Source organism: Bombina bombina, chromosome 3 (genome assembly GCF_027579735.1).
Source record: "Bombina bombina isolate aBomBom1 chromosome 3, aBomBom1.pri, whole genome shotgun sequence".
Lineage (NCBI taxonomy): Eukaryota > Metazoa > Chordata > Amphibia > Anura > Bombinatoridae > Bombina > Bombina bombina.
This window is the reverse complement of record NC_069501.1, coordinates 1,063,774,662-1,063,846,750: the sequence shown is the minus strand read 5'-3', so window position 1 is coordinate 1,063,846,750 and position 72,089 is coordinate 1,063,774,662.

The following is a 72,089-nucleotide window of genomic DNA, read 5'->3' as shown; positions in this document are numbered from 1 at the left end:
TGTAAGTGGATCTTCGGGGGTTAGTGTTAGGATTTTTTTACATTTTTTGGGTGGGTTTTTATTTTAGATTAGGGTTTGGGCTTGTAAAAGAGCTAAATGCCCTTTTAAGGGCAATGCGGGGGGTAGTTGGGTGGTGGGTTTTACTGTTGGGAGATCTTTGTATTTTTTTTTACAGGTAAAAGAGCTGATAACTTTGGGGCAATGCCCCATAAAATGCCCTTTTAAGGGCCATTGGTAGTCTATTGTAGGCTAGGTTTTTTTTTTTAATTTTGGGGGGCTTTTTTATTTCGATAGGGCTATTAGATTAGGTGCAAAAAAAATATTTTGGATAATTTCGTTTGTTATTTTTCGTAATTTAGTGTGTTATTTTTCATAATTTAGTACTTTGTAATAATGTTTAATTGTATATTTAAATAATTTTAGTAGTGTTAGGTTTTTTAATATGTAATTTAGTTTATTTAATTGGCAATTTAATTTAATTTTAGTATGATAGTTAGGGTAGGTTAATTTATAAAATTAGTTTATTTCAATTCTACAGGTAAGTTTAATTTATATTAAGATAGGGATCTTGTAATTTTAATATAAAGTTAAGGGGTTGTTAGGTTTAGGGGTTAATAGCTTAATTTAGTTTTTGGCGATGTGGGGTGCTGACGGTTTAGAGGTTAATAGGTTTAGTTAGTGTTGGTGATGTGGGAGGCCAGAGGTTTAGGGGTTAATAAGTTTATTTAGTGGTGGCGATGTCAGGGAGCGGTGGGATAGGGGTTAATACATTTTATTTGTGTCTGCAATGTCGGAGGCGGCAGATTAGGGGTGTTTAGACTCTGGGTTTATGTTAGGGTGTTAGGTGTAAACGTAACTTTTTTCAACCATAGAAATCAATGTAATATGCTTCATTGTCTTGCAGCATCGAACATAAGCTTTTGTTGCTTTCATATTCCCATTGATTTCTATGGCATCCGCGGCCTCAAAGATGGCGGTTTGAAAACCAGGTACGCTGCGTCAGAATAGCCGTGAGCGTACCTGTTAAATGTTTGATAAATTGGGAAAAGTGTCATATAGAGTCGAATGTGTATTCGGAACTGGCTCCCCATACACTCCAGAATACAATTTAAAGTATTAGCCCTAATCTACAAAGCACTCAACAGTCTAACTCCCAACTATATTTCCTCTCTCATCGTGAAATATTCCCCATCCCGTCCTCTTCGATCAACCTCTGACCTAAGTCTCTACACTCCTGTTATCTCTATGTCCCACTCCTGCCTCCAAGACTTTGCACGTGCTGCTCCTGTCCTCTGGAACTCTCTACCCCACTCCATTAGACTGTCTCCAACCTTGTATAGCTTCAGACGCTCCTTGAAAACCCACCTATTCAGAGAGGTGTACCATCTCTCCTCCATCCCGCATCCGAACCAAACTAATACATGAACTGCCTGACTCACTGCTGCAACTACAACCGATGTAACAAGCTACCCCAACCTTATGTCCCTGCACCCTAAACCTATAGACTGTGAGCTCTCCGGAGCAGGGCCCTCTTCCTCCTGTACTATATTTGTTTAGTTTTGTTATGTGTTGTATTTTATCACAAATCCTTGTCATTGTATACCCCTATCCTTGTACCCAGCGCTACGGAATTTGGCCGCGCTATACAAATAAATGATAATAATAATAATAAATATACCCCTATGTGTCTAGAGATCTATATCTATACTAGTATTAGTATATGTGTATGAAAGCTAATAAATTTTATTCAGACAGCCTTACTTAAGTTCAATTGTAACTGGAGATTGGGTAATATAGTGCAGAAAGGAAGAGTACACCCCCTTTAGGCTTAAAGAGACAGTAAAGTAAAAATTATGATTCTGACAGAGCATGTCATTTTAAACAACTTTCCAAGATAATACAATTGTTACATTTAATTTGTTCTCTTGGTATCCTAATCCCAAACCTAAGTAAGCTAAGAAAAGCTTAGTAGTGTGCACGTGCCTTCTGTTTTATATAACAGCAGTGTTTGCAACTACATATAACATCGCTATAAACATTGTTGCAAACACTGCTGCCAGATGGCTATAGACACGTGCATGCTCCTGAGCTCACCAAGGATTACACTTTAACAATGGATACCACAAGAACTAAGCAAAATTGATAATAGAAGTAAATTGGAAAATTGTTTAAAATGTCATATTCTATCTGATCCATTCAAGTTTAATTCTGATTTTACTATCCCTTTAAGTGGATGCTCATTATTAATTGGCATGATGATCTTTATTAGTTTCTTCTAATTCAGCAAGTACTTGCTGTCAGAAGAAAGAAGCAAACTATTGTCAACATGTATGTTGTATTTTAATGATATATGGAATATGTGATTTAAAAATGTTTTTTTCTTTGTTTTCTTTTGTTGCTAAAGGGACATGAAACCCAATTTATTTTCATGATTCAGATAGACCATACAATTTTAAACATCTTTCCAAGTTACTTCTATTACCTAATTTGATTCATTCTCTTGGTATAAGTTGTTGAAGGGGCAGTAATGCACTACCGGGAGCTAGCTAAATGCAAATAACAAAATGCATAAATGTGCAGCCACCAATCAGCAGCTTCTGACCCTGAACCTAGTTATTCTTTTTAACAAAGGATACAAAGAAAACAAAACAAATTAGATACTAGAAATACATTGTAAAGTTGTTTAACATGGTATACTCTATCAAAATCATAAAAGAAAAGAAATTGTGCTTCATGTCCCTTTAATGAATTGTTAGTAAAATATTGAAAACATATGGTTGCTTGATTTGCTCTTTGTTTCGATATATAAAAAACAATATATTTGAACATATATCAGTAAATATTTTATATCATTTTGCAATTAACGGGTTTAAGCTTCCAATCACTTCTTTGCAATCATAAATGAATATTCTGATGATGGATGGCCATATTTATTTTGTATACAAGATTAATATATATTTGTTCTATATTTTTCCCATTTCTTAAAAAAAAAAGATGTTATACAATATTAAGGGGCATATTTATGATTGTGTGAGCGGACATGATCCGATATTGCAGATCATGTCTGCTGCACATCGATAAATGCTGACAGCATACGCTCTCGGCATTTATCATTGCACCAGCGGTTCTTGTGAACTGCTGGTGCAATGCCGCCCCCTGCAGATTCGTGGCAGGGGCGATTTCTGTCCGCGGCCTCAGAACAGGCAGACAGGTTATGGAGCATCGGTCTTTAGACCGCTACTTCATAACTTCTGTTTCCGGCGAGCCTGAAGCTTAATAAATATGCCCCTTAATGTTTATCAACACATGATGTGAACTTGCACAAAAACTTTTACACTGAAATAACTTTAACAGCCAAGAATTGCCAGTCAAAAACAGGAAAAAAAAGTGAGTCCAAGGTGTAGAATTTTAAAAGACGAAAAATCATGTGCAAAAATGTGCAATGGGAAATGTTTTTTTGATATAATTTTTTTCCCACTAACATTGATGATTATTTTTATGCTGCTCAATACCCTTAGTAGTTTTGAAAAAAAATATTATCATCCTAAATAGTACCAGTTATTCATATAATGTTTTCACTTGTTTTAGTTATTTTGTGAGTGTAAAGGTATTTCTCCCTGGCTTTCTGACTTCACCTGACAATTCTGCAAATGGTAAGGTGATCAACCAAGTTAATGATCTATGAATGTAAGAGGTCACCTGGAGGAAATTGCACAGCTTTGAAGATTGGAAGAGAATTCAATTACTGAAATGACTATAAAGGTAACATGTCTGTGTTTTGCTTGTTAAACAATTGAAGAATACCCACATCATAACAAGTAAGTCTTAAATCACCGTAAAGACATCTTTACTGCGTAACAGTCTCATTCCTATTTTACAACCCTAGTTTGTTTAGAAACTAGTAGATAAGGGATTCCATACTGCTGTACCATACACAATATAAAGGCATGATATAACCCAGGGAAGGTCAACTGGCGGCCGCCTTCTTTTTTTTTTGGTGGCCCAGGAAAAGCTGAACTAAAACTTTGTAAGGAAATAAATATATATATTGTATTTTTCATATGTTAAATTTTTAGACCAAGCTGGACTTTCCGCAAGGCTATTGGCTAAGTGGTGGAAATGTCACCTCTCAGCTAAATAGCGAAGATATCGTTCTGCCGGTGAGCTGCCTTAGCAGCTCAGTGCGGCGATCGCTTGAAACAAATAAAGGAGCTTTCAGCATGAAGTATTTTATACTTCATGAATGAAAGTCCCCTTTATTGGATCCAATGGTAAATCCTAGCGTTTCACAAAAGCTTGGATTTACCAGCACTTTAAGGCTTCGAAAATCTAGATCTGTGGCCTCCAGAGCTAGGAAGTTGGATATCAATGGTATCACTCATTGGCCTTGTCATAATTTCCCTACCAAATTTCTGCTTCTCTGTAAGGTGTGCAACATTGCTACCCTAAACATTAGAAGCAAATCAGGGTAACACTAGGTGAAGTGACCATATTTAAAGGGGCATTAAATAGTTGTTAAATGTGGTGTTTTAACTAGTTTGATGCGCATGTTGAGGAATTCTAGTCATGTGTGTGGCCTGTGTGCATATGATGAGTCATTATTAGCATGCAGAGGGATAGCCAATCAGAAGATGTTTTGGTGATCCCCTGCAGTGCAAGGTGGGGGGCTAGTGGGCGGCACTCCCAAGTCTTCAATGGTGCTCAGTGTCTGTGACATTCCAAAGAGGCGGAACAACTGTAGCTGCAAGGTAACTGGATGGGGAGGTGATAACCCCTCAATCTCAGCTCTCTTAGCAGCTACAGACCATCAATAATCGCTCTTTCACATGGCAGATGTCTATAAAAACACTAAGCTCCACAAAAATAAAATAAGTTGAAAAGGGTACAATATAGGGTTTTACTGGGAATGGGAGCTTTGGGAACATATAATAAAAATCAGAAATGTTTATAGTGCCACAGCACTTTTTTATAGTGGAGAAGTCCATTTTGAAAATGAAATGCCCCAGTACTTCTTTTTTTTTTTTTGCATGCTCTGTGAATTCCAATCCCAGCACATAAAAAGCCTGATGTGATAAGCCCCTGCTAAGCTAAGCCTCAGTATATAAATATGAACAATTATGCATGTTCCACATTGTGCAACACTATTGAGATGCCTTGCTTCATCACCCCTTTTCTCCTACCCTCCCTGGTATTATATAACACTTCTCATGGCTTCCCCTTACCTTACACGTGACTAAACACTAACCTTAAGTGTAACAGATGACTACATACCTGCTAGCACTAATCCAGATTCTACCCTCCCTGGTATTATAAATCACATATAATGTCTTCCCCTTACTATGGAAACCTTGTGCAACTTTAAATACCCTTAATAACAATTTAGCAAGATGATCACAGTAGCAACCCTGGTCATCTGGCTATTTTTAATGTTATTTACAAAAACCATAACAAAAATATAGTTTGGGTTGTTTTTTTTAACATTTTTGTTGCATCCTTCTCACATTGCAATGAAATAGAAATAATAATAATAATTGTATATTCTGAATCTGCTTGTTAAAAAAAAAAATATGTAGTTTGTGTGGGTCATTCACTGAAATATGACTTACAATAGTGTTGAAATGTAACTTAAAGGGACGGTCAAAATTAAACTTTCATGATTCAGATAGGGCATGCCATTTTAAACCACTTCCCAATTTACTTTTATCATCAAATTTGCTTTGTTCTCTTGGTATTCTTTGCTGAAAGCTAAACCTATGTAGGCTCATATGCTTATCTCTAAGCCCTTGAAGGCTGCCTCTTATCTGAATGCATTTGACAGGTTTTCACTGCTAGAGGGTGTTAGCTCATGTGTGCCATATTGATAACATTGTGCTTACTTCCATGGAGTTACTTATGAGAGGGCACTAATTGGCAAAAATGCAAGTCTGTCAAAAGAACTGAAATAAGGGGGCAGTCTGCAGAGGCTTAGATGCAAGGTAATCACAGAGGTAAAAAGTATATAACTGTTGGTTATGCAAAACTGGGGGATGGGTACTAAAGGGATTTTCTATCTTTTTAAACAGTAAAAATTCTGGAGTAGTCTGACCCTTTTAGCAGCAAAAAATATAGGAATTGGCTTAGCATAGGGGTGGGAAGAAAGTTTTGCATCAAAGAGGTTAAAAACATTTTTTTTTACAAACATATATGCCTAGATTACGAGTTTTGCGCTAAACAGGGTGCAAAACTAACGCCAAAAAAGTTGTGTTATTTCACTCTCCAAAGCGCTGCCATTACGAGTTACTGAAAAGCCTCCATGTGCGTGCGATATGGTGGCATTAAGCTCCATACCGCACAAAATCCAAGGGCTGGTTTGACGTGCTTGTGCACGCTTTCCCCCATAGACATTAATGGTGAGAGAGTGTTAGAAAAAACCTAACACCTGAAGTGCAGAATGAAAAATCTCCATAACACGACCCCATTGATGTCTATGGGGGAAAAAAAGTTAAGTTTAAACCTAACACCCTAACATAAACTCACCTAATCCGCCGCCCTCGACATCGCCAATACCAAAATAAAGTTATTAACCCCTAATCCGCCGCTCCTGACATCACCAACACCAATAAAATCTATTAACCCCTAATCTGTCGCTCCCCGACATTGCCGCCACTAAATAAAATGATTAACCCCTAAACCTCCGGCCTCCCATATCGCCGCTACTAAATAAACCTATTAACCCCTAAACCTCTGGCCCCCCACATCACCGGCACTAAATAAACCTATTAATCCCTAAACCTCCAGCCCCCCACATTGCAAAACACTAAATTAAACTTTTAACCCCTAAACCTAACACACCCCTAATTATCTTAAAATAAATAAAAACTTACCTGTGAAATAAAAAAAAAATCCTAAATTTAAACTATAAATTAACCTAACATTACTATACTAATAAAATAAAAAAAACTACCAATTAAAAAATCTAAATTACAAATTTAAAAAACCTAACACTATGAAAAAATTATAAAATCTAAAATTACAAAAAAATAGTAAACACTTACGGCTAGATTATGAGTTGTGTGTTAGGCTTAAACAGCAGCGTTAAGAGGTCCTAACGTTGCTTTTTAATGCCCGCTGGTATTACGAGTCTTGCAGGTACAGGTGTACCGCTCACTTTTTTGGCCAGACTTGGAAATACCGCAAATCCACTTACGTAAATTGCGTATCCTATTTTTTCAATGGGACTTGCATAGTGCCGGTATTACGAGTCTGCCAAAAAGTGAGCGGCACACCCTCTCCTGTCAAGACTAGTACCGCATTTTAAAGTAAGTAGTTAAGAGTTTTACACTACAACGCTGTAGCATAAAACTCTTAACTAAAGTGCTAAAAAGTACACTAACACCCATAAACTACCTATTAACCCCTAAACCGAGGCCCTCCCGCATCGCAAACACTTTAAAAAAAAAATGTTTTAACCCCTAATCTGCCAAACCGGACATCGCCGCCACTATAATAAATATATTAACCCCTAAACCGCCGCAATCCCACCTCGCAAACATTAGTTAAATATCATTAACCCCTAATCTGCCGTCCCTAACATCGCTGACACCTACCTACATTTATTAACCCCTTATCTGCCGCCCCCAACGTTGCCGCCACTATACTAAAGTTATTAACCCCTAAATCTAAGTCTAAACCTAACACCCTCAACTTAAATATAATTAAAATAAATCTAAATAAAATTCCTATCATTACCTAAATTATTCCTATTTAAAACTAAATACTTACCTGTAAAATAAACCCTAAGCTTGCTACAATGTAAATAATAGTTACATTGTATCTAGCTTAGGCTAAGACTGAATGAAGGTTCCTTTAAATGACGTCATCCAAAATGGCGTCCCTTCAATTCCGATTGACTGATAGAATTCTATCAGCCAATCGGAATTAAGGTAGAAAAAATCCTATTGGCTGATGCAATCAGCTAATAGGATTGAGCTGGCATTCTATTGGCTTATTGGTACAGCCAATAGGATTGCATCAGCCAATAGGATTTTTTCTACCTTAATTCCGATTGGCTGATAGAATTCTATCAGCTAATTGGAATTGAAGGGACGCCATCTTGGATGACGTCATTTAAAGGAACCTTCATTCAGTGTTAGCCGTCGGATGAAGAGGACGCTCCGTGTCGGATGTCTTGAAGATGGACCCACTCCGCGCCGGATGGATGAAGATAGAAGATGCCGTATGGATGAAGACTTCTGCCTGTCTGGAGGACCACTTCGCCCGGCTTCGATGAGGACTTCTCCCGGCTTCGTTGAGGACTTCGGCCCGGTTGGATGAAGACTTCTCCAGGTAAGGTGATCTTCAAGGGGTTAGTGTTAGGTTTTTTTAGGAGGTATTGGGTGGGTTTTAGAGTAGGGTTGGTTGTGTGGGAGGTGGGTTTTAATGTTGGGGGGGATTTGTAATTTTTTTTACAGGTAAAAGAGCTGATTACTTTGGGGCAATGCCCCGCAAAAGACCCTTTTAAGGGCTATTTGTAATTTAGTGTAGGGTAGGGCGTTTTTTATTTGGGGGGGGGGGCTTTTTTATTTTGTTAGGGGGATTAGATTAGGTGAAATTAGTTTAAAAATCTTGTAATTTGTTTATTATTTTCTGTAATTTAGTGATTTAATTTTTTTGGTACTTTAGCTAATTTTATTTAATTGCATTTAATTGTATTTAATTTAGGGAATTCATTTAATTATAGTGTAGTGTTAGGTGTAATTGTAACTTAGGTTAGGTTTTATTTTACAGGTACTTTTGTATTTATTTTAGCTAGGTAGTTATTAAATAGTTAATAACTATTTAGTAACTATTCTACCTAGTTAAAATAAATACAAACTTACCTGTAAAATAAAAATAAACCCTAAGCTAGATACAATGTAACTATTAGTTATATTGTAGCTAGTTTAGGGTTTATTTTACAGGTAAGTATTTAGTTTTAAATAGGAATAATTTAGGTAATGATAGGAATTTTATTTAGATTTATTTTAATTATATTTAAGTTAGGGGGTGTTAGGGTTAGGGCTAGACTTAGGGGTTAATAACTTTAGTATAGTGGCGGCGACGTTGGGGGCGGCAGATTAGGGGTTAATAAATGTAGGTAGGTGTCGGTGATGTTAGGGACGGCAGATTAGGGGTAATAATATTTAACTAATGTTTGTGAGGCGGGATTGTGGCGGTTTAGGGGTTAATATATTTATTATAGTGGTGGTGATGTCTGGTTCGGCAGATTAGGGGTTAAAAATTTTTTGATGTGTTTGCAATGCAGGAGGGCCTCGGTTTAGGGGTTAATAGGTAGTTTATGGGTGTTAGTGTACTTTTTACCACTTTAGTTAAGAGTTTTATGCTACAGCGTTGTAGTGTAAAACTCTTAACTACTGACTTTAAAATGCGGTACCAGTCTTGACAGGAGAGGGTGTGCCGCTCACTTTTTGGCAGACTCGTAATACCGGCGCTATGCAAGTCCCATTGAAAAAATAGGATACTCAATTTTACGTTATTTCCAAGTCTGGCCAAAAAGCGAGCGGTACACCTGTACCTGCAAGACTTGTAATACCAGTGGGCGTTAAAAAGCAGCGTTAGAACGCTGCTGTTTAAGCCTAACGCACAACTCGTAATCTAGCCATAAGATTACAAAAAATAATAAACAAAATTATCAAAAATAAAAACGATTAGACCTAATCTAATAGCCCTATAAAAATAAAAAAGCCCCCCCAAAAATAAAAACACCCCCTAGCCTACAATAAACTACAAAATTGAAAGGGCTTTTTGTAGGGCATTGCCCTAAATTAAACAGCTCTTTTACCTGTAAAAAATAAAACCCACCACCCAACCAACCCCCCAAAATAAAAAACCTAACTCAATCCTAAACTACCCATTACCCCTAAAGGGGCATTTGTATGGGCATTGCCTTTAAAAGGGCATTCATCTCTTTTTCACTGTCCTTAAAAGGGCATTCAGCTCTTTTACAAGTGCCCATCCCTAATCTAAAAAAAAAAAAAAAACCCACCCACAGAAAAAAAAAAAACAACCCCATAAAATCTACTCACGGTTCCTGAAGTCCAGACATCCATCTTCATCCAGGCAGCGAGAAGTCTTTATCCAGGCGGTGATACCTTCATCCATCTCGGGGACGTCTTCTATCTTCATCCAGGCAGAGGAGCGGAGCTATTCTGGAAGTGGATCCCATCACCGCCATACACTGAGGTTGAATGCAAGGTAGCCGTTTCAAAATGGTGTACCTTGCATTCATATTGGCTGATTTGGTTCAACCCGGGTTCTGAACCAAAAATGGGCCAACTCCTAAGCTTACATTCTTGCTTTTCAAATAAAAATACTAAAAGACTAAGAAAAATTAATAATAGGAATAAATTAGAAAGTTGCTTAAAATTGCCTGCTTTATCTGAATCATGAAAGAAAACAAGTGGGTCTAGTGTCCCTTTAATGTGCTCTCCAGTGCTTAAAAATAAATACATTTTCATCAGTATTTTTTCTTTATTTTCAGATTTTCAATAGTTTGCATGTATTAGATTCATTATGACATGTTAATATTGCTTAAATTACATAATATATTGTTGTTAACACTTATTCCCTCTCCACACTGTCCCATTTTACAGATGCAAATTGTCCAAAAGCCAAACTATTCAGAAATCCAAACCTTTTCTGGTCCCAAGCAGTTTGGATAACGTTTTTTTTTTACCTGTATATTAAATAATGTATGAGATCTAAATTTACTTTACGTTTTTTTTGACTGACAATATATAAATTATACTATACTCCAGAGTCACACTCTGTTTAAAGGGACATGATAACAAATGTCAAATCACTTGGAAGTGATGCAGCACATCTGAAAAATGCTGACTTGAAAATATTACATTTCTATGTAAAAAAGGAAGCTATTTTAGCTTAAAATTTTCCAGAAGCCTCATCCCATTGTAAAGGAACTTTAAGCATCCAATTAGGATGGTTCTCCCACTTACTTTTTTTCCTCCCTCGGTTTAAAGAAATTTAGTATGACATATTGCAAGACAGTAAAGGATGTGATGAGACTGTTTTCACCTTGCAAATTACAGTAAATAAAATAGCTCTGGATTGCAGAGCACTTACTCTGGTAAGCTAAAGAGATATTGAGGTAATTTTGTTTAAATTTCTCACAAATAGTTGCTCATGTGATATTCTCTTGTCAGCTTTTTACAGCATTAAATGATGCATCACTTTTAAGCCATTTGCATATGAGTAGCATGCCCCTTTAACAGTTTAATGACCATTTAGCATAACCTTGAAAATCAAATGTGCGCATTTATTATTGGTATCCAGTTTAACACAGAGTCAAGTCGCTGTTTATAGAATCTGAGCCGGTATTTATTTTTTATATCTGAGAGAATCCAGTTGTGTGTTATCTGGCCAAGGTTTATTTTCCCTTTTCCTGTTTACTGGCATATCATCCTATAAACTCCCCTAATTTTCTGGCAATCCTATAAAGGATTTTATTTTATCCACCTGGTCACTGATTATCAGCCTGGGTGTCAGTACACTGAGGTACGACACACTTAGGGATCAGGGTGATAAGAATTCCAAAATGATCAAGGTATTTAACTATAAACTCTAAAGGCTGTGACACACTGAAAGCGATGCGGCGCGAGGCAAAGCAGCTGCTTCGCTCCACGTCGCATCGCTTCTGAAGATCAAATATTCCATCTCTGAGCACTCAGCTATGCGACCAGATGCAGCAGAGTGCTCAGAGATGAAAAGGCAGGACACACTGAGCGCGCACAGCCGCATGTACATGCTGCGCACCGCTCCGCTTGCAGTGTGTCACAGCCTTTCGTTATGAAAGAGTTATAAAATAAGTCCCAAGGATTACATGAATCTTAAATGTACTTCAAGGGTAAAAAAGATCGGAAATTACTAAATTAGGGTCTTCTCTGGGGCATTCTCATTATTAGCTTCAATGTATTATTTACATAAACATCTTTAAATTTTTGGAGTGTTTGAACACCTTGTTTGTTGCAACTGTTTTTCAATAGCTAAACCCAACCCACCATTTGCCTTATTTGGAGGGGGCAATCAGGATTTGTTACTGGAGTAGTGACACAGTTAGGCTTTGTAAATTTGTGATGTTTGTTTAACTATGCACAATTAAAAAAATGATGTCCCTTTAACTGTGTAAAGAATGGAATGTATCTGTAGTGTTTGAATAACCAGACAACAATCAGTTGTTTCAATTTTTTTAAACAATAGGGGACTAGTTGTAAAATGAGGAAGATAAAATTAACCCAATAAATTGCTAGCCATAAGAAGCTCGCAGTAGCAATTAGAGCTCTGAAAATTAACCAGAGATCAGATCTCTGGTTAATTTTCCAAAAGTGCCCCAATTGGGTCCAAAATAAAGTATATTTTAGTTTTTTATTAAAAAAAAGTAGCACGAAGCAGTTCTTAGGGGTTAAAGTTGGAAGGAGTGGGGTGTTAGAAACAAAACAGCACTGAAAAGTGACTTTACATTGCAGTCTATGGGGAACTGTGTGTTCCCTGTAAATATAAATGTATATGCTTATATACATAAATATTTAACATTTGCTAGTACCCATCGCTGAGCAATTTTCTTATCCGTGCCTCACGGCATGAGAATGAGGCTCCCATTGGAGCCTATAGAAGCGCGCTCTCAAGAGCTAACTTGTCATACCAACAGACATTTGTGTCTAAATGGGGCTCAAATATCGCCCTTGTGGAAGTGATATTTTGCACTCCACTTGTAATCTAGCCCTTTATTTTTAATAATCTTACCCATCTCTTATCCTGGGCAGTGCACTGTACCTCTACAAATTCAGGGCATTTGGCACCTTCACTGGCTGGGTTGCACCTCCATAGAACCACCGCCCCTACAGCAACCAATGAGTATAAGTATCTTCTAAGGTGAAAAGTAAAATAAATAAATAAAACATTAAAACCAAACACCATACAAAATATAAACCTATACATTGTAATGTAATTCTACATTTATGAGCATTGTTATTGTCATGAGTCCAGTGTTATATTTTCAGTTAGATAATATAAAATCCTTGTAAACGCTAATGTGTTAGCTCTTTTTGAGCTGCTAGAAGTCACAGGGTTAAATTACTTGCGTGATGATGGCCAAAACTGGGAGGGGCCAGTAGAACAGCTGCAGAGCAGGTAACTAGGCACCAGGTAAATTATTAATATCAGCCTGCAACAGACGCTAGACCCTCCCCGTGCCCCCTCCTTATGGCACCTGCACTTTTCTTTTACTCCCACGTTTGATTAATAGTGGAGGGGAAAGATTTTAGTGTCGCTAGTAGTTCAAATATTGATTAAGCCTGATGAGTATAATACATAAATTGGCAAGCATCCATGGCTTGCCTTGTCTAAACAAACACTGTCACGTCACTGACTTATAGATATAGAATAGGCCCAATTCTGTATGGTTGCAAAAAGCCTTTACAAGTATGTCTGCGACAACTTTAAAGAGACATGACTGTCATTTTTAATTTGTTATATCTTAAATAAAGTGTCTGAAACTAAATCACAGATTATATATAGGGCTTTCTTGTGGGGTAATCATCATGTAAGCACTATAGTTTTCACAAATATATCAAGCATAAGCTCCATACCGCACAAAATCCAAGGGCTGCTTTGACATGCTCGTGCACGCTTTCCCCCATAGACATCAATGGGGAGAGTGTTAGAAAAAAACCTAACACCTGAAGTGTGGAATGAAAAATCTCCGTAACGCAACCCCATTGATGTCTATGGGGAAAAAAAGTTATGTTTAAACCTAACACTCTAACATAAACCCCACGTCTAAACACCCCTAATCTGCTGCCCGACATTGCCGACACCTAAATAAAGCTATTAACCCCTAATCCGCCGCTCCCCGACAATGGCGCCACTATAATAAAGTTATTAACCCCTGAACCTCCGGTCTCCCACATCCCCCCACCAAACCAACCCCCCAAAATAAAAAACCTAACGCTAAAAAAAAACTAAGCTACCCATTGCCCATAAAGGGGCATTTGTATGGGCATTGCCCTTAAAAGGGTATTCAGCTCTTTTACAAAAGTCCAAAGACCTAATTTAAAAAAAAAAAAACACCCAAAAAAACCTAACACTAAGCCCAGAATATTTACTCACGGTTTCTGAAGTCCAGACATCCAACTTCATCCAGGCGGCGAGAAGTCTTCATCCAGGCGGCGACACCTTCATCCATCTCGGGGACATCTTTTATCTTCATCCCCGCGGCGCAGAGCTGAGCCATCCTGGAAGCCGATCTCATCCTGCGCGGATCTTCATACGGTCACCGCCGTAGTCCCGTACACTGAAGTTGAATTCAAGGTAGCCGTTTCAAAATAGCTTACCTTGCATTCCTATTGGCTGATTTGATTCTTCAAATTCAAATCAGCCAGTAGGATGAGAGCTTCTGAAATCTTATTGGCTGTTCAAAACAGCCAATAGGATGAGAGCTACTAAAATCCTATTGGCTGTTCAAATCAATTATCAATTATCATTGTGCGGGCGGACATGATCCGCTGTAGCGGATCATGTCTGCCGTACATTGATAAATCCAGACAGCATACGCTGTCGGCATTCATCATTGCACAAGCATTTCTGGTAAAATGCTTGTGCAATACTGCCCCCTGCACATTCTTAACTCCTGTTTTCGCTGAGCCTGGAGGTTTGCGCAGAAACAGCAGCATATGTCTGCATTTGGGGGTTGATAAATCTGCCCCTTAGTGTTCTTATAGATGTTAGTATCTCTAGCAGTTATGTGCTGTGCTGATGTCATTATCAATTGTATAATGATGTCACATGCAAAAAGTAACCACTCATAAACTGTAACAGCAATGGTCCTCTATCTCTAATCCCTTGTTTAAAGTTCCATAAAACATGCTGAGATCTGTGCATATACTAAAAGGGCTAGATATAGTTTGCATAAAAAAAATGTTTAAAAATTGCTGGCAAGTATTTTAAAATAATTTTCAAAAATAATCAAAAAATACTTACATAGCCATGCTGTCTAGAGCACTGTGCTTTATATTTAAAAGATGGAAATTTACACTTTGGTATGAGGCCACACTCCCTTAATTTACAGGAGACAAGCATGAATCAAAAGCCCCTCTGCACTGGTAAATGATTGCTCTAAAAATGACAATCACCTTCCTATTTAAGGAGCCTCTATCCCCTAATTAGGGTTCGAATTATCAAGCCCTTCGCCTCTCTACGACTGCAGGTTCTCTCTGTGAGAACCTGCAGTCGCAATTTATCAAGTAGCAATTTATCAGACCGCTGCTTCCTAGCCACTTCTCCACCTCTTAGGTGTAAAATTTAAATCTTCCCGGTCTCGTATGACCGAGGAGATTGACATCTCCTGCCCGCATGTGATTGACTGTGCGCAGGCAGGGGGCGGCATTGCACACAAGCGTAAAATAGCGCTTGCATGCTATTTTAAATTCCCCCGGTGGAATTCTGTCCTTCAGAGGTGAGCTGCGGCAGACAGTGGCGCATATGTACGCCCCTGTCTGCCGTAGCTTGATACACACAAAATACCCATCCTGTGAAAGAGTGGATTGTCCTCTTTCAAATAAGGGGTCTCATGACACCTCAAAGAATTTGAATACATTTTCTACTAAGTGACGTTTAGGGTGCCCATGGCTATCAAATGGAAACTGGAAATCCTATCCAAGCAATTAAATAGGGTATGGAAGAAAATCATTGTGGGTAGGGTAGCAACTCTGTAACTATTCACAGAACAACCCCTTATTTGAAATGCCAGTTCTTCTATCTAGCTTTCAGGTGATTGTTATAACAATGACAATTCCTCACAGCACTAATTCTGTTTTGGGGGCCTGGTACCCATAATACTAGAAATATATAATTTGAAAGATAGTGTCACGCTCAGCTGCTGGGAAGCTCTGCAGTCCTCTCTGTGTGCTTGATTGACAGGTGTCTGAGCCACCCCTTCCTGATGATGTCACAACCAGGCTTTTTATTCTTGGCTTCCTGTTTCTCCAGTGCCAGTTTGTTTGTTAACTTTTTGGCTTCTGATAGGATTTTGCTGAGGAATCTCTCTAACTGCTGCTTTTCTGTTGCCAATCTCTTCAAGGATTTACTATGCTGGATTAACCTTCAACCTCCTGATTACCTGTCTCCAAGCAATGCAAGTACTGTTTGTTTTGTGAAACTTTCAAACTTCCTGTTTACCTGCTGCAAACCCTGCATATTCAGACTACTCTGTGTACTGCCAAACTATTCAAATACTGTTATTTCTGTGAAACCTTCAATCTGCATGTTTACCTGTTTCCAAACTCTGCAAATACAATTATTCAGTGTAAACCTTCAAACTGCTTGATATCCTGTTACCAATCTCAACAAGTACTGATTAAACTGTGTTAACCTTCAAACTACCAGCTTACCTGTTGCTATCTCTGCAAGTTCTGACAACACAGTGTTAACCTTCAAACTACCTGATTACATGTTGTTAATTCTGAAAGTTCTGACTACACAGTGTTTACCCTCAAACTGCCTGATTACCTGTTGCATACTCTGCAAAGACTGTCTACACAGTGTTAACCCTCAAACTGCCTGATTACCTGTTGCATACTCTGCAAAGACTGTCTACACAGTGTTAACCTTCAGACTGCCTGATAGCAAATGACCTACTCCTGCATTATTAACTGTTTCCTGTTTTACCCTTCTTCTGTCTGAGTATAAGTGGACTATCCCTGCTCTCCTGATACTGTGGAAGACATTTCCTGAAACCAGTTCCTTATTCAGAAGTCTATCTGGCTGATATCATGAATTACTTTGGCACAGGCTAACCCTGCTCCATATCGTGAGTACTTTGTTTTTTGGAGGTTGTTGTGGGGTCACGTCCTGGATTAAACTCAGAGTGCAAGGGTGTTGTTTAAGTTCGCCCTAGCATTTGGGTCTTCTTCTGGACATTTCCTAACCTGACAGTACAAACTGGCCATAATATGGACCCTGACGAGTTATCCAGGGCTGTGGCTCTACAAGGGCAACTTCTAGGAAATCATTCTGCTCATTTGCAGTCTTTGGATTCCAAGCTTGACCAGATTACTGCTCTGCTACATAACCTCTCCGCTCCTTCTCAAGCGACAGTGACTCCTGCTGCCACTGCTACTAGCACCAATGCTGTCTTTAATCCACCTCAAACTGTTGGACAGAATATACCACGAATCCCACTTCCAGATAAATATGACGGTAATCCTGAAGAATGCCGTGGATTCCTTAATCAGTGTCGTTTACACTTCAGAAACAATCCTCAAGTTTTTTCCAATTCTACTTCCAAAATCACCTTTATTATTTCTCTCTTGAAGGGTAAGGCTCTAGCCTGGGTGTCCCCTCTTTTAGAGAAGAATGATCCGTTACTACAGGATGTGGAATTATTTGTGTCCATTTTTTCTTCTGTTTTTGACAAGCCTGGGCGGTCTGCAGCTGCTGAGGCAGGAATTTTGGATCTGAGACAGGGATCCCTTTCGGTAGCTCAATATGCTATTGAATTCAGGACTTTAGCCGCAGAAACTGATTGGAACCATGGAGCCTTACGGGCAGCCTTTCGCAAAGGACTTTGCGAACGCCTTAAGGATGAACTTGTATTTCAGGAACTCCCTGATTCATTGGAGGGTCTTATCAATTTATGTATTACTCTTGACGCCCAGCATTCTGAACGTCTTCAGGAGAGAGATAGGAATCGGAGATCCTTTGTTAAATCTTCTTTTCGTCCTCCTATTCGAACCTCAAGTCTTTCTAATAATAATTCCCAATCTCCTGAGTCTGTGGAACCCATGAAAGTAGGAGCTATTAAATTGTCAGAAGCTGAACGCCATAGAAGGCGTACTCTTTCGTTATGTCTGTATTGTGGTACCAAAGGACATTTACTGAAGGACTGTCCTATCCGGCCAGTAAAAGCCAAGGCTTAACTTTTGATAGAGGGACAGAGTTAAGCCAGAATCCCATGTCTTCCCTCAATTCTAAACTTTTTGTTCCTGTAACTATCTCTTTTGGAAACACCAAGTTTCGAGCTCAAGCTCTCATCGATTCTGGAGCTGCTGGAGTATTCATTGATTCAAACTTTGCTGACTCTCTCTGGATTCCTCTTCAAGCCAAGAAACAGTTAATTAAGGTAACTACTGTCAGTGGACAGCCTCTAGGTACTGGTATCATACAACATTCTACCATTCCTCTTCTTTTGACTGTGGGCATACTTCATTCTGAAATTATTCGTTTTGATGTCATTTCTTCTCCCCACATACCATTGATTCTGGGGTTACCTTGGTTGCAGCTTCATGATCCAGTTTTCTCATGGTCTAAAGGAGAACTTATTTCCTGGGGAACTACCTGTTTCAAGAAGAATAGAAAGAGGGCGCCACAATAGCGTGATATTGTCTGGAATGCAGGTACAGATAAAAGTAGATATTATGCTCACCAGATGGTGTGGCACTGTACTGTGACCAGCGCAAGAGAGCAGGCTAGCACTTAACAGTGGCTAGTACACTGTAGGAGCCAGGCTCCAAAGGCACTTGTTCTAGTTGCAACTTGGTATTTATCTCCTGCTATCTGGACTTCAGGTTCTGCAAAGGAGTGATCTTATGTGTGTTGTTCAATAGGTATATATGAACCACAACACAGACAACTTCGAATAAAAAAATTGACTTTTATTATTTTATGACGCGTTTCTCAACCTACAGGGGTTGTTTCATCAGATAAAAAGTGAATGTCATCCTTAACAATTGTTGGCAATTTATACACATTTGTGTAAAAAGAGGAAGTTGTCATCAGATATGTAATCCAATAGAAAAACATTGGTGTGCATTCAGCTGTGGAACCAGCACAGGATCCCAGCTGTTACAATTTAAAAAATTTGGACTAATTTGCAAGGTTGTACATATGTGAGAATCTAAACTTTAACCTTTTAATTGCAAAAAGAAAATGAGAAAAATAAAACAATCTTGTCACTTTGTATTTACTGCCATTTGTTACATATATAACCTCACTGAATTGTTTGTTATCACAGATGCTATTCTTTTGCATTTGAAAAATAATATATTTAGTTGATAAATGTTGACAGATAAAAAATGTGTGCATTGGAAGTAAAGTAATTCATAATACAATTAAGAATGAAAGACAGAATTTTAAACCTGTTGTTTATATTTAAGCCTATGAGAAGATAGAAAGTGTGTATGTGAGAGGTATAGTAATTTGTGATCAAAGTCTGAATGGGAAGCTAAGTTTTGAACCTGTTGTTTGCATTTGAACATGTGAAAATTGTTAAATTCTTATAAAAGATGGATACTTGTATGAATTGTCACTTTGTTTACTTTAATAGTTATTATATAAACACATGTTGATTTGTGTGGTATACACTATTCTTTATATATTTGGCAAGGAAGAAGAAAAATGTATGTATGTCAAAAATAAAAATAAAAATAAAAATAAATATATAAAAAAATACATATAAAAATCAAAATAAAAAAATGTCAGAAAAGATGAAAAAAATGATGTAAAAAATGATAGGTTGAATGATCAGAATCCAAATGGGAATCTGATCATCCAACCTGTTGTGAATATAAGAATTAAAAAATGTATTAGAAATAGCTATTTGTGTAGCCCCAAAGTGATTAGTTGTAGTGGATTGATGCATGTTAGAACTCTATGAAATGTTTTGGTGTAATGAAAATTCTGAATCTAAAAGATAAATATCTTTGTACATCAGGAAACCTGTACACAAAATAAATTGTTCAAATGAACAAAAACTGGAGTGCATGTGTATCCATACACACATAATTATAGGAAAAAACCCCTTCTCCTTGTGAAATACCTGTGTATGTGTGTTTGTATATATACACATGTTGTATGTGTTTGTGTGAGTACAAAGTGTGTGTATGTGTATGTGTGTATGTGTGCTGTATGTATATATGTGTGTATGTATGTATGCATATAAAAATGTATATGCATATGTGCGTGTACATACACACACACACAAAAAACACACGTGTGTGCGTGTGTGTGTGTACGCTAGAAACGTAAAATATTGAAGAATTAAAAATAAGTGCTTGCTCTCACTTTCTTCACATCAAGTAAGAACAATGGTAATTTCATTTGGGAGTGTAGTTTTAACCTATTTGCCAATAGTGCCTCTGACTGGTGGATATTGTAGAGTATAATGAAAGGACCATAGTGATGCCATTTAGGAGTGTTGTTTTAATCTATTTGCCAATAGTGTGTCTGACTTGTGGATGTTATAAAGTATATTAGTATTTTGTATCAGACAAAATAACGACTGTGAATGTCTATCAATTGAAGGCTGCTAGATCCAGGTTGGCATTCAACCCTTGGGGATGAAGGGTCTTCAGTCGATAGATCCAGTATGTTTCACGCTGTCTGAGTCTAATAAGTCTATTGTAATCAGGACTCTTTGGAATAAAATCAATGGGAATGTATGTAAAAGTGTATGGATTTCCATTGTGTTTGATTAGACAGTGATTCGGTATGCTATGCTTAATTTTGTTTTTTCTACAGTTCTTACAGTTGCGGTGATGTTCACCCCATCTGTTTCTCAGTTTTCTGGAGGTGCGGCCTACATATTGGAGGCCGCATATACACTCCATAAGATAAAAGATGAAAGATGAGTTACAATTGAAAAAAATAGGAATTTGGAAGCACTCGCCAGTGGTGGTAGATTTGAAATTTTTAATTCCTGATTTTATAATTTTACAAGAGCCACATCCTGTTTTGCCACATTTATAAATACCCCGGAGACCAAACAATCCCTTGTTTTGTTTGGGGTCATGTGGTGTTCTGTTGGAAGGTTTATGTTTCACTTTTTTGCTGGGAGCTAGCTGGTTTCTGAGCTCCCAGCAAAAAAGTGAAACATAAACCTTCCAACAGAACACCACATGACCCCAAACAAAACAAGGGATTGTTTGGTCTCCGGGGTATTTATAAATGTGGCAAAACAGGATGTGGCTCTTGTAAAATTATAAAATCAGGAATTAAAAATTTCAAATCCACCACCACTGGCGAGTGCTTCCAAATTCCTATTTTTTTCAATTGTAACTCATCTTTCATCGTTTATCTTATGGAGTGTATATGCGGCCTCCAATATGTAGGCCGCACCTCCAGAAAACTGAGAAACAGATGGGGTGAACATCACCGCAACTGTAAGAACTGTAGAAAAAACAAAATTAAGCATAGCATACCGAATCACTGTCTAATCAAACACAATGGAAATCCATACACTTTTACATACATTCCCATTGATTTTATTCCAAAGAGTCCTGATTACAATAGACTTATTAGACTCAGACAGCGTGAAACATACTGGATCTATCGACTGAAGACCCTTCATCCCCAAGGGTTGAATGCCAACCTGGATCTAGCAGCCTTCAATTGATAGACATTCACAGTCGTTATTTTGTCTGATACAAAATACTAATATACTTTATAACATCCACAAGTCAGACACACTATTGGCAAATAGATTAAAACAACACTCCTAAATGGCATCACTATGGTCCTTTCATTATACTCTACAATATCCACCAGTCAGAGGCACTATTGGCAAATAGGTTAAAACTACACTCCCAAATGAAATTACCATTGTTCTTACTTGATGTGAAGAAAGTGAGAGCAAGCACTTATTTTTAATTCTTCAATATTTTACGTTTCTAGTGTACACACACACACGCACACACGTGTGTTTTTTGTGTGTGTGTGTATGTACACGCACATATGCATATACATTTTTATATGCATACATACATACACACATATACATATATACATACAGCACACATACACACATACACATACACACACTTTGTACTCACACAAACACATACAACATGTGTATATATACAAACACACATACACAGGTATTTCACAAGGAGAAGGGGTTTTTTCCTATAATTATGTGTGTATGGATACACATGCACTCCAATTTTTGTTCATTTGAACAATTTATTTTGTGTACAGGTTTCCTGATGTACAAAGATATTTATCTTTTAGATTCAGAATTTTCATTACACCAAAACATTTCATAGAGTTCTAACATGCATCAATCCACTACAACTAATCACTTTGGGGCTACACAAATAGCTATTTCTAATACATTTTTTAATTCTTATATTCACAACAGGTTGGATGATCAGATTCCCATTTGGATTCTGATCATTCAACCTATCATTTTTTACATCATTTTTTTCATCTTTTCTGACATTTTTTTATTTTGATTTTTATATGTATTTTTTTATATATTTATTTTTATTTTTATTTTTATTTTTGACATACATACATTTTTCTTCTTCCTTGCCAAATATATAAAGAATAGTGTATACCACACAAATCAACATGTGTTTATATAATAACTATTAAAGTAAACAAAGTGACAATTCATACAAGTATCCATCTTTTATAAGAATTTAACAATTTTCACATGTTCAAATGCAAACAACAGGTTCAAAACTTAGCTTCCCATTCAGACTTTGATCACAAATTACTATACCTCTCACATACACACTTTCTATCTTCTCATAGGCTTAAATATAAACAACAGGTTTAAAATTCTGTCTTTCATTCTTAATTGTATTATGAATTACTTTACTTCCAATGCACACATTTTTTATCTGTCAACATTTATCAACTAAATATATTATTTTTCAAATGCAAAAGAATAGCATCTGTGATAACAAACAATTCAGTGAGGTTATATATGTAACAAATGGCAGTAAATACAAAGTGACAAGATTGTTTTATTTTTCTCATTTTATTTTTGCAATTAAAAGGTTAAAGTTTAGATTCTCACATATGTACAACCTTGCAAATTAGTCCAAATTTTTTAAATTGTAACAGCTGGGATCCTGTGCTGGTTCCACAGCTGAATGCACACCAATGTTTTTCTATTGGATTACATATCTGATGACAACTTCCTCTTTTTACACAAATGTGTATAAATTGCCAACAATTGTTAAGGATGACATTCACTTTTTATCTGATGAAACAACCCCTGTAGGTTGAGAAACGCGTCATAAAATAATAAAAGTCAATTTTTTTATTCGAAGTTGTCTGTGTTGTGGTTCATATATACCTATTGAACAACACACATAAGATCACTCCTTTGCAGAACCTGAAGTCCAGATAGCAGGAGATAAATACCAAGTTGCAACTAGAACAAGTGCCTTTGGAGCCTGGCTCCTACAGTGTACTAGCCACTGTTAAGTGCTAGCCTGCTCTCTTGCGCTGGTCACAGTACAGTGCCACACCATCTGGTAAGCATAATATCTACTTTCATCTGTACCTGCATTCCAGACGATATCACGCTATTGTGGCGCCCTCTTTCTATTCTTCTTCAACAGTTGTTCCATACTCTCTGGGATCAAGAGGAGCAGCCTGATTCATCATCATCTCTTTCAAGAGGACATCTTTATCCCCTATTTACCACCACTATATGGACAGTAAACAGGACTAATACGGTAGACCTGATCTACTATATCCAAAGTATAATATCTAGTTTTAAATTGTATATTGTTTTCCTTTACTAACATCAGCGCTCTTTAATATCCCTTTATTGGGATATTTTCACCTGTTTCAAACATTGCCTGCAAAATCCCTCTAAACCATCCTGTCCTGTCATAGCTATGGTGGAAGTTCCTGAATCATTGCCCAATTACTATCATGCCTTTTGTGATGTGTTTTCTAAAAAAGAGGCTGAGACGTTATCTCCACACCGGATATTTGACTGTCCTATCGAATTGTATTCAGGGGCTCCTCTACCTAAGGGAAGGACCTATCCCCTCTCTCGTCAAGAAAATGTCTCTCTTGAGGAATACATAAAGGACAACTTAGCCAGAGGATTAATTCGTCCTTCCTCTTCACCTGTGGGTGCAGGTTTTTTCTTCATTGGGAAAAAAGATGGAGGTCTTTGTCCCTGTATTGATTATCGAGCCTTGAATCAGATTACTGTCAAAAACAGCTATCCTCTGAGTTATTCGATCGTCTTCAAGGTGCTTCTATTTTTTCCAAGTTAGATCTCCGTGGGGCCTACAATCTGGTCAGAATCCGTAAAGGAGATGAATGGAAGACGGCATTTAACACTAGATTTGGTCACTATGAGTATCTAGTAATGCCATTAGGATTGTGCAATGCACCAGCAGTATTTCAGCACTTTGTCAACAAAATCTTCAGAGATTATCTAAATCAATTTGTTATCATTTACCTCAATTACATTCTAATCTATTCGAAAACATTACAGGAACATGTACATCATGTAAGACTGGTTCTTCAGAGGTTACGAGACAATTCCCTGTTCGCTAAATTGGAGAAATGCTCTTTTCATTAGAGTTCCATCTCCTTTTTGGGGTATATCATTTCTGAATCAGGTTTTGAGATGGATCCTGCTAAACTGTCAGCTATCAAGGACTGGCCCAGACCAACTACTCTCAAATCCCTGCAGAGGTTTCTTGGCTTTGCCAATTACTATAGAAAGTTTATAAAGAACTTTGCTGACATCACGTTTCCACTCACTTCTCTTACTAAGAAAGGGCAAAATTGTAAGAACTGGTCCTCTTCGGCAGTACAGGCTTTTGAAACGCTAAAATCAGCATTTTCTTCTGCACCTCTTCAGAGTCATCCAATTCCTGATTTCCAGTTTATTTTGGAGGTTGACGCTTCCTCTATAGCAGCTGGAGCTGTTCTCTCCCAACGTGATCCGACTACCAGCAAGATACATCCTGTGGCGTTCTTTTCAAAAAAATTCAATCCTGCCGAGTTAAATTATGATGTGGGCAATAAGGAGCTTTTGGCTATAAAATTAGCTTTGGATGAATGGAGGCATTGGTTAGAGGGTACCAGTCAACCTTTTTTCATTCTGACAGATCACAAGAATCTTTTATACCTCCAAACAGCTACACGTCTCAATCCTCGTCAGGCTCGGTGGGCCTTGTTCTTCTCCAGGTTTAATTTTGTACTTTCCTATGTTCCTGGTTCAAAAAATTCCAAGGCAGATGCTTTATCTAGGCAGTTCCAATCTTCTGAACCTTCTCCATTGCATTCAGAACCTATACTACGTCCAGTCAAAGTTTTGGCTCAAGTATCCTCTTTTCCAGTACAGGCTTTACATGCTGCTCAAGTACGGGTACCATCTTCTTGCAAACTACCTTCTGGTATCCTGTATGTACCCAAAGGATTACGTCTTAAGCTTCTACGTTGGGCTCAGGACAACATTTCAGCAGGTCATCCGGGAATAACCAATACATTGTGGAAACTGAAGCAGCATGTTTGGTGGTTCACTATGAGGAGGGATGTTAAGGATTATATTGCTGCTTGTAGTTCTTGTGCTTCGAACAAACAATCTTCTCATCGACCGTTTGGTCTATTACACCCTCTTCCTATTCCTCATTACCCTTGGTCTCACTTATCCATGGACTTTGTTACAGATCTTCCTGTTTCTGCTGGAAATACGACCATTTGGGTAGTGGTGGATCGGTTCTCCAAGTCTGCTCACTTAATACCTCTTCCAGGCTTGCCTTCAGCTCAAAGACTTTCTGAACTCTTTGTTCTACATATATCTCGTTTACATGGTTTTCCCACTGACATAGTCTCAGATCGTGGAGTCCAATTTGTTTCCAAATTTTGGAGGTCTTTTTGTAAGCACTTCGGAATCAACATATCACTTTCTACTGCACACCATCCTCAATCCAACGGACAGACTGAGCGTGTAAATCAAGCCTTGGAATCTTTTCTAAGACATTATGTAGACCATCACCACTCCAACTGGTCTCAGTTATTGCCTTTGGTGGAATTAGCTCACAACTCACGTTATAACGCCTCATTACAGACCTCTCCCTTTAAGGCAGCTTATGGATTTGAACCTAGAACCTTTCCTATGATTACCAGTTCTACTGAAGTCCCTGGAGCAGATCGTATAGTGAAAAATCTCAGTAATCACTGGCAACTCATTCGTCAAAATCTACTCTCTTCTTCCTTAAGACATAAGAAATATGCTGATCGCAGAAGGTGCAAGGCTCCTTTACTTTGTACTGGAGACAGAGTATTTTTATCCACCAGATTCATACGTCTAAAACAATCTTGTACCAAGTTGGGTCCTAAGTACATTGGACCTTTTTGAATTGTTTCCAGAGTTTGTTCTTCTGCATACCGCCTGGCCTTACCCAAGACTCTCAAGATCCATCCAGTGTTTCATGTCTCCCTACTCAAGCCAGTCATCTACAATCGGTACTCTATCAAGAGTAAACCACCTCCTCCACTTTCCGTAGAGGGAACTTCTGAGTTTGAAGTCAGCCAGATTCTCGATTCCATGCTATGGGGCAATCGGCTGTACTACCTGGTCCATTGGAAGGGTTATCCTATCTCTGAACGATCTTGGGAACCGGCCTCTCATGTTCATGCTCCAGCTCTTGTCAAGTCTTTTCACAAGAAATACCCTGCCAGGCGGGTCGGGTCCCCCGGAGGGGTCCTTGAGGAGGGGGCACTGTCACGCTCAGCTGCTGGGAAGCTCTGCAGTCCTCTCTGTGTGCTTGATTGACAGGTGTCTGAGCCACCCCTTCCTGATGATGTCACAACCAGGCTTTTTATTCTTGGCTTCCTGTTTCTCCAGTGACAGTTTGTTTGTTAACTTTTTGGCTACTGATAGGATTTCGCTGAGGAATCTCTCTAACTGCTGCTTTTCTGTTGCCAATCTCTTCAAGGATTTACTATGCTGGATTAACCTTCAACCTCCTGATTACCTGTCTCCAAACAATGCAAGTACTGTTTGTTTTGTGAAACTTTCAAACTTCCTGTTTACCTACTGCAAACCCTGCATATTCAGACTACTCTGTGTACTGCCAAACTATTCAAATACTGTTATTTCTGTGAAACCTTCAATCTGCATGTTTACCTGTTTCCAAACTCTGCAAATACAATTATTCAGTGTAAACCTTCAAACTGCTTGATATCCTGTTGCCAATCTCAACAAGTACTGATTAATCTGTGTTAACCTTCAAACTACCAGCTTACCTGTTGCTATCTCTGCAAGTTCTGACAACACAGTGTTAACCTTCAAACTACCTGACTACATGTTGTTTATTCTGCAAGTTCTGACTACACAGTGTTTACCCTCAAACTGCCTGATTACCTGTTGCATACTCTGCAAAAACTGTCTACACAGTGTTAACTCTCACACTGCCTGATTACCTGTTGCATACTCTGCAAAGACTGTCTACTCAGTGTTAACCCTCAAACTGCCTGATTACCTGTTGCATACTCTGCAAAGACTGTCTACACAGTGTTAACCTTCAGACTGCCTGATAACAAATGACCTACTCCTGCATTATTAACTGTTTCCTGTTTTACCCTTCTTCTGTCTGAGTATAAGTGGACTATCCCTGCTCTCCTGATACTGTGGAAGACATTTCCTGAAACCAGTTCCTTATTCAGAAGTCTATCTGGCTGATATCATGAATTACTTTGGCACAGACTAACCCTGCTCCATATCGTGAGTACTTTGTTTTTTGGAGGTTGTCGTGGGGTCACGTCCTGGATTAAACTCAGAGTGCAAGGGTGTTGTTTAAGTTCGCCCTAGCATTTGGGTCTTCTTCTGGACATTTCCTAACCTGACAGATAGGAGTCATGAAATTCAAATATCCTATTGCGAGAACAATATAATGTAATATGTAAAAAGTAAATTTTACCTTTTCATTTTTATCCACAACTTTGTATTGTAGAATCCCGGGTTTCTGGTGTTTTGAAAATGTGAAATGATGCAAAACTAGGATCTATAAAACTGGGCTTATATTCAGGAAATAATGACTGTCTTTTTGGTGCATACAATAAACAGTTTAGAAAATCACACACACAAAAATCAATGCAATGTTGATTTTTGACAATTTTTCAGTTTTTCTTGAAACTAATCATTTCTGTGTTCTGTCTGCTTAAAAATAAAAATATGACTGTTTGTGTGTAACTGACAGATGAAGCATTGACACTTAAAGGGGCAGTCTAGTCCAAAACAAACTTTTATTATTCAGATAGGGCATGCAATTTTAAACAATTTTTCAATTTACTTCTATCGCCAATTTTGCTTTGTCCTCTTGGTATTCTTAGTTGAAAGCTAAATCTAGGATGTTCATATGCTAATTTCTAAGCCCTTAAAGGACGCCTCTTAGCTCAGGGCATTTTGACAGTTTTTCACCACTAGAGGGTTTTAGTTCATGTGTTTCATATAGATAATACTGTGCTCACGCACGTGGAGTTCCTAGGAGCCAGCACTGATTGCCTAAAATGCAAGTCTGTCAAAAGAACTGAAATAAGGGGCAGTTTGCAGAGGCTTAGATACAAGATAATCACAGAGGTAAAAAGTGTATTAATATAACTGTGTTGGTTATGCAAAACTAGGGAATGGCTAATAAAGGGGTTATCTATATTTTAAAACAATAAATAGTCTGGTGTAGACTGTCCCTTTAAGTGCAAAAGCCTAAAAAATGGATTCAACTCAAAAATGACTTGGTAGTGAAAGGGTTGATTTAATCTAAGAAAATATTGCATTTCCAGCATGATATTGAAGTTATGCAGCTCATCTTGTAAAGCAGATATGTGACATTTTTGTAAAATGCAGAGATCTGAAGAATTTCCCCTAAGTTATTGGATTTGTTTATACAATAAGACGGAGTTAATAGGAAGTGAAATTAAAGGAACAATGGAGAGTGAAGGCCAAATTCCAAGTTAACAGGGTATGAATGAGCAGTGAGTCAGAGGTGAACCAACCTTGAACCATCATAAAGTGATACCAAACAAAGAACCAGTGTCTGCAACACAGAAGATAATGATATTTTACCAGTTCCACAGAAGAAAAAGATTTTTTCACTTTCATAATTTTCCACTTCCATATTTTTTTTCTTTTATAGTTTTATATCTATATAATATAATAATTCAAAGTTTAATTTTGCATCCTTAAATAACCTATAAATTATTATTATAGAGGTTTATTAACTCTGGAATCTATATTTTGTTTTGAGTGTTGTCCTTTTATGTTGAGGGGGTCTTCTGATCTATGAACAGTAAAAGTAACTGGGGGTAAACATTAATATCCAGTTCAAAGAAAATCTTTACCTGGTTTTATAAATAATGGCCTGATGCACTACTATTGTATATAAAAATTCTAGCAAACGTTACCTTCCTTACAGGTAGATTACGAATTGTGCGTTCATGTTTTAACGCTGAAAAAAATATCCATTTCAGCGTTAAAACAGCAACGCAGCCATTACAAGTCTTGTCGGTATAGCTGTACCGCAAGCCTTTTAGACTGTAACGCAACGTCAGTCCCTCACTCAAAAGAATGACGTTTTTTCATGGGACTTCCATAGCGCAGCCATTAAGAGTCTTGTGGTGAGGCTAAAAAGCTTGCGTTGCATCCTATACCGACAAGATCCGTACCGCCATCTGAGAGCAGTAGTTATGAGTTTTACGCTACAAAACTGTTACATAAAATGCATAACTAAACTGTTACAAAGTACACTAACACCCATAAACTACCTATTAACCCCTAAACCAAAGCCCTCCAGCATCGCAAATACTATATTAAAGTTATTAATCCCTAATCTGCCGCTCCAAACATCGCCACCATGAATAAAAGTTATTAACCCCTATTCCGCCGCTCCCTGACACCGCCGTCACTATAATAAACCTATTAACCCCTAAACCGGAAGCCGCCACAATGAAATATACTAAATTAAACTATTAACCCCGAAACCGAAAGCCCCCCACATCGCAATATACTAATTTAAACAAGTAACCCCTAAACCTAACGCCCCCCCTAACTTTATATTAAAATTACAATTTCCCTATCTTAAATGAAATTAAAACTTACCTGTCAAATTAAAAAAAACTAAATTTAAACTAACAATTAAACTAATATACAGTAACTATTAAACTAAAATTAAACTAACTACCAATAAATACACATTAAAAAAAAATCCTAACACTACTATAAAAATTACATTACAAAGTATCTAATAACACAAAAAATACTAAATTACAAAAAATAACAAACAAAATGATCAAAAATAAAAAAAGAATTACACCTAATCTAATAGACCTATATAAAAAAGAAACCTAGCCTACAATAAACTACCAATAGCCCTTAAAAGGGCCTTTTGTAGGGCATTTCCCCAAGTTAAATTGCTCTTTTACCTGTAAAAAAAAACACAAAGACCCCCCAACAGTAAAACCCACCACCCAACCAACCCCCCAAAATAAGAAACCTTACTCTAACAAAATCTTAAGCTACTCATTGCATTGAAAAGGGCATTTGTATGGGCATTGCCCTTAAAAGGGCATTCAGCTCTTTTGCTTGCCCTGAAAAGGTCATTCAACTCTTTTAAGAAAAGTCCAAACCCTAACCAAAAAAAAAACACCCCAAAAAGTTTAAAAAATCCTAACACTAACCCCCAAAGATCCACTTACAGTTCCTGAAGTCCAGACATGCAGGCGGCGAGAGGTCTTCATTCAGGCAGCTCCATCTTCATCCATCGCAGGGCCCGCATCTTCTTCATCCCTGCGGAGGCAGAGCGGTCGATGCACAGAGGCGAACGTCCAGTCGAAGATCCAAGACGGAGGTCCAGGTGAAGGTCCAAGGTGGAGGTCCATCGATCCGATGTGGAGGTCCTATTCATGTGATCGTCCGCAGCACACTGAGGATTAAAATGCAAGATACCCCTTTTATACTGGGGATACCATTGCATTTCTATTGGCTGAAAATTTTGAATCAGTCAGTGTGCGGCCGGACAATCACATGAAGAGGACCTCCACGTCAGATCGATGGACCTCCACCTGAACCTCCTCCCGGTCTTCGGCCTGGATCTCTGCCTCTGCGCATCGGATGAAGATGCTGCCTGGATGAAGATGGAACCGCCGGGATGAAGATCGTTCAAGCAGGACTTCAACAACTGTGAGTACCTAAAGAGGGGTTAGTGTTATGTTTTTTTAAGGTTTTTGGGGGTGGGTTTTTTTTTATATTAGGGTGGGCACTCTTAAAAGAGCTGAATGTCCTTTTAAGGGCAGGAAAAGAGCTGAATGCCCTTTTCAGGGCAATGCCCATACAAATGCCCTTTTCAGGGCAATCCCTTTACAAATGCCATTTTCATGGCAATGGGTAGATTAGGTTTTTTAGATAGTATTTTTTTATTTTGTAGGTTTGGGGGTGGGGGGTGGGGGGTTGTAATGTTAGTGGGTCTTTGTATTTTTATTTAGAAAAAGAGCTGATATCTTTAGGGCAATGCCCTACAAAAGGCCCTTTTAAGGGCTATTGGTAGTTTATTCTAGATTAGGTTTCTATTATTTTGGGGTGATTTTTTTTTTTTAAATGGGTATTAGAATAGGAATCATTTTTATTATTTTGGATAATTTGTTTTTTTTTGTGTAATTTGTTTTTTGTTTTGGGGTGGGTTTTTATTTCAGCTTAGGGGTTGGGCATTTCTTAAAAGAGCTGAATGCACTTTTAAGAGCAGGAAAAAAAAGCTGAATGTCCTTTTAAGGGCAATAGGTAGAATAGGTTTGACTTTATTTTTATTTTGTGGGATTGGGGGGTGGGGGTTTGTATACTGTTAGGGGGTGTGTTTTCATTTTGTAGGAAAAGAGCTGTTATCTTTAGGGCAATGCTTTACAAAAGGCCCTTTTAAGGGCCCACAAAAGGCCCTTTTAAGGGCCCTCGGTAGTTATTATAAATTAGTTTTTTTGGGGTTTTTTTGGAGTGCTTTTTTTTTTTGTTTTTTTTTAAAAAAAGGATATTAGAATATGAATAATTTTTATTGTTTTGAATCATTTTGTTTGTTATTTTTTCTGTAATTTTAGTGTTTTGTATTTTTTGTAATGGTAGGTTTTAGTGTAAGGCAGCTTAGGTTTTATTTCACAGGTAAGTTTGTATTTATTTTAACTAGGTAGGTAGCAGATAGTTAATAACTTTTTACTAACTAGTCTACCTAGTTAAAATAAATACAAACTTACCTGTGAAATAAAAATAAAACCTAAGCTAGCTACAATATAACTATTAGTTATATTGTAGGTACCTTAGGTTTTATTTCACAGGTAAGTATTTAGTTTTAAATAGGAATTATTTAGTTAATAATTGCAAATTAAATTTAGTTCTATTTTAATTATGTTAAAGTTAGGGGGTGTTAGGATTAGGTTTAGGGTTAGGTTTAGGAGTTAATAGTTTAATTTAGGTTGTTGCGATATGGGGGGCAACAACCTAAATAGGATAGGTAGTGGTAGTGATGTGGGAGGCCAGAGGTTTAGAGGTTAATAGCTTTATTTAGTGGCAGCGATGTCCAAGAGCGGAGGAATAGGATTTAACATCTTCATTATAGTGTGGGCGATGTTGGGGTGCGGGGGAATAGGGGTTCATAAATGTAGTATAGTGACGGCGATATTGGGGGCGGCTGATTAGGGGTTAATAGATTTATTTTGGTGGCGGCGATGTCGGGGGTGGCAGATTAGAGGTTAATAACTTTATGTAGGTGTCGGCGATGTCGGGGGCAGCAGATTAGGGGTTAATAACTTTATGTAGGTGTCTGCGATGTCGGGACAGCAGATTAGGGGTTAATAACTTTATGTAGGTGTCGGCAATGTCGGGACAGCAGATTAGGGGTTAATAACTTTATGTAGGTGTCGGCGATGTCAGGGTCAGCAGATTAGGGGTTAATAACTTTATGTAGGTGTCGGCGATGTCGGGACAGCAGATTAGGGGTTAATAACTTTATGTAGGTGTCGGGGATGTCGGGGTCAGCAGATTAGGGGTTAATAACTTTATGTAGGTGTCGGCGATGTCGGGGTCAGCAGATTAGGGGTTAATAGATTTCTTTTGGTGGCGGCGATGTCGGGGGTGGCAGATTAGAGGTTAATAACTTTATGTAGGTGTCGGTGATGTCAGGGTCAGCAGATTAGGGGTTAATAACTTTATGTAGGTGTCGGCGATGTCAGGGTCAGAAGATTAGGGGTTAATAACTTTATGTAGGTGTCGGCGATGTCGGGACAGCAGATTAGGGGTTAATAACTTTATGTAGGTGTCGGCGATGTCGGGGTCAGCAGATTAGGGGTTAATAACTTTATGTAGGTGTCGGCGATGTCGGGGTCAGCAGATTAGGGGTTAATAGATTTCTTTTGGTGGCGGCGATGTCGGGGGTGGCAGATTAGAGGTTAATAACTTTATGTAGGTGTCGGCGATGTCGGGGCACCAGATTAGGGGTTAATAACTTTATGTAGGTGTCAGCGATGTTGATTGCATCAGATTAGGGGTTAATGATGACTTTATTTAGGTGCCGCGATGTTGGGGTCGCTGATTAGTGGTGTTTAGACGTGGGGTTTATGTTAGGGTGTTTAAACTTAACTTTTTTCCCCCCATAGACATCAATGGGGCTGCATTACGGAGCTTTTTATTCTGCACTTCAGGTGTTAGGTTTTTTTCTAACTACAGTACTACAGAATTATCTCTGCGTCTGTTCAGTTTGCTGGGCAACTGTGAGGTTCCAGTCTGCTTCCTTGCACTTTTTGGGGCTATTCGTTTGTGAGTATCAGTCTTACATATTTTGCTTGTCCCCTGGTATTGTGGTATTAGGCCATTGTGTTTCCTCTGTGTTTCTTTTTTCAGGTTTTTTTCTAACCCGCTTTCCCCATTGATGTCTATGGGGAAAGCGTGCTCGAGCACGTCAAAGTAGCGCTTGTATTTTGTGCGGTATGAAGCTCAACGCAACCATATCGCACGCACAAGCCATCTGTTTCAAAACTTGTAATGGCAGCGCTATAGAGGGTGAAATAACGCAACTTTTGTTGCGTTCGTTAAATACCCTCTAGCGCGCATAACTCGTAATCTACCGGAATTTGAATAACAGATAGCTTTTTTGTTTTATGCTCAAGGTTAGTGTAATGGTCAAACAACAGAGCTGTGGGGGTTAAACAGCTTTAAATGGACAGTCTAGTCAAAATTAAAACTTTCATGATTCAGATAGGGGATGCAGTTTTAAACAACTTTCCAATTTACTTTTATCATCAAATTTGCTTTGTTCTCTTGGTATTCTTTGTTGAATGCTAAATCTATGTAGGTTCATATGCTAATTTCTAAGCTGTTGAAGCCGCCTCTTATATCAGTGCATTGTGATCGTTTTTCACAGCTAGACAGCGCTAGTTTGTGTGTGCCATAAACATAACATTGTGCTCACTCCTTTGGAGTTACCTATGTGTCAGCACTGGTTGGCTAAACTGCAAGTGTCAAAATAACTGAAATAAAGGGCAGTCTGCAGAGGCTTAGATACAAGGTAATCACAGAGGTAAAAAGTATAGTAATATAACTGTATTGGTTGTGCATAACTGGGAAATGGGTAATAAAGGGATTATCTATCTTTTTAAACAAAAAAAAATCCCTTTAATCATACTAGCAAAAATATTTTTTTTAAGAAATGTAAAAGTAGTTCTATCTATCTATATATCTTTCTGTCTGTTTGTAACATTGCAAGGCACCAGTAGCCACTGCTCTCTATGCACCTTATTAGTTAGCTCCTTTTTAACTGTCTCAGGAGCTACAAACAGGTCTTTCATTGTAATTTGCAAACTCATAACCAGAGAGGTTTGAGTCATTCTTCCAACTCAACAACACATATGTTAAAAAAAGGTATATTCATACTTTTCCGTCATTTTCTTCTGATCTTTATCAGCATTGCTATACACAGTAATCTACATTTTACTTAAAATAGACCTCTTGATATCTGTGTCTTGGTTTTTAGTTTTTTTATTGTCTGGACCTTTTCTGAAAAGCTTTTAACATTATCACTCCAGATGGAGCTATATAGCAAGAAGGTATTTCATGGGTGAACGCATCCTTGTATCTTGGTAAGATTCCATCTGTGCAGAACTAACCACATTCCAGACACACACTTTTCCCCCCACAATCTGATAAGGCATCTCCTTATCTGATAAGATGCCCTCTTATGCCTGGTACAAGTCTCCAAACTGGTGATACATTCCAGCACCTTTTAAAAACTTTCTGCAAAAAAATAGTAGTGTTTAACCCTCTAAACTTCAACAAACCCCCACCCATTCTGTTTGTCAAATCATCCCTCCCAATTCCATGGTATTACAAGGGGGGATGGATTCCTCAGGCTACAGGATATCACTTGACCCCAGAGTGCTGAGCTGCTTCTTAACCTGGGATGAGCATTTCTTTTATTTTTACAGCCTTTTGAAAAGGTGCAGTTACTTTGTATAATAACAATCAAGAGGAGCAAAGTGATATTTAAAGGGACATAAAAGTAAAAATTATACATTTAGTATTATATTACTCGTTATCCTTTGTTTAATTAGATAATTTCTATGAGAGTATATATTAGCGCTGCGGAATTCTGTTGGCGCTCTACAAATAACCGACAATAATAATAATAATAAAATATATCTAGGCAGGCTTCAGAAGTGCACATATGTCTCCAGCTTTATATGGCAACACTACGCTGTACTGGTTCATCTATCCTATACTGCAAAATGAAAATGCTCTAATATGTTACAGCATTTTATTATTGCATTATTGATTGTATCAGGCTTTGTGCTTAACTACTCCAAAATGATTAAACACATAGTTAAAGTAAGCTCCAAAGTAGTAATAGATTACTAAGAGCTAACTGAACACATCTGGTGAGCCAATGGCAAGAGACAAATGTGTGTAGCTACAAATCACCAGTTAGCTCCCTATAGAGCATTGCTGTTGAGGATATGTACATATGTTTTTTTAACAAGAGATACCTAGAGAACAAATCAAATTTGATAGAAGTGAATTAAAGTTTTGACTTTCCTTTCCCTTTAAATAAAGATTTTTAAAGACCCATCTATTTTTAACTGTCTTTGTCTAAAGGAACATTAATTCCACATAAAACATTTAATTATGCTTAGTGATAAAACATTTGTAATGCACATTTATTATTTATGTTGCATGTTTTGTATTGTAATTTAATCTAAAATGGTTTGTTTTTTTCCTGTTCCCAGACAGGCTGTAGTGTATTCAGTGGTATTCAGAACCTACATGCTGCTATTTGATTGATAAATATTTGCAGGAACTTAGTTTACATCTCTCTCTACCTGGCACCAGTAAAGGACAGAAGATAAACTTGAGGTGTTTCAAGAGGTGTGTCCCTGGACTGCTAAAAATGAAAAGTTTTCTTACAAAATGATAATTTTGAATACAGATCTTTTGCAACTCATTGCGTTAATCTCTGATGCAACAATATTACAAGAAAATGAATGTCCCTTTAATTGAGTTCTGTTCTCTTAACATTTTACTATTAAAATAGAGAGAAATATATCAATTGAATGCCCTGTTACTGTAACAGCATTAGAATATTGAATTCCTGTTTAGTTATGAATAAAAGTGTCTGAGTCAGGGAGAGGAGGAGGTAGAAGATGATAATTCTGTCACTGCTCATTGTTGACTCTTTGTCACCTGCACAATTTTTTTTTTAATTTACAAATAACTATGCAAACGCATAGTCACAGTCTTAGCGCACAGACATTATTAAGTCACAAAGTACACACACTCACAGACACATTATTATATATGTAAAATATGCACAAACAAAGACAAACGTGTCGTGTCTAAAGCATGGAAAATATGTAGTATCAATGACTTGTAACGCCTACATTCATTAATTATTTATGTAACTGTATAAGTCTTTTTAATTACTATGACACCTTATGGAGTAGAATCAGAAATGCATGGGGGAACTCTCCTAATCTTAGTTAATTGGCTCTGTTACAAAACACCTGAGTTGGAAAGATTTGTCCTACTGAGAGACCCTTAATGAATCTTGTAATCTAGGTTAATGACTTCCAATTTTTAAAATAATTTTGCAGACAAGGTATCTTACCTAATTTGTTTTGGTATCAAAATTAGACTGTCAGCTCTGCAGGACAGCTGGTTTAGAATTCTTTCTTTTTTCTTTTTATTTTTTTATTGAGGTACTCAAAATAGGCATACAAACAGTATAAGTATATAAAGAAAATGGCATACAGTGAGTTTTCTTAAAATGTCAAAGGAAAAATATGCAGTCCAGCTTAGTTTAACAACGATGTGACAAACCTCCCACGTAACTCACCGACAAAACAATACACAATTAAAAACAGCAAAGTTAATATATAGTGCCTATACAAAAGGGAACCTTCTTTAGCCAACACTAAAGGTCACTCTTGGACCTAACATAAGGAAAAATATCTGAAAGTGAGGGAAGGTAAAATGAAAAAGGAGAGACCACTCTTGGATCTCACAATTATGACCTCGGATTTTATAGTTTATTTTTCTGTGATGCTAAAGTCAAATGTAATGGGTAGCAGATACTACAAATTATACCTTTACATGTCTGACTTGGAGAGTGTTTATTTTTGGGCTCATCTGATGTGGGATCTGTAATCCATCAAAAATCTTGCAGTGTAGCAAATAGATAGGCCGTCTGGAGAATTATATCAATCAAAAATGATTAGATGACTGGAGCAGAGTGGTGTTGTGCGACCGATCATGGCCGCCTCCCGGAAGTCCCCGGTTTAGAATTCTTAATAACAGAGCTTTCCAGATACATATTTGTAAAATTCTCATATTAAGAACATAAATGTATTTTTTTAAATGTATTTTTCTTATAAATGAATCAGCAATGAAAAAAAAATAAAAATAAAAGTGGCATTTGTAGGCTCATCTGGGGGCACATCCCTTCAATGTATCCTATAATATAAAAGGCCAGGTGTGTTTGTCCGAAGCTGTCATGCGCAGTAAAGACTGCGCGAGGACAAACACACCTGGCCTTCAACAGACTAACCTCCAGGCACCTGGGGCCGACCGAACGTTACAGGGGCGGGGCCGGACATGACGCGCGCGGGACACGGACGGGCGGAGTTGGGTTTGATGTGGACGGGGCCGGACAGGGACATGCGACTGTGAAAAATAGAGCTCAAAAGAGGGGGGATAGAGAGAGAGAGAGCAAAAGAGGGGGGATAGAGATCAAAAGAGGGGCATAGAGAGAGCAAAAGAGAGGGAAAGAGACAGCAAAAGAGAGGGGGGAGAGCAAAAGAAAGGGGAGAGAGAGAGAGAGAGAGAGAGAGAGAGAGCAAAAGAGGGGGGGGAGACAGCAAAAGAGATGGAGAGAAACAGAAAAAGAGAGGGGGAAAAGAGAGCAAAAGAAAGGGGTGAGAGAGAGAGAGAGCAAAAGAGAGGGGGAGAGAGACAGCAAAAGAGAGGGAGAGAAACAGCAACAGAGAGGGGGAAGAGAGCAAAAGAAAGGGGAGAGAGAAAGCAAAAGAGGGGGGATAGAGAGAGCAAAAGAGAGGGGGGAGAGAGGGAGCAAAAGATGGGGGAGAGAGAGCAAAAGATGGGGGATAGAGAGAACAAAAGAGAGGGGTGATAGAGAGAACAAAAGAGAGGGGGATAGAGAGAACGAAAGAGAGGGGGAAATAGAGAGAACAAAAGAGAGGGGGAGAGAGAGCAAGAGAGAGGGGGGAGAGAGAGAGCAAAAGAGGGGGGATAGAGAGAGTTAAAGAGGGGGGATAATGAGAGCAAAAGAGAGGGAGAGAGACAGCAAAAGAGAGGGGGAGAGAGCAAAATAAAGGGGGGAGAGAGAGAAAAAGAGAGAGAGAGAGACAACAAAAGAGAAGGGGGGAGAGAGAGCAAAAGAGAGGGGGAGAGAGAGAGATCAAAAGAGATGGGGAAGAGAGCAAAATATATGGGGGAGAGCGCAAAAGAGAGGGGGAGAGAGGGAGGAAAAGAGAGGGGGAGAGAGAGAGAGAGAGCAAAAGAGAGGGGGGAGAGAGAGAGATCAAATGAGAGGGGGGAGATAGAGCAAAATAGAGGTTGGGATAGAGAGAGAGCAAGGGGTGGCACCGCTGTTCTGCAAAAAAAAGGCCTGTGTACACAGGCTTTAGGACTAGTGTTATTATAATTATATATTGCATTTATTTGTAATGTGACAATAGATTCGGCAATGCTATGCAGTGGTACAATAAATAAAGACAAGGCAGGAAAGACATACAATACAGAAAGATTACAGGGCCCTGCTCCCTAGAGGGATTACAATCTAATCTTCTTTATTTCCTTAGCTGTGGCCTATACTAGTAAAACATATAAATGAGCTCATGCACTAAACAAGCTATTAAGCTTCAAATTGTTGCAGGGTCACAGTTCTGGATACAAATTTTAAATAAATTGTTTTGTTTATTATAGGAGATTTCATTTTGATCATAAAGAGACACTAAACATTAACCATATTTACAGTATTAATTTAAAGGGACGTGAAACCCCACATTTCTCTTTCATGACTACAATTATCAAATTTTGCTTCATCCTCAAGTTATTCTTTGCTAAATAGATATCTAGATAGTTTGAGTGCACGTCTGGAGCACTACATGACAGGAAATAGTGCTGCCATCTAGTGTTCTTGCTGATGTGTAACATTATTGAGCTTACTTTCCTGCTTTTCAACAAAGGATACAAAGAAAACTAAGAACATTTGATAATAGAAGTACTCTGGAAAGTTGTTTAAAATGGTATGTTCTATCTGAATAATGAAAAAAAAAATTTTTATTTTATGTCCCTTTAAAACACTGCAGTATATTGCCATTTTACTTTACATGAAGAATGTGAATTTCTCAAACATGTAGTTTATCCCTTTTGTCTGTCCCTGGCTCCGTTTAAATTTTTTAAACAGTGTTGGCAATTGTATAGTCAATCAGATGATTATCTTATCTTTGCCTGCATACACAAAGCCCACTACGTAGAGAGAAAAACTGGAAAAGAACATTTTAGTGCATATCTCTTGCACCCCCAATGGAAGTTTTTTGTTTGTTTGTTTTTTTATTTATTGAAGCTTTTGTTTATATATTGTTTCTGTACCCATAACTGCAGCATTGAAATGTTTAAAATAGGTGGTAGTTTTGCAGGATCAAGCATCTATTTCAAATGACAAATTAAAAAGTAAAGGAGCTATTCATAAGCAATTCTATACTCTCCAGCAGGTGAAATTGATAACACTGTCCCTTTAAAACAACTAAAACTACCTGCTGACACTGTTTTTAAAAATAAACATTTTGGATCCAGCAGTTCCCACATAAAGGTAAACTTTCTGCAACTGGGGAACTAAACCATTTTATTCAGTTTATTATCTTGCAGCTGAAAATAGCAATATACTCAATGGTTAAAAGTGCCCTGCAAATGAGTTAACGTTTAGTGTGAATTTACTGTCCCTTTATTTATAATTCACGTGCTCCTTTGATAACAATCACACACAGTGACACAGAACAAAGAGACAGTTGATAACAGAGGCAAATATCTAAGCTTCACATGGAGACTAATTTTCATATGCACAGAAAAAACATAGAGAGTAGCATTTACATTCTCCTCGTCAACCGCATGTGCTAAGTATAGCAGGGATTAGCAGAAATCTGAATGATCTGGTTGGACAGCACCAGTCAGCCAATCATATAAATCCATGTGTCCTTACAAATGTTCTTCCGTATTCCTGCTGTCTATTATGCACCTGACACGCTGAGCTATATTAACTAGTTCCTACACTTACAATATTTATTTCTTAAGCAATACACAAAACAAGAATCCTTACTTGTAATATTCCTAGTGTGTTAAAGGGACAGTTCATATTTGAAGTGTTACTAGTAATCACCTGAAATGCAGTGTTAATTTTGTTGACTAAAACTAGACTAAAATGAGTATAAAACTAAAGAAATTCTGATGACTAAAATATGACTAAAACTAAAATGGTATTTTAGTCAAAAGACTATGACTAAAACTAAATCAAAATTTGCTGACAAAAACATTTTATGCAAGGTGTTATCAATCCATATCTAATTACTGCTCTTTTGTCAAATGTACGAAACTTAATTTTATAAAATTTTAAGATAAATAATGTTATATACCACAACAGTTAAATCTGTTAAATCTGTATTGCATGTTCAAACCGTAATACCATAAATAAAAACAGGTTAATAAACCTTTACTCCAGGAGTATATAATGAGTTTGGAAGTTCCAGAGCAGTGCTAATATCGTTGCCGAAATTTTTTCGAATCTGTGAACAATCAATTGATTCTTCCTATAGAAATAAGCATAAAAGATGAGTATGCGTTTAAGTTATGCTGTGCCTGTGCTAGCTGTAGAAACTTTTTGTTGTGTTGAGAGTTACTTGATACTTGTTTTAATTATTAACAGAGAACTGTTAAAGTTTTTATATTGGGTAATATGTTCAATACAGCCAATAAAGTTTACAGGTTTTTTTTTATATATATTTTAAAGTTGCACTTCTGTTTGTTTATGAAACTTGGTTTTATTTAATTTTAAGTTTAATAAAGATGTTATATATCACAACGGCTAAATCTGTGTCTGTATTGCATGTTTAAACCTTAATACCATAAATAATAACAGGTGTTATGTTTACTCCTGGAGTATGTAATCAGTTTGCAAATTATAGAGAAATGCTTAAATAATGCATTACACTTTAACTAAACCCCTTAGATTTTAATCAACTAAAATATACTGGAGATTCAGTCGACTAAAATCTTTCTGGAGATTCAGTCGACTAAAACTAAAACAATTCAGATGACTAAAATACGACTAAAACTAAAATGCCATTTTAGTCAAAAGACTAAAACTAAGACAAAATCGAAAATTTGCAGTCAAAATTAACACGGCTGAAATGCACTTAATTCCTTAACGGTCAGAAAGGCTGTCCAACTACCTTACATACAATGGACTTGGAAAGTCTTTTTTAATTCCATAATGCGTATAGTGTCTATTTAACGCCAAAAACACATATGTTTATGTGTGTGTACATATATTTATGTATTTATATGTGTATATATGTATTTAAGGCATATATATGTGCACATACAAACACATAAATACATATGTACACACATATAGACGTACATATAAGTGCATTGGAGCCCTTTGCAGTCAAGTAGATGAAAACATGAAAAGCATATTTATGCAATATTCATATTTAATAATGGTTTTAACTGTTTATTTACAGTATATATTTCACATTCCAATGTTCTTCAGATAGGGGAATATGTTTTAAGTATTTATAAATAGATATTCCTATATAGAATCATTTATATATAGGTATAAATATAAAGTAATGCAACATATCATGAGATATACTGTATAAATATATATATATATATATAAAAATATATTTATGAATAGATAGAATATATTCTTCTATTTGAAGAACATTGAAATGGGAAATATTCATATTCTCATGTTGGGTTAGCGCACTTAAGAATATGGGATCAGGTTTGTGCACGATTAGGGTGTTAGGTTAAATTTCCAATTTTTTTGCTCCATTGACTTTGATTGGGGAATAGGTTATTGTGCGCGCAATATCCTAAGTTCGGCTTTTTACGCACATCAGGTTGGCGCACAAGCGAAAACAGTTTACTTTCAACCCAGAAACACAGGTGCAACCAGACGTGAGCTTACTTATAGCGCAGTTAAAACTCTAACGGGAGTGTTCAATTAAGCATCACTTGTAATCTGGAACTGATTCGGGTGGGGGGAGGGGGTGATCTGGTAATGACATAGCAAAATCAAAGTCCACTTCGACCCCTGTCTCGGCCACCAATAGTGGAATCAAAGCAGGTCCACAAAATAACAGAATATATTAATTTATGTTTATGAGCAATCCCCTAATTTGACCTTGTTTTTCAGAAAAAAACAAGGAAAAAGTGTTATGAGAGCTATGTTGTATAGATAAAATTTAAATGAGATATATTTGCCTCATAACATCATGAGCTATTTTAGTATCTTTAGACTTGAAATGAGACAAATTTCATAAACGTATTAGCTTGTAACTCTCCATAAATAGCACTTCAGCAGTAAGCTATGGATAATTTATACAGAAATTGGTTATATATCATGAAAATGATAATCAACAGTACTGATAAAATGATAATATTGCTAATTCAAGTAGAGAATAGTAAATGCAGACTTAACACATAAGGGGTTAAATGTTTTAGTTAATTACAGTCTAGATAATAACAATACCACTTAACCAACCATAACCTTCAATATAGACACAACACTCAGAGTTGGGAGAAAAACCCACATCCCCCAACTGGGGGAGGGGTTGTTTCATTAATAAATAAATAAATAAATAAATAAATAAATAAATAAATAAATAACTCTTTTAACCAATGAACTGCTACCAGCTGGCAAGATGATCTTGTCCTATCAACCCAAAGATAACTGCATAAGGGGTGTGGCCGCCCTGAGAATGAGGATGCCCTCATTCCGCCTACCTATCCACTCAAGGAAGATCGACCAGCAAGCCGACCTATCTATAGCCCCTCAGCGACTAGGGTCCTAAACGCCCACTCTATGTTCCTTCTATGGTTGTTACAGAAAAATTGTGGAAATTTTTGCCACACCCCTTTCCACCACCAAAAGAGGACAAGGTACTCTTGCCACCACTAAACATAAGAGGAAGCCAGGACCTGCCTAATATTACCCAAAACAAATATATACCCCTGTCAGATAGGTGTAATTGGTCTCTTCATGCGAGACCACCTTCCTTCCTGAAGTCAGCACCATCCTACTCACGCCTCTATTAAGTTTTATTTTTCACACGGAAACCCACCTTTCTGGTGGCCCTATGTCTCCAGATGTTCATAGATATAATATTAGACCAAATGATGGTCACTCCTTGGAATTGTGTCATAAGCCATCTGACATCAGACACCATTACACTTGCCAAATCTCCCATTGGCATAGTCCCCATGTCATTCCCTTCTAAATGAAGGAGAATAATGTGAGGCCTACCCCATCTTCTCCTGGCTTCAGCAACCTGCTCTAACAAACATAACCACAGCATAATCCTCCTGCCTAGCCATCTATTGGAAACCTTCTCTGACGGCAGTCCCAGCTGCTGGCCTCCTGGCTGTGATGCAGCCTGAATGGCCACCCAGTGGATGTAAAAGTGGCCAAAAATCCATATTATCCTGCTCCCTGCAGCCTGACCTGTAAAGAACAGCAACAACCCATAAGGGCATGGCTTCCACTCAATAACACACTAATACAAAACGAAACTGAACTAGAACAACGTAATGCAAAACATACAATTAAACTCCTATCTTAACACTGATTTAAAGGCCTAATATATTTTTTATATTGCCCTGATGATCAATGGTCTAATGCCTTTATCTGTCCTTCTGAACACCCAAACATGGCCGCATTCGTGGCAGACCCAATGAAGAAAGAGTGAAGAGCCACCACCGTTAGGTCCCATCCTAGGCTGCACAAGACCCTTCTCAGTATAGTCCTAAATATGAATTGTGTATGACCCATCCTTATGTACCAAAAAATAGCCCCTCCACATTTAGCCTGATTTCTATAAATTTCCTGCACACCACCACCGGACAGATAGATGGCTCCACCTGTGAAAGCAAATTGAGCCATCTACCCTTCCCTGTCTGATCTTTCTTAGATCTTGCTACGAACACTAAAACTGCCTGATCTTCCAATCTCACATGATTCTATAATAAACCTGCACCTGCGGTTGTCCTGGATTTTGCTACTAGTTTGCTGATTCTAAGGGCTACTAAGTATGCCAGTGAAAATGCAACGGAGAACAATAATGCTTCAAAACTGGAGTCACAAATACCTTCTAGTTGTCCCACTAACTGTGCTAGCCTGTCCTTAGTTATCGTCTCTCTCAAATCTGCCCCCTAACCTTTGAACTCCCCTCAAGGCTTCGCTAGCTAAAAAAACTCCTAGTCACGTCCTCCACCCCGTTCAACTTAGAGAAAAATTCTACTACAGTAGCCCTGCCCCCAATTGCACCAGGAGATAAGCCTGCCACATCAAGGGAACCTAACCAGCTAATGAATAACTGAACTGAAGGGGTCCTCCATATGGTATTGAAAAAATTCAAGAATTTACCCCACTCACTCCAAGCAACACTGTATGCCTGCCAAGTCCTATGTGCCAGCGAACCTTTTAGCATCCTTAACGCAGCGCCCCCAGAACTCACCACCTGCCAGGGATATGTTGGACACATGTTACCCTTGCTGTCTGCGCCTGGTGCCAACTCCCTTAACCTAGCCCACTGAAATCTTGATAGAGCATCGGCTACCCCATTGTGAACCCCTGGAACATGTCTAGCGCTAAACACAATGTTATGCCTCAGTATCTAAGCACTAGCAGCCTAAGTATGTTCACTACTGGTGGAGAACTGCAGAAAGGCTGTTAATGGCATAAACTACACTTTGATTGTCACACCAGAAAACTACTGTCCTGTTCTGCAACCGATCCCACTACAGTTCAAAAGCTACTAAGATTGGGAATAGCTCTAGGAGTGTCAGATTCCTTACCAGGCCTACGCTGTTCCATTCTGGTGGCCAAGTTGATACACAACACAAACCGTTAAAGTACGCCCCAAAACCTGCACTACTGGCCGCGTCCGTGAATAGGTGCAATTCTTGAATGGAAATTGGGGAATCTCTCCATATTCTAACTCCATTAAATTCCCTCAAGAAAAGAAGCCATACCCGCAGGTCCGCTTTAATAGCCTGCAACAGTCTAATGTGTGATTTAGGATTGTGGTAATCCCCTTGTGGCAGCCTCCATTCTCTGGCTAAATATCCTACCCACCGGAATGACTCTTGTTGCAAAATATAGAGTCCCAAGCAATGACTGAAATTCCTTCAAGGTAGCCTGGCCTGTTTTCAAGATGACGGAGATGGAGGCAGCAGTTGCCTGAATCTTAACACGCAGGAGTCTACACTCCTTTACCACTGTATGCACCTTTATCCCCAGGAAAACAAGGCACATAGCTGGGCCCTCTGTTTTTTCACTTGCTAAAGGAACCTTAAACTCAGCCATCAAGGATTGCATCACCCCCAAAAGGTATGCACACTCACCTGACTCCGCTAATCCCAGAAACAAAAAGTCATCCAGGTAATGTGCCACCTACCCAAGGCCGGACTCGTGCACCACTGCCCAATGGAGAAAGGAACTAAATCGTTCAAAGTATGCACATGATATGACACACCCCATCAGCAGACAGCGGTCCACATAGTACCGGCCCTGAAACCTGCAGCTCATCAAGTTAAAACTATCCGGGTATATTGGCAAGAGATGAAAAGCAGACTTGATGTCGACTTTGGCCATTTCTGCTTCTGTTCCCAAACTCTGTACTATAGCTAGTGCTGACTCAAATGACTGATAGGCTACTGAAGTGTCAGACTCATCCAGCGCATCATTCACTGAATTTCCTTTTGGGTGTGACAGGTGCTGGATGAGTCTGAACTTCCCTGGTTCTTTCTTAGTAACAACACCTAGTGGTTAAACTACTAGATTCTCGGATGGAGGGGAAGAAAAGGGGCCCGCCATCCTACCCAATCTGACCTCTTTATCAATTTTTTCTTGCAAGGCCTGTGGAAATTGATACACTGATTTTAAATTGCGTATAGAGAATGGGGGAGAAACTAACCTACAAACTGGGATGTGAAAACCAAAAGGTAAACCTGCGAGAAGAAATTACGCCCCTTCCCTATCAGGGTAATCCCTAAGGGCTCTAAACATTGCCACAAGATTTATTGACGTGTGCGCCCTTTCCTGTAGGACCCTGTCTGAACGGTTGCTTGCCAGTGTAACTATCTCTTTTCCTATTACAGTTGTTCCACTACAGTAGATGCACACTTCCTGGAAAAGGTACTGCACTCCCCTATTATTATTATTATTATCAGGTATTTGTAGAGCGCCAACAGATTCTGCAGCGCAGTAAACATAGTCGGTGTACACAATAGCTTTTGTAGGAGTGGGTAGAGGACCCTGCCAAGAGTTTCACTGTTGTAGTCGGCTCTTATGAAGCGATCTGTAAACAGCTGGGCCCATAGGCTTACAATCTAAGGGGTTCAAGGGGAAAGCAATGGAGTTGGGAAAGGTTAGTGTTGGTTGTATGCATCCCTGAATAGTAGAGTTTTTAGGGAGTGCTTGAAGCTGTTAAAACTAGGGGAGAGTCTTATTGCATAGCTTTTCTTGAAAACGCCAGCATTCTCAGCCCCTTTTCTTATGAAAGGGGCAGTTCTGCTGACCTATACTAGGTGGTTTTACTGGCGCTGAATCTGTACCATCCAGGAGATCAAGATTGAACCATAGGTCCATTTCTTTCATCCCAAAGTTCAGCACTGGGTTCGCTTCTAACATCCTCCTGAATTGAGCGTCATATTGATGCCAAGCCATTCCTTTCCCTCTTTCATGGATGTCTTCAATGACCTCCATATATTTAAAGATATTCACAGCTTGACCAGGGTTTGCTTCAATGTAGAAGGAAGCAAGGACCCCAAAGCAGCACATCCACTCCTGATACGTTTCAGGCCTTTTTTGCCTTCTTGTCCCCCGTACCATCCTCTGCCATCTCCTTAACCTGTTAGAAAATAGAAAAGGAAAAGAAGCGCCTCACTTACAACCCTGTGTGCTGTTTGAACAGAATAGTCTCACAAATATTCTAGAATGAACATACAGAAAAGAAAATAAACAGCGCTTAGCCTATATTAAAATATAGGATAGCTAGGGATGTGGAACAACCAAGTTAAAAATTAATGTTAAAAGTGAACTAAATATAATGCTATAGATCTGATATGATAAATATAAAACATTTTATTATTACACAAATGAAAGCAGACAAATTATCTGAAAATGCATATGCTTAAAATAAACTAAAATTAGCAAATGTTAAAAGTCAATAAAAAATCATAGAGAGGGGAGGACGTCTCCTCAGCCTCTAATATTGCATTATTATCACTTCAGCTTTTTGATTAGACCACCTTTAGGTATGATACTATTAAATCCAACTCAGTCCGAGTGTCATGGGTTGCAACTTCTGTTTAAACACCCTTTAGTAATATAAATCTGGATAATATCAGAGAATGTTGCAATTTGCCTTTCACTCTAGAGTTCAATAAATTGTTGCAATTAACAGGTTTGTATAAGATATTTCAAAAAAAGAGAGAAGTTAGATCACACTGCGCTGGGAGAATGGATACACTTATAAGCCAATGGGTTAAATGGAGATTCCTCTAACTCCAAAAACAGGTAACTGACACAACCACAGTGGTGTTCAAAGAACAACACTATTTAGCCCTTGGCATGCCGAAACAGCCAAAATAAGTGAAAACCAAAAAGTAAGTCACTTTATATTCCAAAGACCAAAAAGATACATAATTCTATAGTAAAAAAGACTTACCGGGAGAAATGAGTCATAAAATGGATACAAATTTATTAAACATCACAGACAATTCATAAAATAATCTATCTTATCCCCTAATGCACTGATCAGGCATAAAAATAAGTGTAGCAACAGTAAAATAAATGTCCCTATAAAATAAAATCTAAACAGAACAATGCAAAAAATAAAATAAAATCAGAAATGCATTTAAAACTAATGGATCGCTGGGATGAGAGGTCAAAGTGGTGATCCAAGGGAGGCAATCAGATTTGGAAACCACGTCAGCTGGAGGTAAGAACCGTCTGGAGCTGCAATGAGATCGAGACCCGGATCAAAAGACAAGAAAAGAGCCACAAAATTATGGTGTTCACTTTTACTTACACCATAATGGTATTATGTACGCTCCGGCTCTTTTTCTTTTCTCCTGGAGTTTCAGCAGATAGTTGCTGCAATATCCCCTCTTTTAAGCAACACTTTTCAGTGAGTCAATCCGGACCACTCAAAGAAAATCTTGCAATCTCGGCCAAAAGGAAGTTTTCGTTAGGAACACCTGGTTCACAAGCGTAAGTGGGAGGAGCAACGCGTTTCAGCCCGTTCTGGGCCTTTGTCAAGCTCCTGATGATCGGAGTATCCGGTCTTTTAAACCATCTAGGATACCTTTGATTGGCTGTAACTCAGAGTGAAACAGTCACTATATTAGCATAATCGTCTGATGCAAGCATGGAACAACTCCGTAGCCTTCAGACATGCATACAAAGAGATTTTTCTGTTATTAACATATAAACAGTGTATTCGTTATATACTAACCAGTTAACAAGTGTATCATTACAAAAAATGTAACAAGTGCTAACTTTATATACTTGATACAATGTAATTTAGTCAGATGTTTGAAACAATTTCTTAACCTCAAATATATTGCCGGTTTATATTCTGTTTCTTAAAGGGACAGTACCCACAGCTAAATGTGCACAAACATCAGATTTTGTATTTGATATAAAAATATTTTCAACATATTTGAAAGAATGAATAATATAACGATCAAACAATAAAGTAAAATAAAAATAAAGAAAAAAATAAAAATAAAAATAAAATAAAAATAAAAATTGGAGATAAATATAGAGAAAATATATAATAAATAACAGTAAAAATAATTAATATTTTTGTAACCATGTATGACTCATTTCTCCAATGGGACAAAATCTGAAGATATATAACCTACAAAAAATATAGAAAGTTAATAAAGACTATGCATATATTATTGTATATTCCATACATTATTCCTTATAGTAGACATATAGCCTCAGAGGTGTGAATTCTTATATATTACCCTACAGTTGTCCGATTAACATCATTATGAAGTTGGGCCATATAAAATTTGGGCCATATAAAATTTAGTTAGTCTCTAAGGCAGAGCTTTCCAAACTTTTCATGTTGGTGACACACTTTTTAGACCTACATCATTTTGCGAAACAGTAAATTAGATGTACTAGCAAACAGGAGGTTAAACTGTTTTAAGAGATACAGACACATACATAAATGATATAATAACGAAATGTATTTACAAGTAACAGTATGTATGTGCAAGAATTAAAAAAAAGTTTAATAACACCAATAGCTACTTACTATTTTAATGGGATGTATGAGGCTGATGGGATGAACAGAGTTTCTGAATATTTGGTGGAATATTAGGTAAAGATACTCGCATTTCATGATCAAGCATTTTTAAGCTACCACTTCCTATCTATATATCAAGAGTAGTAGCCGCAATGCACTACTGGGAGAAAGCTGCAAAAAAGACCAAAAACACTGACTTCTGACTTAAGCTCAGTGTTTAAGCTGCCACACTCAGTGCTCTGCGAGCCTGAATGACTACTGCCCGCGCTGCAAACACACTGCTGTCCCACTCACTGACTACACATGCAGTCAGGAGCCAATGTGCCGCCAATGGGAAAAGTTTCAGTTCCCGGTGAGCAGCACTAATAAGTTAAGATGATCTGTGACCCACTAGGTATCTTTTTTTTTTTTTTAAGTTTTTTTTTATTTATATAGATATCACCATCACATGAACAAGGAGACAGAAGAAAAGAAACCATAACAAATAAATTTCAGCGCCTCGCAGGGCTATAAATACATAATTACAATCCAATTAGGACATTATACTATACATAACCAAAAAAGAAAAAAATGGATTATCATAATGTTGTCGATCAGTATATCATAAAGACATTTGGATGACATTCCTAATTTCTAAGTCTTATTTTAAAACATACAAAAAGATTCAATATGTAAATCTATGCTGTTGCCAAAAATTAAGATATAATCATCAAATAAATACCTAAACTAAGCATAATTAACTAAATCAAAATAAATACTGTTAAAATACAAACAGAACAGCACAAAACCAGAAACCAAAACAAAAACAGAAAACAACAAACAAAAACAGAAACAAAACCAAAAAACAGCAAACAAAACCAAAAAACAGCAAACAAAACCAAAAAACAGCAAACAAAACAAAAAAAAAAGGGGTCACCCCCTCTCCCCACCTTAGCCCACCCCTCATCCATATCTTTGACTAGTCAGGCAACTAGCTTATACTTCTAGAATTAACCATCCTTCCCAGATGTCGATACCTGTCTGACAGTACTAATTGCTGTAATAAAAGAATGTCCTGTAAAGGGGATAAAATCTGACTTTGTAAATTTTCTGATAGTGACATTATAACCGTTTCCCATTTTACCAAAAATATCAATTGTTAATTGGAGCAAAATATTCCTAGTAAAGGCTGCTATACTGGGTGCATTTCTATCCTTCCAGTTGCATAAAATCAACTGTCTTACCACTAATATAGCTGTATTAATTAACTGTTTATTCATGATCTCTTTCTCTATAACCAAAAAAATAATTTTTTCTATCTTGAGTTTAACTTTAAAAGGTAAAAACTTGTTGAGCCAAAACTCTACTTTGCACCAAAACTGTTGAATCTTTGGGCAAAAATAAAAAGCATGGATCAAGTCAGCTTGGGGGGAGCTACATCTTGAGCACTTCACGATTTCTTGTCTCTTCCATCTAGATATCCACCAGGGAGTTAAATAAGCTCTATTTAATAATTTGATATGAGATTCTCTAAATGAAATTACTTGTGTGTATTTCAGGATCGATATAAAACTTTTTTTTAAAGCGATCAAAATTTAAATTTCTAAGATCCCTGCGCCACTTGATATATAAGTCTGATAGTAGAGCCGCAATGCACTACTGGGAGAAAGCTGCAAAAAAGACCAAAAACACTGACTTCAGACTTAAGCTCAGTGTTTAAGCTGCCACACTCAGTGCTCTGCGAGTCTGAATGACTACTGCCCGCGCTGCAAACACACTGCTGTCCCACTCACTGACTACACATGCAGTCGGGAGCCAATGTGCTGCCAAAGGGAAACGTTTACGTTCCCGCTGAGCAGCACCAATAAGTTAAGATGATCTGTGACCCACTAGGTATAAATCATGTGTCAACCATGTGAAATGCATAGCAGGCAGACAGAAACAAAAAAAATGTTTTAATAAAATTTAAAAAAAATTGTGATGTAGCAGGGACACACCTACACACTGCTGCCGACACACTAATGTGTCACGACACACAGTTTGGAAAGCACTGCTCTAAGGAAACACCCTATGTCAAAATCTAGATTTAAACCATTTGGTTTCAATGTTTTTAAATCGAAAATCCATTTTGTCTCCCTTTTTAACAAATCAGATTGTATATTCCCCCCTCTCCAATTTTTTCTTATTTTATCTATACCTATATAGGAGAAGCATTTTAAATCCCCATTATTACATGCAGCAAAATGTTTGGGGATGGGTAATTCCTTATTCCTCTCTAGGTCATATTTCTCTATGGACCATATGTGCTCTCGAATACGGTCTCGTAGGGGTCTTTCCGATTCCCCCACGTACTGCTTTCCACAAGAACATTGTATGAGATAAATCACAAATTTATCCGCACATCTTATGGTTTCATTTATTTTGAAAGATTTCCCTGATATATTTGATTTAAATTCTTTCTCCTTTTTGGAGTGTTTACATGACTTAAAAGTCGGACAAGGGAAAAAACCTTTCAATCTTTTTCCTTCTAGATTCAATTGGGTGTCTCTACTCTTACTCTTCTTCTCAGTTGGTGCCAACATAAATTTTAAATTTTTAGCTTTTTTATAAATGATTTGTGGTCTTTTTGGGAGTAGTGGTCCTATTAATTCGTCATTTTTTAGAATTCCCCAATGTTTATTTAATATCTTCTCTAGGAGGAACTTATTGTTACTATAATTTGTGATAAATGGGATAAACATATTGTCCTTCTCTAGATTCTTACTTTTCTTATTTACATTTTTATTTACTAAATCATTCCTATTTACACATCTTACCCCCTGTCTAATGCCTTCTATTTTTTCATCATCATAGCCTCTTTCTAGGAATTTATGTTTGAGCTTCCCTGATTGATCATCATAATCCTCTAGTATGGTACAGTTCTTCTTTATACGTAAAAATTGTCCCTTCGGGATGTTATCTACCCATCTTGGATGGTGGCAGCTCGTATAATGCACATAGCTATTTGCATCCACACTTTTAAAGTGCGTTTTTGAGTGTAATTTATTATTAATAGGAAATAATTCAAGATCTAGGAAGTTCACACTTAGTCGACTCTTTTCATAAGTGAAATGCAGATTTAATTCATTGTTGTTCATATTCCTAACAAAATCATCAAATTTATCCTCCTCCCCTCTCCAAATAATAAGGATATCGTCTATATATCGTTTGTAGGACACCAGGTTTGCTCCAAACTCATTGTTAGTGAGAAAACAGTGTTCCCAAAAACCCATAAATAAGTTTGCATAACTTGGAGCAAACCTGGTGCCCATTGCCGTTCCTCTTTCCTGGTTATAGAATTGTGATTCATAACTGAAAAAATTGTGGGTCAAAATAAATTTTATAGAATCCACAAGGAATCCCTTTTGTTCCTCCTTTAGATTCTCGTCTATATCTAAAAAATGTTTAACCGCTCGTAGACCATCTTGATGGTTAATACAAGTATACAAAGATGTTACATCGCACGTGGCAAGGAGAAAATCCTCCTGCCACGTGACGGTCTCTACCAATGATAGAACATCTGTGGAATCCTTTAAATACGAGGGTAGTGATTTTACATATTTCTGCAAAAAGATATCTAAGTATTCCGATAAATTGGCTGTAAGGGAGCCGATTCCCGAAACAATCGGCCTACCAGGTGGATTGATTAGTGTTTTATGAATCTTTGGCAGGCAATGTAGTAAAGGAATTTTTGGAAATTTTGGTAACAAATATCCCCTCTCTTTATCATTAAGTATTCCTTTGTCATGAGCTGCATTTATTAGCTTTGTTAATTCCTCATTATACTTTCTTGTAGGGTCACTTAATAGTTTTTTGTAAGTGACACTATCAGTAACAATATTCTCACACATTAAATGATAATCCTTTTTGTCTAAGACGACAATTCCTAAGACGACTGTTTAATTATCTCAGAAGTTTTTTTTCACAGAAAAAGGATATTGGTGCTTGAAAAGGATATTGTTGTTGCTTTATTATTGTTATGGAACTTTGTTGCTGAAATATCTTATACAAACCTGTTAATTGCAACAATTTATTGAACTCTAGAGTGAAAGGCAAATTACAACATTCTCTGATATTTACCAGATTTATATTACTAAAGGGTGTTTAAACAGAAGTTGCAACCCATGACACTCGGACTGAGTTGGATTTAATAGTATCATACCTAAAGGTGGTCTAATCAAAAAGCTGAAGTGATAATAATGCAATATTAGAGGCTGAGGAGACGTCCTCCCCTCTCTATGATTTTTTATTGACTTTTAACATTTGCTAATTTTAGTTTATTTTAAGCATATGCATTTTCAGATAATTTGTCTGCTTTCATTTGTGTAATAATAAAAAAAATTATATTTATCATATCAGATCTATAGCATTATATTTAGTTCACTTTTAAAATTATTTTTTAACTTGGTTGTTTCACATCCCTAGCTATCCTATATTTTAATATAGGCTAAGCGCTGTTTATTTTATTTTCTGCATCTCCTTAACCTGATACGCTGCTCTCTACAACACAAAAATCTTAACATAATGCCCTTCTCTGATCTTTTTTGCTATCCTAGGCTTCAAGTGAGAATGTAAAGAATGCACTATGCAGGGATACGTGTCCGCTGTGCTGGACACCCCTGATTTACTCCACCCGCTAGATCCTCCTTGTACTGCTGTTACCCCAGGAGACTCTGCAACTTCACTACCCGCTGGAACACCTTTTACCGCTAAGTTCTTTGTTTTTTTATCCACTAACCTACGAACCATCCTGAATAATTTACGGTGTCCCTCATCCTTTAGCCCTGTAGAACTATCTGAGTTCCCTGATGTATAAGAATCCTCTTTTCTAATGTGTGGTGTAAGCATTGATTTACCGCCTCCTGTGACTGCAACTGTCCCTGACAACGTGGATCCAGATGACCCTGCTACCGCCTCCTCTCCAGCTGCCGCTCCTCCGGTGGTGGAATTTGGAACTCCCAGGCTGCCCGCTGTCGTCTTCTCCGCTTCTGAAATGCTATTGCAGGCCTGCGGTACAAAAGCAACAGTGGGAGCAAAACAGGAAGAAACAGAGGGCCCTGAGGACCCCCCAGCCGACCCCCCTGAATGCATGACCCAAGACAAATGCCCCTCTGAAATATGCTAACAACCTTTTTCTGAGACTTGACATTAAATTCATATGCCCTACTCTTTTTCCTATACCTCCTCTTGCCAGAGTTATTAATGTCTCTGCTGGCCCTTTTTTCTTTGCTGCCGGCTTTGCATTGTATTTGGTCCCTGCTATACCCCTTTTCCCCTTAGGCCTTACCCCTCCCAGCCGGGTAAGAGGCCCCCCAGGTCCACCATCTCCATCTGCAGCTCCGGATACCTGCATGATGGAAGGAGCTAATGATCCCTGCTCCTGTTGGTACGATGCGACCGATGCTCCACTAGGCCCCGCCACTGCTGCAGAATCAAAGGAGTTGTGAGCATCCAAGATGGTGACCGGGAGGACAGTGGGCGGAGCCAAGCCGCATAGACGCATCGCAACAACAGATGGAGCCTGCTCTGAACGCTTAAGGCCCTGCGCATCTAAGAATGGTGCACAGGGCCTACCTTCTATCCCACATTGGCCAGAAATTAATGGAGGAGATGCGACTCCCTGGAGCTCCCTTGTGAGAACCGGAGCTCAGGGGCTAAAAGCAGCTGCACAGCTGCAAAGGTAGTATGAGGGGTTAGATCAGCTGCAAAGGAGGCCACTAGTGAACAAGGAGGGGGGATAAATGTGAGAAGAAAGGGACAGATTGGAGACAGTAGGGATATAAAAATGAGCAGGGGACACTAAGGAAGCAAGGCTAGCAGGAGGAAGGACATAAGAAATAGTAGAGAAGGAAACAGAAGGGAAAATTGCAGGGGAAGAAGAAACAGGAGCAGAAGAAGAAGGGGGAGAGAAATTGAATAGACAGGCAGAAAAGCCCCAGCTAAGGATGAAGGAGCTGCAGCTGATAAAACTGCAGGGGCAGCCATAGGGATAGCCAAAGAAGAAATTGTAGAAGAGAGGGGAATATCACCCGCCATCTGGCTATCACCAGCTGTTGTAACTACAGTCTTCTTCTTTCTTGCAGGTGCTGCTTTTTTTCTTAGCAAACCTCTTAGGAGCCTTTGCAGAGCATCTGGATCTCTCCATTCTGAACCTGCAAGACAAAAACAGGTTAGTGATTTATTTCCTGTCTGCAGTTCTTTTTATCACCTCTGTATCTCCGCCTCCTCACACTCCTGCTGCCTAGCAGGAACTACCTCTTTAACCCATTCCTATCTCTCCTTTCTCCCAAAGAAATTACCTCTTAAATTGTTGTGTCCCTAATTAGGTCCTTCTCTTTCCTTATATTATTACTATTATTATCAGTTTTTGTAGAGCGCCAACAGGTTCCACAGCACTAAAGACATAGGTCTAATATGCAAGGTGACAGTTATGAGAGACAAAGGGATAGAGGACCCTACCAAGAGTTTCACTGTTGTAAATCATCTCTTATAAAAATGATCTACAAAGCAGCTAAGCTCGTAGGCTTACATGGTAAGGGGGTTTAATTGAATAACTAAAAGAGGAGAGGAACTAAGATAGGAAAATGTTAGTGTATATTATATGCATCCCTAAACAGTAGTCTTTAAGGAGTGCTTGTAAGTTTGAAAACTAGGGGAGAGTCTTGTAGAGCAAGGCAGAGAGTTACACAAAATAGGGACCTGTCTGGAGAAGTCTTGTAGACGGGAATGTGAGTAGGTAACAAGAGAGAAGGAGGTCATGAGCAGAGCGAAGGGAACAGGAGGGCGAGTATCTGTAGACGTGTTCGGAGATATAGGGTGGAGCAGTGTTATTGAGAGCTTTAAAATTTAGAGTCAGGGTCTGGCAGAGAGGTGCAGCAGATGAGGAGCGATTTGTAAGGAAAATCAGCCAACATACAGTATACAACAGAAGTGAGTACACCCCTGGCAAATATCACTTAAATATCAAATTATTCAAAATTGTATCACCTCTAAATAATTGTTTTATTTCTAAGTTGAGAAGGAGAGCATTTCCTGTTATAAACAATCAAAAACAAATACGTTAGAAATATTTTATTGAAAATACAGGCCCTAAAGTAGAAACTAGACATGTGCACCGCTAAAAAATTCGGTTCGTTTTCGGTTCGGATCGATTCGGACTTTTAGAATTTCGTTTCGGATCGAATCTGATTCGGCAAAATTTGAATAAATTCGTTTCGGATTTATTCGGATCCGAATAAATTCGTTTCGGATTTATTCGGATTCGGCTGAATTCGGTTCTATTCCGTTCCGAAATTCGGTATGTTTTTACTACACTAACACCCATTTAGTACACTAAGTCACTAACACCCATAAACTACCTATGAACCACTAAACCGAGGCCCCCCCACATCGCAAACCCTATAATAACATTATTTAACCCCTAATCTGCCGATCGGATATCGCCGCCGCCTACATTATAGCTATTAACCCCTAATCTGCTGTCCCTAACACCGCCGACCCCTACATTATAGTTATTAACCCCTAATCTGCCTCCCCCAACGTCGCCGCAATCTAACTATAAGTATAAACCCCTAATCTGCCGACCCGATATCGCCGCCGCCTACATTATAGCTATTAACCCCTAATCTGCTGTCCCTAACACCGCCGACCCCTACATTATAGTTATTAACCCCTAATCTGCCTCCCCCAACGTCGCCGCAATCTAACTATAAGTATAAACCCCTAATCTGCCGACCCGATATCGCCGCCGCCTACATTATAGCTATTAACCCCTAATCTGCTGTCCCTAACACCGCCGACCCCTACATTATAGTTATTAACCCCTAATCTGCCTCCCCCAACGTCGCCGCAATCTAACTACAAGTATTAACCCCTAATCTGCCGACCCGATATCGCCGCCGCCTACATTATAACTATTAACCCCTAATCTGCTGTCCCTAACACCGCCGACCCCTACATTATAGTTATTAACCCCTAATCTGCCTCCCCCCAACGTCGCCGCAATCTAACTACAAGTATTAACCCCTAATCTGCCGACCGCAAATCACCGCCACTATAATAAATGTATTAACCCCTAAACCGCCGCACTCCCGCCTCGCAAACACTATAATACATTTTATTAACCCCTAATCTCCCGCCCCCATCGTCGCCGCTACTATAATAAGGTTATTAACCCCTAAACCTAAGTCTAACCCTAACCCTAACACCCCCTAACTTAAATATAATTTAAATAAAACGAAATAAATTTACTATAGTTAAATAAATGAATCCTATTTAAAACTAAAGACTTACCTGTAAAATAAACCCTAAGATAGCTGCAATATAACTAATAGTTACTTTGTAGCTATTTTAGGATTTATATTTATTTTACAGGCAACTTTGTATTTATTTTAACTAGGTACAATAGCTATTAAATAGTTATTAATTATTTAATAACTACCTAGCTAAAATAAATACAAATTTACCTGTAAAATAAATCCTAACCTAAGTTACACTAACACCTAACACTACACTATCATTAAATTAACTAAATAAATGAATCATATTTAAAACAAAATACTTACCTGTAAAATAAACCCTAATATAGCTGCAATATAACTAATAGTTACATTGTAGCTATTTTAGCATTTATATTTATTTTACAGGCAACTTTGTATTTATTTTAACTAGGTACAAAAGCTATTAAATAGTTATTGACTAATTAATAGCTACCTAGTTAAAATAATTACAAAATTACCTGTAAAATAAATCCTAACCTAAGTTACAATTAAACCTAACACTACACTGTCATTAAATAAATTAACTACAAGTACCTACAATTATCTACAATTAAATAAACTAAAGTACAAAACCCCCCCACTAAATTACAAAAAAAAACAAACACTAAATTACAAAAAATAAAAAAATATTACAAGAATTTTAAACTAATTACACCTAATCTAAGCCCCCTAATAAAATAACAAAGCCCCCAAAATAAAAAAAATGCCCTACCCTATACTAAATTACAAAAGTTAACAGCTCTATTACCTTACCAGCCCTGAACAGGGCCCTTTGCGGGGCATGCCCCAAAGAAAACAGCTCTTTTGCCTGTAAAAAAAAAAACACAATCCCCCCCCCACATTACAACCCACCACCCACATACCCCTACTCTAACCCAAACCCCCCTTAAATAAACCTAACACTACCCCCCTGAAGATCTCCCTACCTTGAGTCGTGTTCACCCAGCCGGGCCGAAGTCTTCATCCGATGGGGCAGAAGAGGACATCCAGACCGGCAGAAGTCTTCATCCAAGCGGGGCAAGAAGAGGTCTTCCATCCATCATACAAGTACCAAAATACAAACAAACACTAAATTACAAAAAATAATAAAATATTACAATAATTTTAAACTAATTACACCTAATCTAAGCCTCCTACTAGCTATTAATATAGCTTCAATATAACTAATAGTTACATTGTAGCTATTTTAGGATTTATATTTATTTTACAGGCAACTTTGTATTTATTTTAACTAGGTACAATAGCTATTAAATAGTTAATAACTATTTAATAACTACCTAGCTAAAATAAATACAAATTTACCTGTAAAATAAATCATAACCTAAGTTACAATTACACCTAACACTACACTATCATTAAATTAACTAAATAAATGAATCCTATATAAAACTAAAGACTTACCTGTAAAATAAACCCTAATATAGCTGCAATATAACTAATAGTTACATTGTAGCTATTTTAGCATTTATATTTATTGTACAGGCAACTTTGTATTTATTTTAACTAGGTACAATAGCTATTAAATAGATATTTACTGTTTAATAGCTACCTAGTTAAAATAATTACAAAATTACCTGTAAAATAAATCCTAACCTAAGTTACAATTAAACCTAACACTACACTATCATTAAATAAATTAACTACAAGTACCTACAATTAAATACAATTAAAAAACTAAACTAAAGTACAACCCCCCCCCCCACTAAATTACAAAAAATAAAAAAATATTACAAGAATTTTAAACTAATTACACCTAATCTAAGCCCCCTAATAAAATAACAAAGCCCCCCAAAATAAAAAAAATGCCCTACCCTATACTAAATTACAAAAGTTAACAGCTCTATTACCTTACCAGCCCTGAACAGGGCCTTTTGCGGGGCATGCCCCAAAGAAAACAGCTCTTTTGCCTGTAAAAAAAAACACAATCCCCCCCCCCCACATTACAACCCACCACCCACATACCCCTACTCTAACCCAAACCCCCCTTAAATAAACCTAACACTACCCCCCTGAAGATCTCCCTACCTTGAGTCGTGTTCACCCAGCCGGGCCGAAGTCTTCATCCGATGGGGCAGAAGAGGACATCCAGACTGGCAGAAGTCTTCATCCAAGCGGGGCAAGAAGAGGTCTTCCATCCATCAGAAAAGTACAAAAAAACAAACAAACACTAAATTAGCAAAAATAATAAAATATTGCAATAATTTTAAACTAATTACACCTAATCTAAGCCCCCTACTAGCTATTAATATAGCTACAATATAACTAATAGTTACATTGTAGCTATTTTAGGATTTATATTTATTTTACAGGCAACTTTGTATTTATTTTAACTAGGTACAATAGCTATTAAATAGTTAATAACTACCTAGCTAAAATAAATACAAATTTACCTGTAAAATAAACCCTAACCTAAGTTACAATTACACCTAACACTACACTGTCATTAAATTAACTAAATAAATTAATCCTATATAAAACTAAATACTTACCTGTAAAATAAACCCTAATATAGCTACAATATAACTAATAGTTACATTGTAGCTATTTTAGCATTTATATTTATTTTACAGGCAACTTTGTATTTATTTTAACTAGGTACAATAGCTATTAAATAGTTATTGACTAATTAATAGCTACCTAGTTAAAATAATTACAAAATTACCTGTAAAATAAATCCTAACCTAAGTTACTATTAAACCTAACACTACACTATCATTAAATAAATTAACTACAAGTACCTACAATTAAATACAATGAAATAAACTAAACTAAAGTACAAAAAAAACAAACACTAAATTACAAAAAATAAAAAAAATTACAAGAATTTTAAACTAATTACACCTAATCTAAGCCCCCTAATAAAATAACAAAGCCCCCCAAAATAAAAAAAATGCCCTACCCTATACTAAATTACAAAAGTAATCAGCTCTATTACCTTACCAGCCCTGAACAGGGCCTTTTGCGGGGGCATGCCCCAAAGAAAACAGCTCTTTTGCCTGTAAAAAAAAACACAATACCCCCCCCACATTACAACCCACCACCCACATACCCCTACTCTAACCCAAACCCCCCTTAAATAAACCTAACACTACCCCCCTGAAGATCTCTCTACCGTGTCTTCACCCAGCGGGCCGAAGTCTTCATCCGATGGGGCAGAAGAGGACATCCAGACCGGCAGAAGTCTTCATCCAAGTGGGGCAAGAAGAGGTCTTCCATCCATCAGAAGTCTTGATCCAGGCGGCATCTTCTCTGTTCATCCATCCGGAGCGGAGCGGCAGCATCCTGAAGACATCCCACGCAGAGCATCCTCTTCTTTCTTGATCCGACGACTAGGTGACTGTACCTTTAAGTGACGTCATCCAAGATGGCGTCCCTTGAATTCCGATTGGCTGATAGGATTCTATCAGCCAATCGGAATTAAGGTAGGAAAAATCTGATTGGCTGATTCAATCAGCCAATCAGATTCAAGTTCAATCCGATTGGCTGATCCAATCAGCCAATCAGATTGAGCTCGCATTCTATTGGCTGATCGGAACAGCCAATAGAATGCGAGGTCAATCTGATTGGCTGATTCCATCAGCCAATCGGATTGAACTTGAATCTGATTGGCTGATTAAATCAGCCAATCAGATTTTTCCTACCTTAATTCCGATTGGCTGATAGAATCCTATCAGCCAATCGGAATTCAAGGGACGCCATCTTGGATGACGTCACTTAAAGGTACAGTCACCTAGTCGTCGGATCAAGAAAGAAGAGGATGCTCTGCGTGGGATGTCTTCAGGATGCTGCCGCTCCGCTCCGGATGGATGAACAGAGAAGATGCCGCCTGGATCAAGACTTCTGATGGATGGAAGACCTCTTCTTGCCCCGCTTGGATGAAGACTTCTGCCGGTCTGGATGTCCTCTTCTGCCCCATCGGATGAAGACTTCGGCCCGGCTGGGTGAACACGACTCAAGGTAGGGAGATCTTCAGGGGGGTAGTGTTAGGTTTATTTAAGGGGGGTTTGGGTTAGAGTAGGGGTATGTGGGTGGTGGGTTGTAATGTGGGGGGAGGGATTGTGTTTTTTTTTTACAGGCAAAAGAGCTGTTTTCTTTGGGGCATGCCCCGCAAAGGGCCCTGTTCAGGGCTGGTAAGGTAATAGAGCTGTTAACTTTTGTAATTTAGTATAGGTTAGGGCATTTTTTTTATTTTGGGGGGCTTTGTTATTTTATTAGGGGGCTTAGATTAGGTGTAATTAGTTTAAAATTCTTGTAATATTTTTTTATTTTTTGTAATTTAGTGGGGGGGGGTTTGTACTTTAGTTTAGTTTTTTTAATTGCATTTAATTGTAGGTACTTGTAGTTAATTTATTTAATGATAGTGTAGTGTTAGGTTTAATTGTAACTTAGGTTAGGATTTATTTTACAGGTAATTTTGTAATTATTTTAACTAGGTAGCTATTAAATAGTCAATATCTATTTAATAGCTATTGAACCTAGTTAAAATGAATACAAAGTTGCCTGTACAATAAATATAAATGCTAAAATAGCTACAATGTAACTATTAGTTATATTGCAGCTATATTAGGGTTTATTTTACAGGTAAGTCTTTAGTTTTATATAGGATTCATTTATTTAGTTAATTTAATGATAGTGTAGTGTTAGGTGTAATTGTAACTTAGGTTATGATTTATTTTACAGGTAAATTTGTATTTATTTTAGCTAGGTAGTTATTAAATAGTTATTAACTATTTAATAACTATTGTACCTAGTTAAAATAAATACAAAGTTGCCTGTAAAATACATATAAATCCTAAAATAGCTACAATGTAACTATTAGTTATATTGAAGCTATATTAATAGCTAGTAGGGGGCTTAGATTAGGTGTAATTAGTTTAAAATTATTGTAATATTTTATTATTTTTGGTAATTTAGTGTTTGTTTGTATTTTGGTACTTGTATGATGGATGGAAGACCTCTTCTTGCCCCGCTTGGATGAAGACTTCTGCCGGTCTGGATGTCCTCTTCTGCCCCATCGGATGAAGACTTCGGCCCGGCTGGGTGAACACGACTCAAGGTAGGGAGATCTTCAGGGGGGTAGTGTTAGGTTTATTTAAGGGGGGTTTGGGTTAGAGTAGGGGTATGTGGGTGGTGGGTTGTAATGTGGGGGGGGGATTGTGTTTTTTTTTTACAGGCAAAAGAGCTGTTTTCTTTGGGGCATGCCCCGCAAAGGGCCCTGTTCAGGGCTGGTAAGGTAATAGAGCTGTTAACTTTTGTAATTTAGTATAGGGTAGGGCATTTTTTTTATTTTGGGGGGCTTTGTTATTTTATTAGGGGGCTTAGATTAGGTGTAATTAGTTTAAAATTCTTGTAATATTTTTTTATTTTTTGTAATTTAGTGTTTGTTTGTTTTTGTAATTTAGTGGGGGGGTTTTGTACTTTAGTTTATTTAATTGTAGATAATTGTAGGTACTTGTAGTTAATTTATTTAATGACAGTGTAGTGTTAGGTTTAATTGTAACTTAGGTTAGGATTTATTTTACAGGTAATTTTGTAATTATTTTAACTAGGTAGCTATTAATTAGTCAATAACTATTTAATAGCTATTGTACCTAGTTAAAATAAATACAAAGTTGTCTGTAAAATAAATATAAATGCTAAAATAGCTACAATGTAACTATTAGTTATATTGCAGCTATATTAGGGTTTATTTTACAGGTAAGTATTTTGTTTTAAATATGATTCATTTATTTAGTTAATTTAATGATAGTGTAGTGTTAGGTGTTAGTGTAACTTAGGTTAGGATTTATTTTACAGGTAAATTTGTATTTATTTTAGCTAGGTAGTTATTAAATAGTTATTAACTATTTAATAACTATTGTACCTAGTTAAAATAAATACAAAGTTGCCTGTAAAATAAAAATAAATCCTAAAATAGCTACAATGTAACTATTAGTTATATTGTAGCTATATTAGGGTTTATTTTACAGGTAAGTCTTTAGTTTTAAATAGGATTCATTTATTTAACTATAGTAAACTTATTTCGTTTTATTTAAATTATATTTAAGTTAGGGGGTGTTAGGGTTAGGGTTAGACTTAGGTTTAGGGGTTAATAACCTTATTATAGTAGCGGCGATGTTGGGGGCGGGAGATTAGGGGTTAATAATTGTAGGTAGGTGGCGGCGATGTTAGGGAGGGCAGATTAGGGATTAATAAAATGTATTATAGTGTTTGCGAGGCGGGAGTGCGGCGGTTTAGGGGTTAATACATTTATTATAGTGGCGGCGATTTGCAGTCGGCAGATTAGGGGTTAATACTTGTAGTTAGATTGCGGCGACGTTGGGGGGGGGCAGATTAGGGGTTAATAACTATAATGTAGGGGTCGGCGGTGTTAGGGACAGCAGATTAGGGGTTAATAGTTATAATGTAGGCGGCGGCGATATCGGGTCGGCAGATTAGGGGTTAATACTTGTAGTTAGATTGCGGCGACGTTGGGGGGAGGCAGATTAGGGGTTAATAACTATAATGTAGGGGTCGGCGGTGTTAGGGACAGCAGATTAGGGGTTAATAGCTATAATGTAGGTGGCGGCGATATTCGGTCGGCAGATTAGGGGTTAATAAAATAATGCAGGTGTCAGCGATAGCGGAGGCAGCAGATTAGGGGTTAATAAGTGTCAGATTAGGGGTGTTTAGAGACTCGGGGTACATGTTAGGGTGTTAGGTGCAGACTTAGTGTTTCCCCATAGGAAACAATGGGGCTGCGGTGTTAGTTTTTTTTCAGCCGAAACTCCCATTGTTTCCTATGGGGAAATGCCGAATCTTAACGAGCTAATTCGGATTTATTCGGAGATACGGCAGCTATTTCGGATTCATTCGGTAGATTCGGAAGTATTTTAATTCGGAAATCCGAATCAATCCGAATCTCCGAATTTACCGAATTTACCGAATTTCCGAATTAATCCGAAACGAACCGCACATGTCTAGTAGAAACTTAATGCAACAAAAGTGAATACACCTGTGGTCACTGACACACAAGTTAGATCACTGAAACAAAATTGAGTACACCTATAATTTCCAATTAGCCTAATTGCATGAGCATAGTTACCAAAACAGTCTAATTTTTTGACCAATGGACTGTGTCTATCTGGAAGTCTGCATCATGTCTCCACATGGAAAAGAATTGCCAGAGGAATTGAAAAATCTGATTGTGAGACTTCACAAAGATGGAAAAGGATACAGGAAGATTGGTGACCAACTAAAAATCAGTCAAAACGCAGTTGCAGCAGTAATCAGGAGGTATAGATCCATACACAGTGCCAAAAATCAGAGCCACAGTGGCTGTCCAACTAAAATGATGCCACAGACAGTGAACTACTTGTACAATCTAGCTCTGAAAAACAGGCAACAGGCAAATGCTTCAGATTTGCATCAAGGCAAGTGGTTCTGATTTGGCTCAGGGATTATCGATAGAAATTGGAGTTTCTGTGACATCTCAGACAGTGCTAAGGACATTGCATAATGTCAACTTCTATGGACAGCATCCAAGGAAAAAACCCTTGCTTGCTCTTCGGCACAAAACTGCAAGATTAAACTTTGCTAAACAACATGAAAAGCCTGATGAATACTGGGAGCACATTATTTGGTAAAAATGGCCAAGACCAAGATACAATTTTTTGGCTCAGATGGGCTGCAGCATGTTTGGTGTGAACCTGGTCAGGATTATTACAGTGAACGCATAGTCCCAACAGTGAATCATGGAGGTGGGAGTGTGACAATATGGGGCTGAATGACTGCAAAAGGTGTTGGGGAGATGACATTTATAGATGGCACCATGAATGCCTGGGATATACCAAAATACTGGCTGACAAGATAACTCCCAGTCTCCAGAAGTTTGGCAGAGGACGAATATTCCAGCATGATAGTGATCCAAAGCACACTGCCAAAATCACAAAGGAGTTTCTAAAGGAGAAACAAATGAAATTTATGACCTGGCCAAGTATGTCACCTGACTTTAATTCAGTAGAACACCTTTGGGGTATTTTAAAGAGAATGGTAGAGCAACACAACCCCTCCAGCAAAGAGCAACTGAAAAAAATTATCTCTGAAGAAGGGCAGAACATCTCTCCAGAAATTTGTACGACACTGGTTTCCTCCATGCCAAGGAGGATCAAGTCTGTCATCAAAAATAAAGGTGGACATGCAAAGTATTGAAAAAAATAAATGATTTGAATCTTAATAATGAAACTCAAACCACAGTATTGTCAGCGCAACTAGAAGGAGAGGGGATGTGGCAGAAATTTTAACCAGATATACATATAGTAACAAAATAAAAAAAATGATAAAAATGTCTACAGCAAACGATAGCACATAAAGTATATTACATAAAAAATAAAACAAAAATGATATAATGAATGTATGTTATACCTTTAAAAGTGAGTTACACTTCCAAAAATACTTTGTACTATAATGTATAAAAATAAGTGCCCATATCTAAAACGGATGTTAACCAATATTAAACAACAAGGTGCTCAGAGTATAAATCAGACAGAATGATAGTTTTACCACTTCCACAAGCTGAGAGTTGGAAAAATGGCAAAAGTCCAGGGCAGTCCAAACATTAACTAGGAAACTGTTTCCAAGTCAATCCCTGTAATCCTTGATCCACGGGCTGCAGCTGTTTTCAGAGGCGTGTCACCCAACACTCTCTATACGACAATCCTATTGAGAAAAAAACAAGCGCAAACCCATATCAAGGTAGACGTTATATGCTTTATTCCACACACTGTGGTTAAAAACACTTACAAAATAGGGGGTGGAGACTTGTGGTGCTCCATTGAAACTAACGAATAGCAGGAACAAACTTGGCATCTACTCACTGAAAGCTACTAGAGACTGAATTTTGGGACTAAGACAACAATACGCTCCACTACTCTTCCCTGATTGGGATACAGGCTTGTTACTTTTTTTATTTTGTAAGTGTTTTTAACCGCAGTGTGTGGAATAAAGCATATAACGTCTACCTTGATATGGGCTTGCGCTTGTTTTTTTCTCAATAGGATTCTCAGTAATGGAAGTTACACTAACTTTTGTTGCATTGATTTCCTGCTTTGGGGTCGGTATTTTTAATATAGTAAATCTAAACAGTTTGTTTTTAATTTTACATAAGAGCAAATACCCTACTGTAAAACTTAGACGTAATGCAGTTACTGTTAGGTTATACAGTTTTGAATCATTTTACATTTAAGGGATATTGCACTGGGGTGTACTCACTTCTGTTGCATACTGTATAATCAGAACTATGTTACAGGAATAGGGTTGCCACCTTTCTTGGAAGAAAATACCGGCCATGCTAATTACATACATTTGCATAAATAATTAAACAGCATAACTCAAAAACTAAAGCTGATAGGACTGATTTTAGATGCTCATTTGTTTATAACTTGTATTCATCACACTCAGAAGAAGTTTCACTTTGACAGGGGCTTTCTTTCAATATTTATTCTTTATTTTCTACATTGACATGAACCTTAAAAATACCGGTGGTGTTGGTAAAATACCGGCTGGGTGGCAACCCTACCCAGGAAGGAAAGAGAATACAACTTTCAAATCCTGCAAGTAAAACTGCAAATTCTTTAAGCTAACATGACTATTAACACAGAGCCAATATTCTCTCTAACCAAGATCAGAGTTTAAAGCTCCATTTACATTTGTTGTGATAGAATTTAAAGAGTGCAGTTGGTGATACACTTGTAAAGGATAAATGACTCTTATTTTTAGATCTGTTTGAAAATGTTTCAGGGCCACATAAACATATTGCACCATCGGAGTCCTTAAGGAAAGTCACAAATGATACTGAGCGCACTGTGTCACTTGGATCCTGCGGTTCAGGTTTGTGAGATCTTTTCCCTATATAAGGTGGCAAATACTGTATTGTTAAATGATTCAGTACTATCCCAGTGATTTAGTAAAGTATGGGTCCAGGATTTCCTGGGTGGTGATATTTTTGGCGATAAACTTTCTCTGGCGTGGATCGAATTCTTCTCCTTGTATCCTGTGCATCTTCCAGTGATCCGACGCCGAGGTTCTTGCTACCGAGCACACCCCCACCAAGGAACCAATCGACAGCTTTCCCGAAGCGGTGACGTCATCCTGGCATTCTGAGGGAAAGTTCAGGCAGCGGGCGCCCACGGAGGCGGAGGAGACCACTGAGTGTGCTCACTCTAACTGAAGGTGCTGGTCCCAGATCCCGGAGGAGCTTGATTAATCCCAGTTGCAGGGTAAGAGGGCATGATCAGAGTGCCGCTCCCTTTGACATTGCATAAACTTTTGACTTTGCTTTGGGAAGACAGGGGACATTACTAGTCCCAGATACTTTGGTTCCTTTAAAAGTGGAGGCTTTTCTCATCGGTTATTTATCTGTGATTGACACACAGTAAGGACTCACCCCCTTTTCTCTTTTGATTCATGTCTCTAATTAACACCTGGTTTTCAAGTTTAGCCGGTGGAGCTCACTCAAGAAAATTGTGTCTTCTGGTGCGTGCTTTGTGTTTGGGTTGCGCTTACTTTTCATGCCGCTGGAAGAATCCAATCCATATTTCCACTCAAGCAATCTCTGTGTCAAGGGACCTTCTATATCCATGTAAGAGCTGGGCAGGGATTTATTATAGAGTTTATACAATAAACTTTCCAGATTTGTGAAGTTCTTGTCCAGGGTCTGAATTAGCGCACTTTCCCATATGGCCACAACAACGCCTCTATTTGCACATAGAGTACGGGGCACAAAAGTATTGGTCTCAAAAGTATTGAGGATTCTGCCAAAGCTCTCAGAAAGTATGTCCTGTCAAGTATGCTGCACGGACAACACGTTTGGATGACATCTTCGTTCCTGTAGTAAGAGGCAATTCTACGACTCTGAGGATCCGGTTTTTAGCCAAAGTTGAAGTCATTGTGCATGCCTATACAGGACTTCCATAAATCACAAAACAGGTCACTTAGGTTTTATTTCCACACTATTTAAAGAGGTTTTAAAAAGGGACATTGCTTTTGTGCATAGACCAAACAATCTTATGCCATTTTAGTACTTGTTAAACAATGGTCTAGATTCATTAAGTGTATATTCATATCTGTTTATTAGTCCTTCATTTCTGGTTGGTCCTAAAAAAGTAAATATTTAACAATATTAATTGGCCAGTTTTATGTAATGGCGCACAGCCAACAATAACCAATAGAAATGCAAGAATACATAAATCATGATCACAACATCAGGAAAACTGTTGTACAAACACCTTCATGCAATGAGGCCCATTTATCAAGCTCCGAATGGAGCTTGAGTGCCCGTGTTTCTGGCGAGTCTTCAGACTCACCAGAAATGCAAGTTATGGAGCAGCGGTCTAAAGACCACTGCTCCATAACCTGTCCGCCTGCTCTGATGAGGCGGACAGAGATCGCCACAATTCAAGCCGATCGAGTACGATCGCGTTGATTGACACCCCCCTGCTGGTGACTGATTGGCCGTGAGTCTGCAGGGGGCGGCATTGCACCAGCAGCTCACAAGAGCTGCTGGTGCAATGCTGAATACGGAGAGCGTATTGCTCTCCGCATTCAGCGATGTCTGTCGGACCTGATCCGCACTGTTGGATCAGGTCCGACAGACCTTTGATAAATAGGCCTCATAGTCTGTATGTATTACATTTTTGCATTAGTGTAATTTTAATTTACAATGTTCTTTACAATGTGAAATAGCGTTTTATTTTTCTTCTGCTAGTCATGGAAAACGGGATCTTATGCTTTAATTTCAAGATCCATTGTACAAAGTTTCTAAAAATATCAAGAGGAAATATGTGGGTAATAGATCCCATTTTGAAATGACAGTATTTTGTGTTGTGCCAATAGCAAAAACATGTAGAGGTTGTGAAATCAATATTTGTTTTTAAAAAGAAAAGAACAATATTGTTTAATCCATTTAAGCTATAGCATTATGGGTATACACCAAGGGTTTTTGTCTACACAGGCAAAGGTGCATTTTGACACACACCCGCCGCCAAACCCCCACCACGACACCATAAACCTCCCGACAATACCACCCACCTCCCTGCCCTCCTCCACCCCCATACCAAGTACATTGTAATGGTGCTCCATTAAGCTAACTTATTATTCATTTCACTGAGAAGAAAAAAAAATGGTTTTGTAAATTGCATTTTAAAATGCATATTTACTAAGGCAGATACATACAGAGTACAGACACATATACACACTAACATATACATAACACATGTACAGACACACACATTTACACATATTTACAGGCACCACATGCACCCAGACACACACATTTACACATATATACAGGCACCACATGCACCCAGACACACACATTTGCACATATATACAGGCACCACATGCACCCAGACACACACATTTGCACATATATACAGGCACCACATGCACCCAGACACACACATTTACACATATATACAGGCACCACATGCACCCAGACACACACATTTGCACATATATACAGGCACCACATGCACCCAGACACACACATTTGCACATATATACATGCACCACATGCACCCAGACACCCACATTTGCAAATATATACAAGAACCACATACACCCAGACACACAGACACCCACATTTCCACATATATACAGGCACCACATGCACCCAGACACACACATTTGCACATATATACCTCCCAACATTTCAAAATTAAAGAAGGGACAGCTCCGCCCGCGGCAAAAAATGTAAGTGTGGTGGGCAGAAGAAGGGAAGGGGCTTAAAAAAATCATAAGACCAAAGTAATATAAATAAAATTCTAAATAAAGTAATATATTTTAATACTCTTAGGCAGCAAATCAAACACAAGCTCAAACCACTGGTATAGCTATGTGAGCTCTGTATTTAATTAGCCTTTGCAGAGACAGTACTAAATATTTTTATCTTAATTGAACATTTAATAATAGATTCTTTAAAATTGCTCTCTGCATTCCCCATTAATATTCTAGATTCTGGCCTTTAAAGTCAACAAAAATGCACAGTAACACGCTACATAGCATACACTTACACATGCAGATATACACACACTACACAGCATACACTTATACATGCAGATATACACACACACTACATAGCATACACTTATACATGCAGATACACACACACACTACATAGCATACACTTACACATGCAGATACATACACACTACATAGCATACACTTATACATGCAGATACACACACACACTACATAGCATACACTTACACATGCAGATATACACACACTACACAGCATACACTTACACATGCAGATATACACACACTACATAGCATACACTTATACATGCAGATACACACACACTACATAGCATACACTTATACATGCAGATGCACACACACTACATAGCATACACTTATACATGAAGATACACACACACACTACATAGCATACACTTACACATGCAGATACACACACACACTACATAGCATACACTTATACATGCAGATACACACACACTACATAGCATACACTTACACATGCAGATACACACACACACTACATAGCATACACTTATACATGCAGATACACACACACTACATAGCATACACTTACACACGAAGATACACACACACTACATAGCATACACTTATACATGCAGATACACACACACACTACATAGTATACACTTATACATGCAGATACACACACCTATATAGCATACACTTATACATGCAGATACACACACACACCTACATAGCATACACTTATACAGGCAGATACACACACACACACACACACTACACAGCATACACTTATACATGCAGATACACAGACACTACATAGTATACACTTATACATGCAGATACACACACACTTCATAGCATACACTTATACATGTAGATG